This window comes from Protopterus annectens, chromosome 3.part0 (genome assembly GCF_019279795.1).
Source record: "Protopterus annectens isolate FY-2018-M chromosome 3.part0, PAN1.0, whole genome shotgun sequence".
Lineage (NCBI taxonomy): Eukaryota > Metazoa > Chordata > Ceratodontiformes > Protopteridae > Protopterus > Protopterus annectens.
In genome coordinates, this window is record NC_056731.1 from 748,820,052 (window position 1) to 748,892,140 (window position 72,089).

Sequence of the window (72,089 nt, forward strand, 5' to 3'; positions counted from 1 at the left end):
ATGTGCCAAGGTGAAGTGATGTATACTGTATTAGTCCTTTGATCATCTTCATCGATCGGCTGAAATGGTTTATTTTTACATTTCAGCAATGCTCTGCAGCTATTGTGGTTTTTCAGTTCTATGTTGATTTCGTTTTACCAACGTTGCTGCACCGAAAAGATTATCTGTAATATTTCATTACTACAGTTGGCTTTTTGGCGACACTACACTACACTGCATGGATCTACTGAACACACCAGTGTAGTCCAATCAGTATTCTGCTTCAGTCTGGATTGTTAAGAAACAACAAAGAATATGGGCAGGTAAACATTTTACAGTGTAAAAATAATGCAAGCATGACATACTGTATCAAAATGATAACATGTCTGTGTCTTACGTCCAGAGAGACACAAACTCATAAAATACCAGGATTTCCTAGCAGACACAAGGGCAATGTGGAAGGAGGATACCTACACAGTTCCAACAGTAGTAGGTTATGGGTCTCAGAAAAAAAAGCATTTTCAGTTATATTTAGATATGCTACCAATAAGGAAGTAATTCTGGACACATTGCGAGTGCTGTGAAGGGCACTCCTGGCTGACATCAAAGATAGAAACAATACTAAATTCCTGAACTTTAATCATACTTTGACTTAAGAAGGGGTGCATTCCAGCCACTGTATTAAAAACCTAAAAGAATCGGAAAAAGTAAAACCCGCAGATCATAATGTATGGTTTACTTTTTTTATAATATAAATTTGGTACTTGTCTGCTTCAGGGATAACAGCTGTGTGATCATTGCATGCGCATGTTAGCGTGTTAGAACTGTTGCCCCGATAATGGAAAAACCTAAAAGAATCGGAGAAAGTAAAATCCGCAGATCATAATGTATGGTTTACTTTTTTGATAATATAAATTTGGTACTTGTCCATTCAGGGCTAACAGCTGTGCGATCATTGCATGCGCATGTTAGCGCATTAGAACTGTTGGGGTCTATATTAGAACATCGAAATTTCATAATTTCAAATTACGACTAACGAATAACGACAGAAAACCAAATTTTTTCCTAGGGAAAGAATTTGGTTGTCTGTTTCTGTCATTTCACTATTTTCAGCGCCGTGGTGGAAAGTTGCAGATCGGGTTCAGGTAAGTGTACGATTAGGTGCGGGTTAGGTGAGTTAGGGTTAGGGCATGGGTTAGGTATGTGTGCGATTGTGTGGACGTGAGGGTTAGGGCGAGTTAGGTGAGTTAGGGTTAGGGCGTGGGTGAGGTATGTGTGCGATTGTGTAGACGTGAGGGTTAGGGCGGGTTAGGTGAGTTAGGGTTAGGGTTCGGTTGAGGTGAGTGTGCGATAGTGACGGACCTTAGGGTTAGGGTTTGGGTTAAGGTAAGTGGATAGTTAGTGGTGTTTGTACAGTTTAGTGTAGGGTTAGCTGTAGGATTTTTGGTGTATGTGTGTGGATTGCTGTTTGTTTGGTGTGCTTGTGTTGTGTGAATGTGTTTCGGAACAGCAATCTTTTTCCCTAGGAAAAAATTTGCTGTTCTGCATGTTCGATGTTGTCAGCATTCGCTGAACAGAGATCAATGTTAGAACATTCGAAATTGTGAAATTTCAATGTTCTAATATAGACCTGAACTGTTGCCCCGATAATGGAAAAGTACCCAAAAATGATTGATTTCAATAACTGGCTTAGTTTTTGGTGTTATTCGAAATGGGATCCAGTTCCTGTCAGCCTGGGAAGCCATGATTGACAAACCTCACTGCTTTGCCAGAGATGGTTTGCACCTGGCACCTCTAGGCTTTCGGCTCTTTTCAAAGGCTCTTGCCTCCTCCCTAGTGCCTTTTTTAGGCAAGGTCTTGAAAACAACATTACTAATGTGAAATTAGCCAACCAGAACCAGAAAAGGGTCATGCTGCTAAATAATAGGAGCTTAAAGCAAAAAATGCACTCCCTGGAAGTGCTTCTATCACTAGACGATGTAGATGTCTGTGTACGGCTACAATGCCTTCCACACCTTTAGGCCACAAAATGAACATATGAAAACCAAAGGAGGTGGTGTTTCTAGTTATATTAGAGATAAATTCATCTCCCATCTAGTGAGACTGGACAACCCCATGGAGTTACTCCAAGTCTAGGTTACAGTTAGTAAGACCGCCATTCAAGTCATAGCCAGTTATAGATACCATTCCATGGGTCACGATGCTCATGACGCCTACTTGACCAAACTGGAGACCATCTAAATTTTACCACACACTCTGGTTACAGGAAATTTCAATTATCCCACCATCAACTGGGAAACCTACACTAGCCCCAGTTCGCTAGTGCAAATGTTCCTTGACTTTGTTAATTCAAATGCCCTGGAACAAATTGTTCATACCCTCACAAGAGGAACAAACATTCTAGATCTGATCCTCACTAACATGTCAAACTGATATACTGCCATAACTGTTGGACACTCATTAGTCAAATATGACCACAAAATATTCACCTTTGAGCTGACACTAACACCAGAACTCACAAAGGGTGAAATCAGACTAAAAAACTTCACCAAGGCAAACTATACCCTCTTAGGCAAAGGTATAAATGCAGTCAAAGCCCCTCCCAAAGATTGAAGTGGTAACTATGCTGAAGCTTACACTACAACCCTGTACAATCACTTGCATAATTGTATAAACTCACCTATACCAGAAAGAAACAAAGCTACAGCCCTAAGTAAAAACAAGCTGCCATGGTGGACATCCAGTTCAACAAACTTTACAATAAATGCAAAAAGTTGTTGTCCACAAATACAAAGGCAAGGCCCCAATAATGGAAATGCACCCTCCTTGGCCTCAACAGACAAATAAGATAACTTGCCAAATCCTTAAGGGCCCATTTGAAAGAAACTTAGAAAGTACAGCCAATGATAACTATAAGCCCTTTTGCAGCTATGTACTTAGCCTAAAAGGTAGGACCCAAGCATGTGCAGAACAAGTGACCAACAATATCACACACACTGACCCCACAGAGATAGCAAAACTGCTAGCGGATAGGACTGGTGAAAATTTTATTCCTTTATCCCCTCCTAACAAATCACAAACCTTCCCCCAAACTTCCCCCCATCCTACATATCTGAAGAGCAGGTCCTCAAAGCCTTGACCAATGCAAAAAAACACAGCATCTATGGGACTAAGTGACAGCCCAAGCTATCTTCTAGCAGGCTAAAACATGAACTATCATCACCATTAATTACCCTTTTCAACCACAGCTTAACCACAGATTTTGTTCCCGTGCAATGGAGAACAGCAACAGTTATTCCCCTCCACAAAGGTGGCCTAGCAACAGACACAGGGAATTACAGACCCATAAGCCTGACCAGCCTCACCTGAAAAGAAATGGAACATATCATTATGGATCTCATAAATAAAGACATAGGTGCCCTCCAAACCCTGGATCCTACCCAATTCCAATTAAGCTTTGTCAAGTGCAGATCCTGCTTGTTAAATCTAGTGGACTTTTTTGAAAATGTGACCAGGACCAATGACAACGGCAAATCTGTGCACACAGCATACTTCAGCTTGACAAAGGCTTTCAACACAATCCCACATTCATGCATTACCAATAAACTTAGCAAACTGAATGTAAACCGCTTTGTTGTACGATGGGTTGCCAACTGGCTCACTAACTGGACGCACACTATCAAAGTGGGTAACTCCACTTCAGCCAGCAGATGTGTTACCAGTGGGTTGCCAAAGTGGTCAGTGCTGGCCCCCCCACTGTTTGGTATATACTTCTGAGAAGTTCAGGTCAAAACTAAGGGGATGTGGCTGAGCAAGTTTGCAGGTGACTACAAACTAGATACAATCATTGAACCCCCAAATGACATCAGTATATTCCAGGCAGAGCTCATGCAGACCATTGACTGGTGTATTAGTCATGGTCTCATACTGAATGCAAAGAAATGTATCATCATTCCCTTCAGCACGCTATCAAATCAACAACAATACACTAAGTACCCATGTAGTGGCAAGGAACCTTGGATCACAACTTGACTGCAACCTTAACATCAACCACCATATGTCTACTGTAGTAAGGAAGGCTTTCTATATAGCACACATGATTAGTAACAGCATCACCTCAAGAGCAAAAGAAGTTATAACCCCTCTCAGCACTAATTTGGCCCATAATTGAGTATAACACCCCATTTGGCTTGTACCATACAAAGCACCTGCAGCAACTTGAGAGACTTCAAAGTTTTCTAAAAAAGCTCAAGGGGCTCCAGCATATGCCTTACGTAGACCAACTAAAGTCCCTGTCACTATACTCTGTGTCATATAGACTTCTTAGGGAGACTTATGCCTGGTCTGCAGAGCAATCCAAGACCTAAACCTAATGAACTTGTTCCATAGCAGTAAATTAAAAGGGACTAAGGCTACCTGTTCCAGGGACCTAAATATGGCCTATGACTTAAAAAAGACATGCTGGAGGGACAGATTTATCTCCCAGTGAGTGCTGCATCTGTGGAACTGGCTACCAATTCATGTGAAGCAGAGCACCTCTATGACACGTTTCAAGAGGAACCTGGATGAGTGGATGGGGCACCGCAAATTCCTACTGGGGATAGTGCCCCCAACCCTCCTGGACACGTACAGTCATCACTAAATGTAGTCTTGGGTATTGACTAGCATTTTCATGGTATTACATTGGGATGAAACTGCTAGGCTTAGAATGACCTATGAGTCAATAGTCTAGTAATCTCCTAAGATCATATAATCCTTTGGTCAGATAGACTAATAGATCAGGAAGAGAGGCAAGTCATTATAATGAAAATGAATCCAAGAACAAAGCAAATCTTTGGCAATTTCATTTTGGAACATAATTACATCTATACAAACAAAACTGTAAACAAGCAAGGGAAGTCATCTATAGTTATAGGAAATCAAAGCAGTTGACCAATATAGCTGCAGACAATAAAAACCTACTAATTCTGACTTCCATATCTTGCCCACCACCCACATAAAGTACCTGCTGTGTGCACACTGGAGTTCTATGAAGTCAGTAATTTTGTCAGCTATCCTCACCATCTTGCTTTTTCTCTCTTAAACACACACACACACACACACACACACACACACACACACACACACACACACGTGTATCTAAATTGTGCTTGGAAGTGCTGGATGGTGGCATACCTCCCAACCACTTAGTGCAAGAAATCTGGACAAAGCCTGACAAAATGGGGGGACAAAGGCCCAAAAATAGGGACAAATTTTAAATATTGCTCTTATGAACTTAGAAATTTGCTAGAGTAACAGTGTCTGTGTTAACATACATTTTATGAAGGATTTGAAGTCTGAAATTCAATTGTATGTCATTTAATGACTTCAGTCCTCATATCATCCCAATGATTTGCCAGAAAATCACAAATTTTATGAAGAATAGACCAAAATATAAGGCAAAAATCTAGACATTCTGCCAAAATCTGTACAGTTGAGAGGTATGAGTGGTGGAAAGCCGAAAAGGAGTATACAGCAGGTGCATGTGGGGACACCTACACAGGGATGCACAGACAGTGATTTTAAGAATGTTCTTAAATGATCTGGCTCAAGATTTAGTTCAAGCCTTTTGCATTTTAAACACGAAAAGCTTTTAAAAGGCATGACTGCACCCCTTTACTGTTTTACCTGGGAAGAACCACATCCTCCACCCCCCCCCCCACCCCCCATTAGTACATCCCTGGCCAAAAGTTTTCAAAAAGGCTTACAGGAACTGGTTTCTGCATTTTTCTTTAGAGAAGAAAAAGAAGTGTTAATTCCAGGTGTATGCCTCAGTAAGCATTTATCAGTGCTACTGACAGTAAAAAACACTACCTTTTGTTGTAGAAGAGAATTTTTTTATGATGTTTGCTACCCCATAGCTGGCATACATAGCACATGATCGCCAACATCCCTGATGTATCATTGCTAGCTATAGCTCTACAACCATGAACCATGAAAAGATTTCATCAGAACAATAAAAAACAATTATCCAACAGTTTAAATAACCCCAATATCCCCTTGTGTGCTCAAAAATAACCAATGAAAAAACAGCTTGAATAAAACTAATCCCCCTATCTTAAAAACAAAAACTATAAAAACAAATACAAATAAATATTGCCATTCTTTTTTCTTAAAAATGAACCGTAATAAAATGATGTAGAACTCTAAAGAGGTATGTGTCTTATGAAACTATACTTCATAGGATCGCAGTTTCAAAACACTACCCACAGACACATTCTCATGAAGGCCAGGATCCAAATCAGCATGTAATTTAATCTGCCATGTAAGCTCCGTGAGCTCAATATACTCATCCCAAGGCCCCCCAGGATCAATTCTGACCATGTCAGTTCCCATAAATCCAAATGTATGCCCTGGAAACTTCAATATATGCTTAAAAAGTGAATGTTTAACTTTATGCTTCCTAATATCAGCCAAATGTTCATAGATATATATATATATATATATATATATATATATATATATATATATATATATATTCCCTGAATTTCCTTTTAGTTTTGCCAACATAAAAACATATGCACTGTTGGAATAAAGCTAGATATATAATACCAGTGGAAGTGCAGTTACAAAAAAGTGGGGGTTATTTAAACTGTGGATGACCCTTTTCAAACCCACCACTGCCAAAATCTTAAATTGCTAGGATGGCTGGAATTGCAAAGCCAGATTCTTTTCCAGCAACTTACTACTATACACAAGATCTTACACCATCCCACAGATACACCCATACTCTCTACCCTGATTACAGATCTATGCTTTGGTATGCTTTAGTATCTCTGATTACAGATCTATGCTTTAGTATGCTTTAGTATCTCTGATTACAGATCTATGCTTAAGTATGCTTTAGTATCTCTGATTATAGATCTATGCTTTAGTATCTCTGATTATAGATCTATGCTTTAGTATGCTTTAGTATCTCTGATTACAGATCTATGCTTTAGTATGCTTTAGTATCTCTGATTACAGATCTATGCTTTAGTATCTCTGATTATAGATCTATGCTTTAGTATCTCTGATTATAGATCTATGCTTTAGTATGCTTTAGTATCTTTTTTATGAAGAGTGGCTACAGCATTTAGTATGTTCGGGAATGTTCAACAATAACTTTGAATTACAGCTTCATGTACATGTTGAAGTCTTTTTAACTTTGTTAAAATCGTGTGATATTCCTGACACATCATTAATACTTTTGCATCTATATTACTCTTATACATTACTAATATATTTGCTAATGGCTTCCAAAAACTGAATCTACAGTGTAATAATCTCTGATGAGAGTATATGCTACAAACCAGTGCTGTGGTATAGAGGGATAAGGCTCTGCTTATGGTTCATTTGAATCAGGTTCGATTAACAGTTCAGGCTTCTGAGGCTGTGTCAGAGAAGGATGGGTGTGCCCATCCTTGGGATGGGCAGGGTGCAAACCTGGATATGCCTCCCACTTGATTCTTTATGGTAGTAGCTGGGAAAATATGGAGTGGGCATTGTCCATGGTGGAAGATGGTGGAGGACATTGGCTGAGTCACCACAGAGGCAGGATGATATGCCAGCAGATTTCTGCTGCATGCCTGCCCATCAGATGTCAACAGGTCAGTGTACAGGAAAAGGAACAATAAGTTCATAAAGAAAATAAAAACAGCCCAGCATGCTGTATAATGTGGACCCATCATGCCTTGATCTCCTCACCAGCCTCAATCCTTAATACTATAATAAGCAAAGAGAAGTTGGCTTACTGATACTAAACTGCTTACATGCCTTGCTATGTTAAATATTGGATAGCAGCTAAGTGAACTTTGTTATGAGTCACAAAGACAGCACTGAATTTGAAGATGACAAAACCAAATTAATTGTTCATCTTCTCTGCACATGCAATGAGAAACAGCTTTTCACATGTCATTATACTGGCATGTCTTATAAAATTTCAGCCATATAGACTTCATTCTTTAAAGAGTTCACTATAGTAGTCTCTGTGTGTAGTGTACTGACTGTTTTAAGATCCCTTCCTACTTCTATAACTCAACACTGTATTCCCTAAAATTGGAATCTGTCAGCTCTCATGTAAATTCTTAACTGGATTCTTATGGATTAACTGATTTAGAATGACACACAGGTTTACTTTTCTGAGTCCAGTAATGAATTAGAAGCACATGCAGGTTTTCTGTCCACGTCCAGCATTCCCAATAGTATATCTAGAGAGCTGGGACTATGAAGTCCACTTCTAGTAGTATGCTACCTCCAGCTTGTTATGTTAAATCTCGTCCTGCATATTTCCTGAAATGTGGAAATTCAAAATGGACTTTATATATGTACTGTAAATATTGGTAACAACTTTGGTTTTAGTTGATAACTTTATCTCTGCAAAGTTTCCCCTGCCACAAGTATAAGAATCATCAGCAAGCATAAGTTTGCTATACAACCGTTTAAAACATTTGATTTTGCATTTTTTCTATATTGCATGCTTTTTGAACATTCATGTTGTTTGCTTCTGTTGCTGTAGTTTCAGATCATGGCTGAAAAGGGTCTTTGGATCAACCCACCTACCCCATTACTAAATAATAAATAATAATGTTGAGTCTATTATTGGACACAAGTGTACACTGAATATGGTTCACGTGTTTTGCTTCATGCAAGCACCCTTCTTCCTGAGACATATCTATTTACTACTTGCTGTTTGTGGTCTCTCAGATGCTAAAAGGGAATTGTAGGCAGTGAACACTGAATTCCACTGATCCCTCAGAATCGCTAACATTAGAACTCCTGGAATTGTAGGCAGTGAACACTGAATTCCACTGATCCCTCAGAATCGCTAACATTAGAACTCCTGTCTCGATATCAGTGACTTGACTTGAAGTCTGATGAAGTGATATTAAGCAAGAGTCAGTACCACTACTGCAGGGAAATATATCAGGCACATATATCTACAATTTTCTTGTGCAAGTGTTTTTTTTTTTATTTTAATTTTATAAGTTGTCAGCTACAGTTACTGTTTTATAGACAAGTAAATAATGTCATTTAAAGCTTTCAGTTGTATCAGATTTAACAGTAAAACAAATGTAAAGCATTAATTAACCAGTAAATATTCATTTACATTTTGAAATGGCAATAGTAATTCACTTAAAAATGAGGCACACTGCATTCTAGAACTACATCCTAACACTTCAATTAGGCAAAAGCAAAAATTAAGCACATTTTCTCAGCCATACATCAGATGCTGGCGTCTCCATTTTTATTTAGCCGAATCTGACATTGGTGTAGCTTTCATAGCCTCAATGTACGTGAGGAAGGACTTGACCCAGCGGAGATCAGGATTTACACAGAATGCTCTTTTCTTAGTCTTGAAACTGTTAAGGGCAAACAAATAAATTACATTTCTACATATAATTTGAACAATATTTATTCCCTTGTCTTCAAAACTGTTTAACAAAGGATCCATTTCTGGAACAATGTGGAATACTTATTAAGACAAATTGTATAACTGAATTTCAGCATGGCAACACAGTGACTTTAGTCTGTAATAACACACTGTGGCTATAATGTTCAGTAACAGCTCATAACCTGACAAAGGATCATCGGGACAATTGACACATTGACATTCAGGGCACCAAAGATTTCTAATTACATTTACAAAGTAGGTATAATGTTGTACCTCCATTGTCTTTCTAATTTTAATATCACTATCTGCATTTAGTATGTTTAGCATGACACAAATTGTAAACCCAATTTTATGTTTATAGTTGATTTTAAAAGAAATGTATCCTTCAAGAAATTGAATATTGCATTGATATTAAGTAAATCAGTGCACCAAAATCTACTAATTCAAAAATCCAACAGCTACACAGCTGTAAAATATACAGAAGCAGAATAAAAGGATTTTTCACAAAATAAAAACATGACAGTTCTCTGCAATTATGGATGAATACTGCTATGTTGGAATGTTTCTGCTGCAAAAATCTAGCCATATTCAACAGAGTATATGGTAAGCATTTCCTAGAACTAAACAACTGGTTATGCCTTATGTATTGATTATTTGGTTTAGTATTGGAATTTCGATTCAGCTTCGGTCAACCTTTTAAAATATTGACCCGAAAGGTTGAATTTGGAATTCCAGAAAGTAAACCAAAGTGAAAATGAATACATCAACCACTATGGTTCAATGTATTCGACTTAGCAGGAGTTGGCATCATTTATCTCCTGCTATGCACATTAACGTACCGTTGAACTCTACAGTCAATGGTACATTAATTCTACTATTTTGCAGGGGGGGCTATGCCCCCCTGCTCCCTCCCACACCCCCTGCACATTATATATATACCAACTCCAAGATCGCACTACAGTGAGGAAATAGGCTAATTTCCTGTTCCTTACTGAACCGCGAACTCCCTGCACAATGTCAATCCCAAATGATCGATCTACACTACCCATTCGTCATAATGTAGTCAATCAATTTTGGTTCAATATGCTGCCAATTTGGAAACTGTAAGTCCACCATATGCAGGTTTCCAAGTTTTGATAGTAAACAGCTTATTTTCTCTCTCAGTCCATTTTTCTATCTATCTATCTATCTATCTATCTATCTATCTATCTATCTATCTATCTACCAGTCTTTTTGCCTTTATCATAAGGTTGAATTTTTGCAAAACATATAACATTTAGGGTGAATTATGGAGCACTCTCTTTGAAACTTATCTGCTGTATTATGCTGGACAGTAATAATTATGCAGGGGTTCTGGTTGTAACACGTGTTTTGAAACTAGTGTAGAAAAAAAACATTAAGATTAAAATATTTGTTGTCAGTTTTCAGTATTTCCAAACAATGGAAACCTAACACTTTGGAAATAATTTCAAAAGTGAAAACAGTCATATAGGGCAGTTTTTGAATTTCAAGAGTAAAAACAGTCATATAGGGCAGTTTTTGAATGAGACTAATGAATGACAATTTAATAAAAACTATTTCCAGAACTTCAGATATCTGAAGAAAAACGGAGTTACTGATTGAGAAACAAACATTTTCTTTTGTGGGGAATTGTACCCTCCACCAGGTTGCAGCTCAAATATCCTACCCTCTAGAACAATGATTATAATTATTTTGATATTTCAAAAATACAAATGAAAATTTTAACATTTCTTAATATTAATCACAATAAAATTGAGTTGTGAAATGTTATCATATGCATATGTTTTAACAACACTTTACCGACTTTGTAAAAAACAACCTTACCTGGGAAGTAATATAGTTTAGGCATTATAATATGCCAAACCCAATTTCTCAATTGTCTCAGAGCACTGTCTGGTTTACTGACCTGTTCAGAGTCACACAGTAGACAATTGGATGCTGAGGGAACCAAACCCTGTACTATAGTAAGCAACTTATGAACAGCTCATAGCCTTAATTCCTTGCATTGCAGCTCAATAATTTTAATACAGAGTGCATGATTATCTTATATAGATTTTGTTAGAATATGTTGATTCCTGGGAACTATAACTTTGTGAATAAACACAGCATGTCTCAAAGCCATGGTTTTATTTGACATGACATCCTCCTTAAAGGAAATGAAGGTCTGCGACATTTATTATTCGTCCTGCTGCGTTATTGTCTCCACTGAGCTGTAATAATCCTAGCAGAGATAGACTTTCATACTGGCACACTTACGTAACAGCTTCACTGTGACATTAATAGAAGCATTATGCACTTTACATGAAGGTAACTGCATCTCTTAATCTATTGTGTGGCACATATGTTCACAACCCCCCCCCCCCGCCACCTTACTCATAAGTGCTAACCCATTTCCCTAATAGTATCACTATTCAAACATTTTTTATGGTGATATTATTAGGGGTTTAGTTTATTGACTGGAAAAAGAAACTATTTGTTAACTTTTTCAATCACTTGGTTTTCCATAGAATTTTTCAGGCTGGGTTTGTTTCAAACTATAATAATCAATGTTTGTGCAGTTTGATTAATTGTTCTGCAGTCACAATTATTATTTTGAATTTGAGGTGGGAGTGAGTGCGATTCACAATGAAACTAAGTCCCTTGATATTAAAATGCAGCATATTTGAATTGCCATGACTTACACAACCTACATATCCTGTTTACCAATTTATCCTTTTTAAATTGTAAGTATGATTTCTCATTGTATTCAATGGATTGTGCATGTATGCATGTTGTGTGTGTGTGTGTGTGTGTGTGTGTGTGTGTGTGTGTGTGTGTGTGTGTGTGTGTGTGTGTGTGTGCGCGCGTGCACGCGTGTGTGTGTGTAAGTGTGTGTCTGTAAACTTTAACTTCTGAATACTGACTTAAACAATTTCTTTAAGGTTTTATGAGCTGTGACACCAGAAAAATACTGCCAGACCAGCTATCTGGAATCTTGTAAATAATTATATGCCACTTGAAAATATTAATATAATTTATATAGAAATGTGCCACTGCCAGCCCAGCTATCTGGAATTTTGTAAATAATCACATATTTGCAAATATTAATATGATCCATAGGCTTGTCTTACAAATCTAAGAGAACTCTATGTTATTTACTGAACTTCAAGAATGTAACCACAGTGTACCTTACTAGAAATAAACATAAATATATATAAACTATATACCGATGCAAATGTGTATTTTTATAGTGGAAGCTGGAACATACAGAGTTAACTTGCAAAACTTCAAGAAAATAAGTTGGAATCATGACTGATACTGTATAGACCACTCCATTAGCCTTGCTCTTGGTCACACTTACCATTTGGATAATAGTAACATTGCACAGTAAGACTGGGCACCCTTTGTAAGGGCCTTAGAGTAGCTGATAAGTAGTAGTTGGTGGCAGTGATAACTACCTTATAGTCTGGGCAGAAGGGGGCATAGCTAGTAAACCTGTGCCAGCCTTCCCCAGGAGTGTCTGTGTGTTTGTATATAAATCAAATCGCAAAATGTGTGTGTGTGTGTGTGTGTGTGTGTGTGTGTGTGTGTGTGTGTGTGTGTGTGTGTGTGTGTGTGTGTGCGTGCGTGTGTCAGCTACTTGGGCAGGGACATGAAGCACTGATTGGACAGAGAGGGTGCTGGAGGTTTTGGCTTGACCACGTGGCTGAGATCTTAACCCTATAGCTGTGCCAGTGGGGAGTCTCATTGGGGATCTGGAGAAAGAGGCAGAAAGCAGCCCCAGACTGACTGTGATCTCTGTGTGCTCTTAAGGTAAATTGTATTTTACTCTGTGTGTACTTGTCATCCTCCCAATGTGTACGTCCCTCACTGGTGCTAGTGGTGAGGACTGAGGCTCCTTGATTACTGGGCCAGTGCAGGGGCGTCACATGAGTGAACTGTCTTGTGGATGTTTGTAAACTTTTTTTCTGAAGTTAAGTTGTAAGGCTTTAAACTGTCATACTTTTAGGTGTCATTTTCTCTAGTGAACTTTCAGGTATTTTAGTTAGTGTAGTGTAGTGCTTTATTTTTCAGAGGTTATTGTTATTTTTCATTATTTTATTTCTGGTGCATATGGCCAGTATTGAGTCATGTTTTGTGTCCATAAATTGTTCTGTAAATGTCGAAACTAGAAAAATGATTTATTCCATTGTAGGTCAGCACACATTTTGAAACTGCCACAGAACACCATACAAAATTATGCACTTGTTTATTTGGAGATCCAGTGACAAAATACTACAAAAATGGATTAAGCAATGAACACCAAGAAAATATTAAACGTTTCTTACTTTTGCACTTTATATCTATGCATCTCATGTGGCATCACAAAACTGCCCTTACCCACAATAGTTAAGACATGTTCTTGAGACCCTTCACACAGCATCCCTGCTTAATTGCATTTTATTATATCATCATTCATCATACTTACACTATAGCTGGGTTGCTGCACATGGTTGAAGTTCGGTAATAATCTGTTATTTGTTTCCTGGGAATAACGGCTGAAGTGTAACTGAAGCAACATGCTTGTGGAGCATCTGCTTTCGCTTAAAAATAAAACAGAAATGTCAGATGTCTTCTTTGGAACAGCATAAATTCACTGACTGCGAAACTTATTAAAACAAATGTTTTACGTTTAAGGAGGTACCACTGTGGAAGTAATATGAACTAAATGTTAGCATTAAATGCACTAAAATGCACATATAACATCAGCGTAAGTGTCAAACACAGTAAATGTACAGAAAACATCTTATTCTATTCATAGGTTAATACTATGATAGTTGCTATTTGGGCTATTTAAAGCTTAGCCAGTTGCACTTTTAGTGCTTGAAATAACCTATCCCATTTGGTTAGAGAATAACCTTACCCACCCTATGGTCAGTTATTATATATTACCCCTAATGAGAATAATGACATTCATCCACAGGTGCCTTGAGTGATCCTTGCATGGGGTAAAGCATTTAGGAACCACCTGTGTCCATTAGTAGTCCAGGAGGCACTCCTGGAGTAAATTTTCTGCTTCACAACTATAGATGCAAGTTGCATTTGAATATGGACAGGAATGAGCTTTGTTTTACTTGGATGGGAAGTCTGTTAAAGAGCAGTGGTATCCTGTGCAACATATACCTGTCCCTCCAAACTGTTCCATTAATATTGCAGAAGAGGTTTACATCCCTATAATGAGTATTTCTGATGCAGTTTGACTTGCTGACATACAATAAATCCATCTGTATTGGGTCAAGAGGGTGCCTTATATACTAAACACAGGTCACCTCTAAGCAGTCTTTAGGATACTGAGTATAGTGACAGGGCCTTGAATTGGACCATGTTGGACATACTGTTTAGGCCCTGTACCCTTTTAGTAAGGAGTCCTAGTGGTTGTTCCAACTGTTGCATGTGCCTGAACAGATACATGTAAAAGTGGGTATTATACTCAATGATTGGACTAATGAGGGCTGCGTAAATGGGGGCACTGACATCCCCAGATCTAGACACAATCTCTTTGTTTATAAGCTGTACAATATAGAAGGACTTTCTTATGACAATGGACACATGTAGGTCAAAAGTTAGGTCATTGTCCACATATCACAAATACTTGATCAACTGGGTCGGCTCTTAGGGCGTATTGTCAATGTAGTACTTTTCTGAGGTAGATGACTTCCCAAGGAATACAATAATGCATTTTTTGGCACTTAGTTTCAGTCCATGATTTTGGCACCAGTAATTTATCTGGGACAAACCTTCCTGCAGAATGGCGAAGTCATTTGGGGATTCAATAACTGTTCCTAGCTTGCAGTCAGCAATCTTAGTCACCCAGAGCCCTTTCGTATTGGCTTTTTCTTCTGAGAAGTAAATGCCAGACAGGAGAGTGCCCAGCACTAATCCCTTGTGGGACTCCACTGGTGACAGATTTATTTGTGGAGGTAAATTCCTCTCTTTTGATTTCCTTCATCCTGTCTGTGAGTCTGTCCTATCTGTTTTGCATGGTACAAATCCTTTTTCTCATTTCTACCCAGTGATATTCCAAAGTACAGACCTATCTCCAGTCTTTGCCCTCTGACAAAAATATTTGAAAAGCTGTTGTACAAAAAAGGTATTCAAACCCATAAATTTCTGTAGCCTAATATGTGACCAGCTAGATGGTTTTGCAATGTCTTCAACACCATGCCAGTATTAGTCACTGTTACAGATACATAGCAATATTAACAAAGGCCTTATTACACATAGTTTACTGTCAGATAGAACTAGGACATTTGAAACCAACAAATGTACTACATTTGATTTTCAAGACAAAACAATTCAATTCAAGTTACATGAATGATAGAATGTTTCAGGTCAGTGCCAAGATCTCCTCAGACAAAGAAATCACCACTGAAGTCCCCCAAGGTTTAGGGCTAGATCCCCTCACTCTTCTCCCTTTTTATTAATGATCTCACTTTTGACCTTCCATCTCTTAATATTATTATGTATGCTAACAATGTATTAGTTATCACATCTAGTAAAACAAATGCTGAACCTCAGCTAAAACTGCATATTAACTTTCTACTATCAGTTTATTAATAAATCCCATGAAAACTGATGTCATGTTGTTTTTCTCTCCTCAGATATTACAAGGCCTTCCGTCACAACTACTTAAAGAGCAGCAGGAAACATCATTCCTCATGTCACTGAACAAAAATACCCAATCCTCTCACTCGTTTGTGTCTTAACCTTTACAATACTCACTGATAAAATCATTAATAAAGTTTTTATTAACTATGTTACATGATTTAAAACATCTCTTTGCACCTGTTGCCCATGAGGCTATAGCAAAAATGGCTTTCTTTCCAAGTTAAAATAGAATAGAATTATTAACTGTACAGTCTTTCTATAATATTCCAAGATTTCAGGTGGCTGAAAACAAATTACGTAGATTTGTTGAATTGGCAGACACTCATATGCATCACTCTGATGTACTAATGGGCTTCATTTGGTTTCCAGTGCCAAATAGGGCTACTCTTCTTTTAAGAACAGTGCTATTCAAAATAATAAAGCTTGCATATTGCCCCAAGTTGAAAAAGTACCTTTTAGAGACCAAAGATATTCACTCATAAGCAGTCAGAATGAAAAATTTCCCTTATCTAGACATGCCTCAAAACAGCTAAAAAACACCTTGGAAGCCTTTAATGCCACACTGAAAGAACATCTCTTCCGTGAAGCCATGCACACATACTTTGTAACAGTAGTTCTCTACCTTCAAAGGAATTGTACACCCCAGTTTCACTTCTATCAGTTGACTAATTGGATGTGTTCATGTCATTTGTGCATGTAATGTGCATATCGTTTTCTCGTATCTTGTTTGCTTTCTTAATTTCCATGCATTTTTTATTATATTTTGCAAACTTTGAATGCTATGTATATTCCCATTTATGTGTTGCTCCCTGAGGGTTGGTTATGCCTGAAGTGAGTCAGTAGAGCGGCCAACACAATCAGTAAACAAAATGTGATAAATAAGTAAGTAAATACCCCTCCAACATGTTTACCACAAAGCTTATGCAGTATCACTTTGCATACCTTCTGGATATTAATTATGCAGTTTCATTTCATTGTATAAAATGGGCCATAGTTCTGCATACTCCTGCAATATGGCGCTGTCATGTTTCTTTGTTTATTAATCTGTTATGTTACTTAATCATTTAACCTTACCCTGGTTTTGGTTTTCAGTTTTATTGCCCCTAAAGTTTTCATTGTTACAAAACATGTTAGAAGATGAGGTTGAACATAGTTAAATTCTGGACTTCTCCTTTAGTCTCAGTTTCTAAATGAAACACAGCTGAAGGAACCTTAAATTATACATTTTAATGAAATATAAAAGGACTAATATTCTGACCTTTTCTATTAAGTCCTACTGTTTCTTTTCAGTTGTCTTCTGATGTTCACCTGATAATTTTATGGTAGTTTCATTAAGCTAAATAAGTCTGGCACTATAGCTGAAGTGGGTAAAGCTAAAAACTGATGAGATTCACTCTGTGCTCATGGGTTTGAATCCCTCCATCACTAATTCACTTCAGCAGGCCAGTACTCACATACAGTCCTTGAAAAAAAGCAATTAAGGCTTGTTAGCATGCTTGATTAACAAATGAATAAAAAAGGATTGTCGGTAATAAGGTTTCTCACCAGTTATCAATTTACTTACACAGCAGCATGCTTTAGATTCGTTTCTGAAAGCCAGAAATGAAGTATTGGATTTCATTGTACTTTTTAAATTAGCAATCATCAGAGTTTCCATGGTTTATTCCATAAGAAACAACTAAAGTCTTTCAAAAATGATAATGCTATAGGTATAGGATGTGTGTTGTGCACTGCAGACACCAGCTTATTTCATCACCAGGTGTATTTCTCAACATACATAAATAGACACATCATCAATATCTGTTGAGTGTTCAGCCCATACATTGGTCAATATTTCTCAGATTACAATGATGATATTCACTATTTTTATTCAGAAGTTTTTTTTTTTATTTATTTTACTTCCCACACATCTGCTGGCCATCTCAGTGGTAACCACAGTCTTAGCCTCATTTGCCCATTCACTAGGACAGACAAAGTATGACCATCAGACAAGCAGCCATCAGGGGATGTTCTTTATGCAATCTTTATATACCTTCTGCATACTGCTTAACCCCTTTTGGAATGGGAATACAATGGGTAAGTGTGGGGCTGCCTTTCACTTCTATGAGTGCAGTCCCTTAGGCAACAATGTTCTCACCCCTGTTTTGAGAAAATTGGTCCTCCTACAGCCCCACCAGAAATTCAACAGCATTCCCACTCAACATTCACACTGAGACAGGCATGTAGTCAGTGCCTTCTCACTGTCCTCTCCTTCCTTAACTCCTTTCCTTGCTTGCTGTCTTCTTCAGCTGGGCTATTACCTAAACCTGGGTTACTGGTTAAATAGTTAGGGAGCCAGCCATCTACACCATAGATATAATTAATTCAATACTTTTTCTTTTAAAGATGATGATAAACAAAAGTAATTTGTTTTGCAGAAAGACATAATTCATTCCATAACACTCTCTGTTATGTAATGGATAGTGGTTAAGGCATTTACCCCACAGGCACAAGGTACAGTGTTTGATTCTCACTTTTATTAACTGTCTGGTTATTGGTGAGGTGTGGAACAGTCTGCGATATGATATTATTAAGGAGCTGGTTTGGTATAACATTTAATAGTCTTCACCTCATAGACACAGGGTACAGGGCTTGATTCTGACCTCAGGTTATAGGCTAGGGTTAAAACAACCCTAGTATCCACCTATGAATGCAGCTAGTTTTTTTCCCCATTGTTCTAGATACCTTGTTTAAAATCCTTGTTGCATTAATTCAGTATGCAATTGCATAACAGTGTAAACCTAATCATAACCTAAGAATAATCTCAGCTATTTGTCCTTTCTGCCCTTCAGAGTTTAATCTGTTCAGCTGTTCTCAATCTACAATGTATTTAATATAGTGCTGTTGCCTTCTGTCTACCTGCATAAAATAAAGCATCCCTCTACTGCTGTGAATATGTATTTGTGTGTGTGTGTGTGTGTGTGTGTGTGTGTGTGTGTGTGTGTGTGTGTGTGAGAGAGAGAGAGAGACAGGTCGTCGACAACTTATTCAAAGACCATTTCACTAAAACAAATCAGGCAAAATGGTGGAAAAGTCCATTTCACTTAAAGGAGATTTAATCAAATTCAAATTCAAACTAAATGAAACATGATGCATTCAAAAATACCCAAGAGAAAAGTTTTCAAGAACACCTTTTGTAGGGTGGCATCCCCCATGCGAGAGGTTTTGCCACCACACCCCCTTACATAAATATTCTAAATCTATAGTCACACAACAATGAGGAAAACTGAAATTACTATACACAGGGAATAACTGGCCATGCACGTATAAAAACCAGATCAGCACTGATTACGTACAGGTCATCTCAAGCACCAGCTAAAGATTTATCATACACACCTAAATATTTCTGTTCCTGTCTTACAGAATTAGACCTACCTATACCACATTCAACAAAATGGACTTTCAGAGAAATTTTTTTGCATTGAAATTCACTTCCAATCAATTGTATTCCCTGATTTTCATTCAATGAACTTGTCATTAGATAATAATGCATGTAACCATACATACATATGGGGCAGGATTCACGAAGGCTTGCACGGAGTCTAAGAGTAGTGTAAGACTCCATGCAGCCTTCGCGATCCAGGAACAGCCCAAAGCTAAAACGTCTCTTACACGGAGTGGGCGTGGATAAGCTAATCATCTCACTTGCAGCCGAATAGCATGCAAATGAGGATGATTAGCGATCCAGGAAGCCCAGAACAGCCCGTGTAAGAGCTGTTTTAGCTGCAGAAATGTACTCAGTTGACAACTGAGTACGTTTCTGCAAAAATCGCAATGGAGCCATGTCAGCTCCAAATAAAGGGTGCATATGTGTCAGGCAGCATGCCAATGGCCAAATATGTGGCCATTGGCAAGGTAACCTGATGCAAAAGTAATAAAAACGGGCTGCGCTGTATAAAACATAAAAACGAAAGTTTTAAACCCACAAATGTGGGTTTTATGCAATACATGGAATGTCAATGTAGGGACCAGCAGACTAAAACCAACATGGCCACCGTGTAGTGGTTGCTAAGGGGGGAAGCTGAGTCTAAGAGATGTAACTAAGCATTAGTAGGCAATCTGATGCAAATGAGTGTTAGGATACTGAATTCCACTGTCACATAGCAAATGAGCACAGTCTGAGTAGTGTAAGAGTTACAGAAGGGGGAGGAACAGAGTAGGAGATAGGTGACATCACAGGGGGGAATGGTAGAAAGAAATGCAGTTCATTGGAGGTCAGAGTTACATGACAGATGTCAGACAGATATCATGGAAAGAGGTGTGCCACTAGGTAAGCCTGAGAAAGTCAAGAAATGGAAGGTGAACACTGTTGCCTACACCAAAGTTTCTTGCTGGGCGTGCATGCGCACGTGTGCGCGCCATGAAGCGCAAGTAAGACAGTGTGCGCGCGTGTAAGGCAGACTGAGCATGTGGGAGCGTGTTTAGAGATGTTTAACACTGTTTGCATGGGTGTGCACGCGTTTTAACCCGAATAAGCAGATTCAGAACCGTATAAGCATGTGTGCGCACGTGTAAGCCACTGTGAGCATGTTTCTGCTGGTTTGCACACGGCTCCTCCCTGAGGAAACAGAGAGGAAAAAGGAAGCAACAGATCTAGTAGGAAGCTAGCAGGGAATACTGCTGGAGCTAGCAGGTGAAAACAATTAGAATCAGGCAATTACACAGGCAGAATAGTAGCCCAGCCCAGCACTTAAAACTCTGCAAATAGCAGTGCAGGATGTTTCTCTCAAGAGACACTGCAAGACAGGAGTAAGTTATTAGAAGTGAAAACTGAAAAAGCTTCACTCAGAGCAGAAATGTTAGGGGCTGCCATAGCTGTCATAATGAGACATAGGCGACTTGCTGAGGGTGGTGACAATGCAGATGGTGCCAGACAACCCACAGTGAGGAGACGGAGAAGAGTGTACAGGCCTAGGGTCACCTACCACGGGTTACATGAGCTGGAGATAGTAGAGCACTATAGAGTGGACAGAGACCTCCTGCAGCAAATAGTGGAGCTGTGCAGGCCACACCTCACACACAGAACCAACAGAGGGGAACCCATCCCAGTGGAAACCAAGGTATGTGTTGGCCTAAGAATACTAGCAACAGGTACCTTCCAGAGACCAACTGGTGATATGATGGGGATATCACAGGCATCAGCCTCCAGGGTACTGCACCAGTTCCTGGATGCCATGTCAGCACATGTCGGTGATCATGTATATTTCCCCAATGCCCGTGAGGTATTGGCCAGCAATATGCGTCTCTTCCAGCAAATAGCGGAATACCCTGAGGTAGTGGGTGCAATAGACTGCATGCACATACGTATCAAAGCACCAGCCGGTGAGCGGGGTAGGGCATACATCAACCGCAAGGGCTTCCCATCCATCAACTGCCAGGTCATGTGTGATGCCCAGGGCATAATAATGAATGTGTGTGCTGGCTGTCCTGGGAGCTGCCATGATTCCCACATCTGGCATTTGACGCAGGTGTACCAGACATTTACCAATGGGCACATCCCGCACGGACACCTAGTGGGGGATGCAGGTTATGCACTGGAGCCGTGGCTGATGACACCCATCAGAAACGCACACACACCTGAACAGGAACGCCATAATGAGGCACACGCACAAACACGTAATGTAATAGAGCGTGTGTTTGGGCTGCTCAAGTCACGGTTCCGGTGTCTGGACACATCTGGTGGAGCCTTGCAGTACACACCAACTACATGTACCCAAATTGTCATGGTATGTGCTATGCTACATAATATGATCTTGCGAAAACAGCTGCAGCAGGACCATCATAGGGCCGGGCCAAACAGCCCCCCACCATTGCCAAGGCCATCACAGGCAGAGCGTGACTCGGAGGAGGAACAACCTGAGCCTGCCCCAGTAGGCAGAAGGAGGCGTGCCCAGTATGCCCTGGCCTTGGCAAAGAGGCAACGCATAGCACATACACTGGCTCAGTAGGAACCCTGGGAATGATACCCCCTCTGACTCACTCAGATAATAACAGGGATGCCTAAAATGACATGACCTGCTCACAAACACGTACAGGGAGTGTAATATGTGCATCCGACATAGGCAGCCCTGCAGCACCACCTGAGGTATGAATGCCATGTGTTAAGTAATGTAACACCATGTACTATATGCACACCTGAGGACCCTGACTAATATCCTACCCTCACCAAGCATCATGCCACAATATGACAATGAGATGATCAAGTGCAATAATTTACTGAAGTATCACAGTTAGTCAAAGGGGATCCAATGTGTGCCAGTCTGGGATGACATGCTGAGCATGACATGATGCTCCACCTCCTAGGACTGGCGTGCACCTATCAGTGCAGGCCGTATGGATACTGGCAAAGGCTGTTGTTACCCACAGTGTGCCCTGAATAGGTAAGGCTCAAAACACAAACCTATCTCCATAGGTATCAGAAGGGATAAGAATAAGATAAGGGATAAGTCGAAACAGCAAGATGCATGCAGTCTAAACTCACCCAGTATGGAGAATGTTGATATCTGTGCTGTAACAGAAAACTGAGTCAAGGCTCACAACAGCACCCTAACACTACCAGGTTACACCTCATACTGTGCTGTACAGCCTCAAAACATGGAACAAGCTAGAAAAGGAGGGTGACTAGCAAGAATTGTCAAGGAAAACCACACCCCCATGTTGGTACCACAACAAGAAGCAGCATGGACTAGCCATGGTCAAGTAACAGTGGCTAAAACTTCCCCCCAGTTTATAGCCTGCTACAGACTACTGTCCCAACACCAGGAACTGCACCTGGCCTATGCTGGAATACATGAATATATCAAGTCCTCCAAACCACATTATATTGGGTGACTGAAAATACCCAGACATAGACTGGGAGCATTATACTAGCTCCAACAGTGTAGGACAAAAGTTCATAGAATCCATAAACCAAAAGGCCCAGGAACAACGTACCACTCCCACAAGAGGGGTAAGCATACTGGATGTGATAATCAGCAACATGGGTACTGGATGGCAAGACGAGAAGTGTATTGCTCACTGGTAAAACCAGACCATAGAGTAATCACACTGGATATACAAATCCTGACCACAGTCCCTGGCCAGAAAACCACAGTGGAAAACATGTGTAAAGCAATATTTGCACTCCTCCAAACTGATGTGGAATCCATTAAAGGTCCTGTGCAGGTGCAAAATATGGGCCATACCGCAGAACCTGTAATACAGCCATTCCATGAACACTGCCAGGAATGCTTGGATTATGCAATCCTAAATTAAAACAAGACACAATGCCATACACGCAGGCATCTGGCATGGTGGACACCAGCCATAACCAAACCATGCAAGAGAATGAGGAAGCTACTACATGATAGAGCAAACATAAACAATGAAGTAATCACTGATCAGTAGTATGGCAATAAAATATGTCCACACATACAATCCACTAAGGCCAGCCACAACAAGTTGAATCTGTGAATCCTGAGGCAATGTTACACCTGCCCCAAGTACACAGACAACCCCCAACTCCACCCAAGAAATACAAATATATGTGAGAGATGCAACCATCTATCCAAACTGGAGGCTGAGCTCCCTCAACTCAGTACTCCCAAAACTAGTCAGGAGGAGAAGGTAACCACACACACCACAAACACAGTCCCACATAGACCTATCACAACTGCAAACCAAAGACATAAACACAGAAAAACATTCCCGGAGGCACAAATTACAAACACAGCACACCAACAGAGGCCTCTAAAGCAGATACCCAATCAAACAACCTCCAAACATAGCACATGCAACACATAGTACACAAAGCTGGTGTGCCAAACAGTCACAGGCCAGAAGGAGAAACAACATGCCTGATACAGTTGTAATAGGTGACTCCATAGTCAGACACATTGCTGTCCCGCACACCAGACTGAACAAGGGAAAGGGTACAGTAAGCTGCCTGTAGGCTGTCACAATACGCCACATAACAGAAGTATGCAGGTCACTCCAAAGCAAGTAGAAATATGATGCAGTCATAGTCCATGCTGGTGTGAATGACCTGAGATGAACCTCCCTAGACTACATGAAAAGAGACATAGATGAGCTCTCTGATTATGTAGTCCAGGCCGGTATGACACTCACCGTTTGCAGCATCCTACCCTTACCAAAATAATGCCACAGTACAAACACGGAATGATCAGTCATAGCAAGTGGCACACTTACTGGTGTCATTCCAAGGGGATCCAATGTCTGTCTGCTTGGGAAGTCATGCTTGACAAGCCACGCAGCTGTTCCTGGGATGGCTTGCACCTGATACCCCTGGGCATCTGGATATTGGATAAGGCCTTTGCCACCTCCATAGAGCCTTTTGTAGGCAAGGCTGCAAAGACTAACCCACCACCCTAGAAAACATAAGTGGAAAGAAACATAAGGGTAATGCTGACCAATGCCAGATGTGTAAACCCCAATATGCATGCTCCCAAGGCCATCCCCAGTATGGAGAACATCGATGTCTGTGCAGTGACAGAAACCTGCTGCAAGCCCCCTGACAGCACACCAGCACTACCAGGTTACACCCCATATCATGTGTCATGGCCCCAAAACCTGGAACAAAACATAAAAGGAGGGTGAGTATCCATATTCAGCACAGACACCCATACGTCCAGGTAACTGACAATGCACAAGGCATTGGAGTCCACCCATGTGCAACTAACTGTAGGCAAGACTGCTATACGGTCTGTAGCATGCTACAGACCACACTCTCACACACAGGAACCCCACCCAGCCGTCCTGAAGACACTGGACAGTATGAATGTCCCACCAAATACCAAACAAGGTACCACAAATTACCACATAGGTGGTAAACCATTATGTATGGAAGGAGTAATCAGGGACCTAGGGACACAAGTGGACAGTAACCTGTTATGTGACACTCACATTGCCAATGTGGCTAGGAAGACTGTCTACATTTGACACCGTATCAGGAAAGGATTCACATCTACGTCAACAGAGGTCATTGTGCCCCTATACTGTTCTCTTATCACACCCATAATCTAGTACAATGCCTCATATGGGATGTACCTTACCTGACACCTGCAGCAGTTAGAAAGACCTCAAAGGTACCTCACCAAGAGGATAAAGGGTCTCAAATATATGTCATATGCTGCCTGGCTGTAGACACCCCAGCTGAATGCAGTCACATACTGCCTACACAGAGGCATTGCATGCCTGTTGTAGAAGGCCACACCCAACACAGGAGTAATGGACATGCTCCACCCCAGAAAACTCAAAGCCATCGGAGCTGTGAGAGTGAGAGATGTCAACCTCAACAAATAATGAAATAGGATGTGCTGGAGGGACAGATACATAATCCAGAGGCTACCCACACCCTGGACCAGAATCCCACTCCATGTTAGGCAGAGCCCCTCACTGACACTCTTCAACAGGAATCTTGCCAAGTGGATGGATGATTTTGGAGTTACACTGGGGGTCTTCACTGTGTCATGTCCAGACAGAGGCACAGCAAAGCAAATCATAAATGGCCATAATATTCACATAGCAAGGGGTGGCAAAAGCCACACACACTCTGGCTAGGCTAACAAATGCCCTAGGGTGGATAGCCTAGTATGAACCTATGAACCTATGAAGATACAAATTGTACAGGACACTAAGGATAATCTCAAGGCTTTCACAACTGATGGTAGGAACCGTGTTGGGAATTCACAGATATGCTCTGAATCACACAAATATCACAAACAACATACCAAACACACACACACATATTGCCAACATACATCCTGACAGGTGCAGTGCAAACCCCCCCCCCAGAATGCAGAATATCTATCCCAGCAGACTGCTGGCCCCCTGACATTGCAGATGCTGAGGTAACAGCCAGCATCTACAAAGCAAAACACACAGCAGCAATGGTATGAGATGGTGTCCTGGGCTGAGTCCAACATGGACTCCAAGATGAATGGAATGCCAAATCACACTCCTACTCAATTTCAGCCGTACCACAGAATATGTACCCAAAGAGCAGTGTACAACAACAGTGGTCCTTCTCAACAAAGGTGTTGCCTGAATGGATACTGAAAACTACTACCCCAGAATCCTGAGAAGCTCGGTCTGCACAGCTATGGAAAGGATCAGCATGTACCGCAGACATAAAGATATTGGGGACCTACTGACACCGGACCCTACCCAGTGTGGCTTTCTTAAGTGCAGATCCTGCCCCTAAACATGTTTGACTCAATTGAAACAGTCATTAAGGTCATTGATGAGGGCAATGTGGTCCACACAGCGTATCTGGACCTTGCAAAGGCTTCTATACAATACCCTACGTGTTCATTATAGATAAGCTCACCAGCTTAAATATAAACCCCTATGTCAGTAGAGGGGTTGAAAACCAGACCAAGGACAGAACAGACATGGTCAGACATGCTGCAGCCATGTCAGACTACAAACAAGATATAACTGGCATCCCACAAGGCTTGGTCCTGGGATCTCCCTCGTCTGGTATATATGTCCCATAGGTACAGGCAAACATGGAAGGACTGTGTCTGAACATGTTTGCAGAGGACTACAAACTGCTCACCATATATGATCCACCAGCTGACACAAGCATCCCACAAAAGGGCCACATAGAAACAGACAACTGGTGCCATAGCCATGTCAGCAAGCTAATTGCAGAAAAGTGTATAGTCAACTCCCGTGGATATACAGTAAGTGCCCACCAATTACCACATAGGTGTTAACCCATTACGTAGTTAACATGTAATGAGAGACCTGGGGACACAAGGTGATAGATATCCTGCATTGGACAAACATGTGCTGTAGTGTTTACAGAAACATACCATATACCCACCTAATCATGAAGGTTGTCAGATCTAGATAAGAGGAGGTCATTGTGGCTCTGCAGTCATCCTTCATCAGCGGTACAATTGACTACAATAGCCCCTGTGGGATGTACCTCAGCAGACACCTCCATCAACCGTAAAGTCCCCAACAATACCTCACCAGGAGTATCAAAGAGCTTGCACAGATGCCATGTGTTGCCTGTGTTGCTGGTATCAATAAACATGCTGCCCCTTGTACAATCTGAATGGCAGTGAGCTATGCACATGAGAGACCTGAAACCCAGCACTGACTTACATAGGACAAGCTGTACTGCATGATCCATAACACAGAAGCCACCCCCACCCATGAGTGAACTCCCAGTACAGGCTACTCATAGAGTCACTTATCAATTTTCCTCAATAGGAATCTTGATGTGTGGATGGGAGATGGTAGCTTTATCCTGGGTATCACTGTCATGTCACAGGTAGACAGAGGCACAGTATACTAACCATGACATATGTCATGGCAAACTCTACTTACAATGTGTGTTGAAGGACAAACACACTCTCCAACTAGCATTAGACATGGACTAGGGCACATCGCTAGTGTTTGCAAATGTACACCTATGTTGTGGAATGCACTACCAATGTTGGACAAGCCTGGTTTAAGTAGTTCATATCTGAACAGAATGCAACATGGTCAGATGTACACAACTGGCCCCTAACCAGGCTGTTGTGCTCACTATCAACATGTAAAGCAGTGATAGCACTAAAGCCCAGAATACTGTCCACCACAGTCAAAGTACTACCAGTACACTATACAGTACTACAGTGTTAGGTCAGTGTGAAAGGATATTGACAACTGTATGCAAAGTATCCCATGCAAACACTGCAGGCACAGTATAATCCTGTTGTGTTCACACACAAAGCAGTTGTACAGTAACTACACAACATGACACACAACACACAACCATAAACGGGTGATATTTGTTGAAGTTCACACTCATCCACAAATGTGGTGGGCTGCAGAGTTCAACATATGGAATGCTCACACTGGGCATGCTCACACACTTTGATAAATGAGACATATGTCAGACAACATGCCATGGGAAGGCTGAACTGGGCATGCTCATACACTTAGGCCAAATCTCAGTTTAGCAGTTGGCCACACATATCTGGTATTTTTACGTGTTATTCCAGGAACCAACCACATTACAGCAGTCTGCCCAGTGCACACAGTTAAATGACTACAGAGACATACGTGATATAGTGGATCCCTCCCATATGCAAACATCTTCCACAGATGCACAAGTTGTTCATACAAACAGGGAATGCTATGGCAATAAAGATGTGCAAACAGTCTATCAGCAACAAATAATGTGCATTTGACAATTAAACATATGGGTGTAGAGGTCAACACTAGGCTGTTTGCCCTAGGGAATGACAGCTTAGCCAGAGTGTGCTTGGCGTCTGCCTCCCCACAGGATGCACATTCCCCTTTCTAAACACCGATGATGTCAGCACCCTATAAGTACAGCAGGAGAAAAGAAACTTCCCAGTAATGCGAATAGCGCGCTCTGCTAATATGTCTGTCACAAGTGTCATAACATAGTTAGGTAGGGGTTTGAATCCTGCAAATGCTCTGTGTGGGGGGGGTGGTATGAGTGAGGTTGGTGTGTGTGTAAGTCTGTGGGAGAAAAATGTCCCTTTTGGCAACTGGGAAAACACACTACAGGATGCACATTCCCCTTTCTAAACACAGATGATGTCAGCACTCTATAAGTATAGCAGGAGAAGAGAAACCTCCCAGTAATGCAAATAGCATGTTCTGCTAATGCGTCCGTCTCAAGTGTCATAACATAGTTAGGTAGGGGTTTGAATCCTGCAAATGCTCAGTGTGTGTGGGTGTGTGTATGAGTGGGGTTGGTGTGGGTGTAACTCTGTGGGAGAGAAATGTCCCTTTTGGCAACTGGGAAAACACACTACAGGATGCACATTCCCCTTTCTAAGCACAGATGATGTCAGCACTCTATAAGTATAGGAGGAGAAAGGAAACCTTCTAGTAATGTGAATAGCGCGCTCTACTAATGCGTCCATCTCAAGTGTCATAACATAGTTAGGTAGGGGTTTGAATCCTGCAAATGACAAGTATGTGCGTTTGGCTGAGGGGGGTTAGTGTGTGTGCAATTGTGTGTGAGAGAAATGTCCCTTTTGGCAACTAGGAGAACAGACTACAGGATGCACATTCCCCTTTCTAAACACCGATGATGTCAGCACTCTATAAGTATAGCAGGAGAAGAGAAACTTCCCAGTAATGCAAATAGCGCGCTCTGCTAATGCGTCTGTCTCAAGCGTCATAACCTAGTTAGGTAGGGGTTTGAATCCTGCAAATGGCAAGTGTGTGTGTTTGGCTGAGGGGGATTCGTGTGTGTGCAATTGTGTGTGAGAAAAATGTCCCTTTTGGCAACTAGGAGAACAGACTACAGGATGCACATTTCCCTTTCTAAACACTGATGATGTCAGCACCCTATAAGTACAGCAAGAGAAGGAAAACCTCCCAGTAATGCGAATAGCACACTCTGCTAATGTGTCCGTCTCGAGTGTCATAACATAGTCAGATAGGGGTTTGAATCCTGCAAATGGCAAGTATGTGGTTTTGGCTGAGGGGGGTTAGTGTGTGTGAGGAAAATGTCCCTTTTGGCAACTAGGTGAACAGACTACAGGATGCACATTCCCCTTTCTAAACACCGATGATGTCAGCACTCTATAAGTATAGCAGGAGAAGGGAAACCTCCCAGTAATGTGAATAGCGTGCTCCGCTAATGCATCTGTCTCAAGCGTCATAACATAGTTAGGTAGGGGTTTGAATTCTGCAAGTGTGTGTGTTTGGCTGAGGGGGATTTGTGTGTGAGGAAAATGTCCCTTTTGGCAACTAAGTGAACAGACTACAGGATGCACATTTCCCTTTCTAAACACTGTTCAGCTGAAGGCCATGGCTCTGGCACAAGTTGTCTGTTTCTATGATGCCCCTTTGGAAGATGCTTGTGTCGGCTGGAGAGTCGATTATGGTGGCCAGTTCACAGTCATCTGCATATTTGGTCAGCCACAGTCCATCTATGTTGGCCTGTACCTCTGATAAATATATACGAAACAAGAGAGGTCCCAGGACTGAGCCTTGTGGGACACAACTCGTAACTGGTTTGGAGTCTGGCATGGCTCCAGCAATTCTAACCATGTGGGTTCTGTCCTTGAGCCAGTGTGCAATCCATCTAGTGACATAGGGGCTTATATTTAAGCTGGTGAGCTTCTCTAGAATGCCCAAGTGGGGTATTGTTGTGAAGGTTTTGCGAGGTCCAGGTAGGCTGTGTGAACCACCTTCCCCTCGTCAATGGCCTTGGTGACTGTTTCAAAGAAATCAACCAGGTTTGAACCAGGTTAAACCTGGTAGTGCTGGTGTGCTCTCAGTAGCCCTGAACCAGGCATCTGTTACTGCACAGATATTGATGTTCTTCATGCCAAGGAGAGTTTCGGGTGTATGCATCTGGAGGTTTAGACTTCTGGCATTGGGTAGCATTACTCTTAGCTTCTTATTCCTTGTGATACCTATGAAGGTGGGTTTGTCATTTGAGTCTTGCCTAACATAGGCACTATGGGGGTAGCAAGAGCCTTTGCCAATATCTGAAAGCCCAGGGGTGACAGGTGCAGGCCATCCCTAGCGAAGCAGGTAGTTCAACAGAAGATGAATATGTGAAGGTGTAGTGCCTGTGATTAGTTAGCAGTAGCATATATGACTGCTCACGTGGACACATGCCAGGTAAGTCATATGCACTGTGTCACAGGCAATGTACATGTGAACAGGACAAACAGTGACATCCTGTCAAGTGAGACATGGACATACATATAGTAAGCTATGCAGATGGCACTAGGAGTCCACAGAAGCTCTATAACTATGCATTGCAGGTGTGATCAGTATTCCAGGGTAATTACAAGCAAACATGCATGCAAACAAAGCTACAGTAAACAGGGCTGCATGTAGTCCATTGTACAACAAACAAGCTGTACCACTTCCAGTAGGTAACACTGCAAATATGCAGGCACTATGCACATGTACATGGAAATACACGGGTAAGATGGCTAGGGTCCAGTCTCAGCGCACACAAGTGTACAGACCATGTACTGTCAGGATGTACAATAACTGGATGGAAACCCATGTGCTCATACCTGCAGTAATACACATGTCAAATAACAGACACTGAGCCTTCACTCAGTGGTTCCATACTTAGTAGGATGTATGCTACCTGGCCTGCCACCACAGTATCCCTGACATATATGGGGACTCTCCCTCCTGTGACAGTTAGTTTTGTGTGTTGGGGCTGTCTAGCATGGTATGAGATGTGAGCTTGCAGTGCTAGGGTGCTCCTGTGTGTCCTGTACCAGTCGTGTAGTACTGCACACATATCAACATCCTCAAACATCTGCATTGCAGAGTCCAGTGTGGGCAACATGCCACTTGCAGTTTACATGTCCATAATTGCATATTACTACATTCATTACCTTATCCCCTGTGCTACCTATGTATGTAGCCTTCTGTTGACATCATTACCACCAGTATGCCAACATGTGCAGATGATACACTATGGTACTTACCATGGGTGTAGACAACAGTACATGACAATCACACACTTACTGCATCAGGCATGCTGTGATATACCCACAATTAATTCAGCACACAGTACTGTTAACAACATGATACTATTGCTACATATCTATGTGGTCACCCTGTGCATCAGCAACATGTTAACCTGTACCTGCACAGTTGTTACAGATTGCAGGAGGTGGCACAGTTTCATTATATGCACAGGGTGTGAACTTGGTATGCCTGAGTCAGCCACCGATACCACAGATTGACATGTATGTGTATGTGTGTTGGTGAGGGACAGCAGTAGAAGGTGGGGCAATGTTGATGCAGTGTGTGCATGTATGCGGTAGCCCTAGGTGTTGTCAATTTGCATGTGTGTACGGATGCACACAGTTCCACCTCATGGCTGCCATATACTGGTGTTTGTGGACAGCCACAGACTGTACCTGCCAGGTCATACAGATCAGTGTCTCTGGCCACGGACACAGTACCTGTGCCTTGCAGGGGTGCTACGGACCATATCCGGTACCAACCCAGACTGGGTACTGTCATCAGAAGCAGGTGTTCGTTGACTGGACACAGATCCCTGTCAGGCCTGGCCAGAGCCACGTGCACGTGGTCTCCTGGGGCGGTCTGATGACAGCACAGACCCAGCATTGCTGGGGCTGCTGCTGGCACTACGAGGCGACGCCCTGTTGTCATCCACGACGACTGCCAGCTGCTGCTGTTGCTGGCATACGGCCACGTCGACGCCTCAACTGCCCACCATTGCCCTGGCTCATGGACATGTAGTTGTGGAACCGGTCTAATATGTCCCCACAACGTCTGTCTATGACATCTGTGAAATCATGGATGGCAGCCGCAATGTCACGCATACTGTCAGTCATGGCTGTGCGACATGCTGTCAGCTCCCTCAGACCCTGTCTGTTGTACCGTTCCATACGTGACTGTGCCTGCATGACAGCCCGAAACATAGCTGAGGTTGTAAGACCTCTGTGGGCATGTCTGACAGGGGCAGTACGCCCACGGATGCTCCCACGAGAACCCCTGGACATCTGTCTGTGTGGTACCATCTCTGGGCCATGCCCATGGCTGCTGTGTGGGGAGGCATGTGCCACAGATACCACATTACCCTGGTCAATGCCCACTGTATGCTGTCTATCACTTAGGGACATTGGTGATAAAGGGTGTATTGGCAGGATAACTGTGCGCATTGATGGGGTCGACAGCTATGTACTGTCAATCGGCTGACCAATGGCGGACCCTGGCATACCTTCCTGTGCCATTACACAGATGTCATCATTATCAGTACCCACGGCACCTGATTCAGGTTCCCTGCTACATGACACCAGAGCAGCACCAGAACCTGTGGGAGGGAAACAGGAAACACAGTTTACAATGTCTACACATTACCAGTGATGCACACATGCACACATGCACACATGCACAGGTGCACAGGTGCACACATGCACACATGCACACATGCACAGGTGCACACATGCACACATGCACATGTGCACACATGCACACATGCACACATGCGCACACATGTGCACACATGCACACATGCACACATGCACACATGTGCACACATGCACACATGCACACATGCACACATGCACAGGTGCACACATGCACACATGCACACATGCACATGCACAGGTGCACACATGCACACATGCACACATGCACAGGTGCACACATGCACACATGCACACATGCACACATGCACAGGTGCACACATGCACACATGCACACATGCACAGGTGCACACATGCACACATGCACACGTGCACAGGTGCACACATGCACACATGCACAGGTGCACACATGCACACATGCACATGCACAGGTGCACACATGCACAGGTGCACACATGCACACATACACACATGCACAGGTGCACACATGCACACATGCACACATGCACAGGTGCACACATGCACACATGCACAGGTGCACACATGCACACATGCACACAGTTTCACACAATTGTACAGTACTCAGTATGCGTGATATCAACACACAGACACAGACACACCTACATGCATATAAAGAGCACTACTAAGTGAGCCAAATAGTACTATTACTATCAAGACTATTACAGGAATTGTTAATACACACTCACCAGCATGGATAGGCTGCATTGCTGTTATACCAGAGGGACCTGCAGGCAGACGTGAAGAAACTAATGTCAGTGGGCACAACTGTGCCATTGTTACTGAGTATGATACAGGTCAGTAGTACAACAGTCGCCTTTCACAGGTCAGCTGCTAATATTGAGGATATCACACTTGCACATTAAATACTATGGTGACCGCTACAAACCAAGGACACACCTCACACATGCATTAACTACCAGTGTACACAACAGTCAACTATACATATGGCATATTACCTGCACGTTCACTGTCTTGCTGCTGCGTGGCTCCAGCCTCCATCATAATGCATGTCTGCTGCTGTTGTTGTTGCTGGCGGACTGGAGCCACTACACTCATGAGTAGTCCCTCCAGTCTGGTGAGTGGGGGATGTGTAGCCACCCCACCACCTGTGGCGACCTGTTGCCTGTGGATATCCGACGCATGCTGACGGACATGTCTGATTTAAATCACTGCAGTGATGTCGTACCTGCTCATATGTCCTATTATGCGTGCCTATGTCATTTACCCGACGGACAAGGTCTTGCCACAGTGCAGCCCTCTCCTGCTGATTCTGGCTGGTGCGGGAAAAGAGTATTGCATAATCCGCACCAGGCTCTGGTGTATCTCCTCATCCTCAGCTGTGGAGTAAGTGGGATTCCGCGGGTGGGCCATGTACCTGAGAAAGAAAATAACCTGATATCAGCAATATATGTCAGCAGAATTTGGCACACATACTACACATGCTACTCAACTGTTATGATACAACATATCTCACATATATAGCATCTGTCTGTCTATTGGTGGATACACATGTAAATGGCCAGGTATCAGTGCTCAGCCAGCAACTGTGCAACAGTACCTGGCACACTCCATACGACATACTACCAAACCCCAGCAGTCAGAACACTGATTCAGGTCAAGAGCACCTCCTCACTCTGGGGGTTTGTATCTAGGTACTGTATGGCCTACATCATCAACTACTGTGAGCTGACCACACACTGATTGCCCTGGATATACATATCCCACCTCCACCACCAGCACAAACGACTATAGTGAATAACATTACAGATGCAAACTTTACACTTTGTAACAGTGACATGGTATCCTTTCAGCCCACTGGGCCAGTGGCACATACAACCCACAATGCTGACCCCTACACAATTGCTTTCTACAGACATCTCCGAGAATGCATGGATCATGCAATCCCATATATACCAAGACACTCTCCACAAAGGGACAGCATCCTGTCTGGTGGACCCCAGCCATAGACAGATTGTATTACAGAAGATGGAAGCTACTGCAAGACAGAGCATAATTCCATAAAGGGAGGGCATGTCTGAGCAGCAATAGTAAGGATCTATTTTCCATCATACAAACATCCATGGGCAACTTTGAGAGGGAAATCATGAGGGACACTACAGATAACCAGAAGGCCTTCTTCAGTTATGTTAGCAACCTGGTCAGAATCCATCCTCTATGCCCATAGTTAGTACACAACAACAAATATTTCACTGACTCCACAGATATTGACAACATTGTGGCAGACAGGTTCAGTGCAGGTGTCACCCCGCCCTCTCCCCCAAAATAAGACATAGTTATCCCAGCTGACTGTAACCTCCCTGTCATCACAGATGTCCAGGTGAGAGCCACCCTCAGGAAAGCAGAATACACAACATGAATGGGACCTGATGGTATCCCCAGTTGCATGCTACATAAACTCTGACAGGAGCTAAACACACATATAGAAGTGCTATGTAACACTAGCCTGACTGCAGGATATGTACCTGTACACTGGTGCACAGCAGCAGTGGTTCCACTCCATGAAGGAGGCACCTCAACATACCAATACAATACAATACAATACATTACATTACAATACAATACTATACAATATGCTATTGCCCCTAGGACTACAGCAGCGTACTGTTCTGCTACCCTGACCATTGTGACACATGTGGTGTGATGGTACCTGCTGCTGTCACACAGTTACACAGGGTGACTCATATGGCATATTACCTATCTGACTAACATTCAGCAGTGGTATGTGTGACATGTACTCATGGGGAGTCTTGCTTCTTAACACTGTGTGGTTTATTGCAGGGTATGTCTCATCTGTGGGTAGGAACTTTTACCTCCACATGTGCACTCTATTGCAGTGGCACGGACGACACACAGCAGTCATTTAGGTTGTGGATGGTGTGAGGTGTTACTATTGTTGTTGGACATCTGTCATGGGTGTGACTTACATATGTAAATCCGGGAGTGGTAACCTCTATGTGGGTAGTATATGTGTACTCTGTGGTGTTGTCAGTCACTGTGCATTGGTAATGTGTTTGAGTGCATTGTCACAGTGTTGTACATGTCACTGTGTCCTTCTCCATATCTGTAGCTGTCATGTGAGGTCCATACCATGGCATCCATTATGTGGTGTGGAGGGGTACACCGACCTACATGTCCATAGCTGACACACCATGTTCGCTGACACATACCATGTGCAGGTATTCCAGGGATAGTGTGCCACTGTGAATATCATTGGGGCCACTATTGTACACATTTATGACCCTGTTCACCCCTGACACATGCAGTGGTGGGCAGCCAATCACATATCTGGTGGTTACTGGTGTAGGTGATTTGAAATGTGGTATGGTACTCGGTTTTGACACTGGTGTTCACTCCATGCCTTTGTCACCAGGCACCTGTTGCAATACATCTGTACACATGTGCCTCACTCAGAATTTATATACATCTCTCTCTCTCTCTCTCTCTATATATATATATATATATATATATATATATATATATATATATATATATATATATATATATATATATATATATATATATATATATATATATATATATGTCTGTATACATATACACATATATATATTGATGTACATATATTGATATAGATGTGGAGGGGGACACAGAGGGGGTGAGAGTGACAGAGGGGGTGGGACAGGGTGTGTTGATGGTCGTCATATACAGTCATACCTGTAGATAGTCAGATCAGTCTGTCTATGTATATGTATCTACATATATCTATATCTGTATGTGTGCATTACATATATATGTTTGTACAATATTCTATCTACATCTGTCTATGTATTCCTACATCTCTCTCTCTATGTATGTATACATATATGCATATCATATATATATATATATATATATATATATATATATATATATATATATATACACACATACATATGTTGACATACATATTTATCCATATGATAGACAGGTATATCAACATGTTTGTCTACCATACTGTATACACACACTAACATACTGCTAAACATACATAACTGTGAAACCTACTTTGTATATGGCACTACAACCTACAATCAACCAACATTGATATGTGCACATAGATGCTCTCACATACAATTGTATGTACAGCCTTCACTGATAGTTGCTGTATGTCCCCTGCCCTTCACACATCTTCATATACATATGGATACAGACCAATGACACATATGGAGGGTTCACAATATGTAGACCTTTATAGTATTACTTTACATTACCTGTGTTTGTCACAGCTGCTTGTGTTGCCGTCTGGTTCTCTGTCCTGCTGCTCCACTTCCCAGTTGCCAGCTTTCAGGTGGCTGTTGCTGAACAATTTTTTTGTGCCTGCTTAATTGCAATTTTCTCTGTCACTGTCTCTGTCTCTGTCTCTCTCTTTCTCTCTGTCTGTCTGTCTGTCTCTCAAGTCCGTCTCAGGGTGCAATGAATGTATTGCATGTGTGGACTGGGAGTACAGCATACTTTTGTAGGTATCTGCATATGCCCATGTGATGGCCTCTGCACCAATTGTTAGCCAGCATTTGCTAATTGCATGCAGCCAGTTGTGTACTGATTGCAGTTCTCACTGTGATTTCAGAACAGTGCTATAAAAAGGTATGTGAGATAGGCGTAGCCCTTTCAGATTTTAAGGGCAGGGACCATGCTGTTATGCTGTGGACAATGTTCTGTGAGTGTAAAGGTTGGTATCTCTCTTATATTTCCAGCTGTGTTGTAGATTAACATTCCTCCATTCATTTCTCCAGTTTCCTGTACTAACTGTGTATGTACACTGACACCTACAACTACTACTACTGTTAATGTGTGTGTGTGTGTGTGTGTGTGTGTGTGTGTGTGTGTGTGTGTGTGTGTGTGTGTGTGTGTGTGTGTGTGTGTGTGTGCTTTCACTTTTGCTTGCACTTTGTTGCTAAGGCTTCAATATTTGCCCTTTACAGTCACTACTTGTATGCCTGCTAGGTGTCCTGACTGTAGTGTGCTGCTGTAGCTTTCCTATTTTCCATGTACATTCACACCTTGGAATGCTTGCTATATCTGCTAGGGTGTTACAGCATGCAGTGTGGTCTGGCCATGGTGTGGGCCTTGACATCTATTAGGGTATTTGAGTATGCTGCTGAGCAGGCCCCAGAGACTTTCAGGTTCATCTGTTATCTGCCTCACGGAATGGTACATATCAGTGGGGTACACCCATTAAAATGTCTGGTATGCTGCAGTTGTGACTGTGGGTTAGCATGAGCATATGTATTACTACACTTTTTCTGCCATGCAAGTCGTGAATACTTTCAGGACTCCATAGTTACCATTGCATGTGTTACACCTTTCTGCCTACTGTTTGTACATTTCACATGGAGTCTGTGGGGCATCCCTGTAAGTCATTCACTGTTACTATGTCTAGGCTCTTAACTATTCAAATATGGTGGTGTCAGACCCGTCATGTGTACAGATATTTGCAGGTTGTCCACATTTCTGCCTCATATTTTGGTCAATATCTCATGCACACCTTTTTCTGGCAAATCACTCTGGGCTCAAGTCAGAATATGGTGACAAACATTCAAGTTTCAGACTTCATACCCTTCCAAACATCCCACAAAATGCAGACCCTGTTACTCTCTGAACTGTCTGCGTTTGTTGTAACATTATTTGTAATGTGTCCCTGGTTTTGGGCCTTTGCTCCACATATTTTATTACTTGGTCCAGATGTGTTCCTGTAAGAGGTTGTGGGGTATGGGCAGTGATTATCCTGCTGTGAGTATGTGTGTGGCTTGCAAGGTGCTATAGTGACATTATTACCTACTAGCTACCAACTAGCATGGCTGTTTCTGTTCACACACTACTATTATGGAAATCCACTAGTTTTGATAGTAATTCTAAATGGCATGCTTTGTGTACTACACATCTATATTCCCTTTAAATTCATTCCTACTATTACATGATATATTTATTTTAGCACAATGTTCTTGTATAAGAGTCATGGATTAGTGGTAAATCATACAGACTACTGGGTTCGGGACTGCCAGTGGGATTTTATTTTGCTTCTGAACTGACTACAAGACCTGTCAATCAAAGTGACTAAGGCCCTTTTAAGCAGTTGTAACCGGGTTAGCGCTGGTTTGCGTGGAGCTCACGCATGCGCACTGGCGTTCAGCTCCATGCACACAAGCGCACACCCGCTTACAACCGCTTAAACGTGCTTACTCTTGCGCACACCCGCGCTATTTTCTTTGAAAGAAATGAAAATGGGGAGACAGAAAAGTCGTGAAAAAGGGGTCACAAAGAGGGTAAGACAGTAGGGAAACAAGCTTGGGTTTTGCAGGAGGGATGTAGGTAAGGCCCATAGCTGCCCATTTCTTCATCAGCAACAGCTGTGCATATGTTTGTAATTTGGTGTGACATTTGATACCTTTCACCCCTGAGAGAGGTGTAAGGACAACAGTAATACTTGTTGTACAGCCAATTGTAATTGATAGTTTCCATGTCTGGTAGACATATGTGTGGAATGGGCAGTATGTATGGGGCGTGCCCTTTTTTTTTTTTCAAGTGAGAGTGGTATGTCAGGTGAAGGTAGTCGGTACAGCTGGGGAGGTAGGTTGGATAGGTAAACAGACAAGACAAACAAGACGCATACAGGGGCGGTGTCTGACACGTGTGGGGGGGTTATACAATTGATGGGGACGGAGGTTTGGATATCCAGAGCCCATGAGCCCACAGATGGCAACAGTGGAACTGATATCCCCACCCATAGGCAGTTGCCACTGTTCCTTCACTGCCCAGGACAGGGCTGTGCTGGGTGCTGTGTAGGCCAGGCAACAGGCATGCCCGTAAGTTGTGCCACCCGTGCCTCAAGCTGGCGTAGGGGCTCGAGAACAGAGTCCCGAATCTCCCTACGCACCACAGTCCGGACACTACGGAGGGTGAGTGGTGGTTCTCCTCCGGCCACACTTGCAGAGGGGGGGGCGAGCCCCATCCCCTGCAGCGCTTCCACCCACAGGTGGCACAGGGCCACCGGAGGAGGTCCAGACTGGGCACTCGTGCCAGGTGCACTCGCCAGCTGAGGTGGGAGAGGTGGGTCCACTGGGACCCGCCTTCCCTGTCGTTCTATGTTTTGCATTATGTCATGACAGTTTGGGTTAGTAACATACAATACCATTCGCAATTAGTTGTAACAGCATGCATTAGTATTCCCATTAACCAAACACCCAGATATTCACACCATTGAACAGCAAGCATAACACATGCATAATTTGAACAGCAATACACAGTCCAACAACATGCAGGGTTGATTGATGGCAACAGGCCATCAGGTTTGGATGTATGAACAGGGCAGATGCATCAACGGACATGCAAATATTTAGGACCCATCAGGACAAATGTCCAGGGGTGTTAATTGTGATTGCACATACCATTTTCACGTGGAATGGCATATATGTGGTTATAGGGTGGGGTGAAGAAAATATTATTAACACCTTCGAATACCAATACATATGCTGTACATTTCTAATAGCTACAGATATATACACACTACTGTTCTAACTACAGTTTCCTATATGATAACTACTTCACTTTGGTGACAGGACTATTCATGCTACATCAATATACATTTTATTGTTATTCATACACGTTCATATCTGGCTTTGTTCAGCAACATCATCCTGCTACATTTGCTTTATATAGCTATAGACAACTGTGGCTGTTTGATATTTCAGACAATCATACTATCTGCATATTGCAGACTGAGAGCAACATATCCAGATTTTGGGATACACATTCCAGCTGCAGCAACACTTTGGACACATTTTGCAGTTTGGTTTTACTTGTCACATTCATTTCATTCTGTACTGACTGCAGTATACTTTATACAGGGGTTATTACTACTTTATTGGTGGATTCATGACTCTTTCTCACACCCTCTCACTTGTTTTCATTTTACTATTCAGGATGGTACTTACTTCTAGGCTATGATATGCACTATGATATTATAGGTGGGGCATCTTTATTTCAGAATTTATTTCATACATTTTCACTGTTATGTTGGGATTTCGACTGAAACACAGTTTGTAATCAAGCAATACTTGCAAACACTTTTACACTGTTACTTGCACATTTTATTAGTTAGTGACTTCACTGCATTCTTTTGCTAACTGTCATACTTTTATATTTCTTTACAGTTACTGGGTGTGGATTACTGACCTGCCTGGTGGCGCAACCGCATCAGCCTATCGCCATAGGCTCGTCGGTTCGCAGAACGGACACCTGCAGCTGTAATATAAATGGAGTAATATTGGAATACACATCTCCATAATATCAGCTAATTTAATTTCTTACATACATAATTAAATGTAACTTACTCAGTAGTGGGGCGTTGGGCATTTGCCGGGCCTCCTGGATCCAAAGGTTCAATTGGTCCTGCTTGCGTCTCTTCAGGTCCGCATGGTGGTGACGGACCTGCTCACCAGTCCTTGGAATCCCTGTGGCACTGGTAAGATCATGAGCCAACCGGTCCCACGCCTCAGCCCTATATGCTCCCCACAGGACCTGGCCCTGCATGAGTTGGGCCTCATGATTGTGGACTAGGAGCCAGACCATGTATCTGGACTCCTCAACGCCCCACCTCTGTGCTTAAAAGCAACTACCCTCACCTACACCTGACATTCTGGCTGCAAGTCAGTTCTACAATCGTTTATGCTGTGTATTCCCACCTATGGGGCTTATATATGCAGTTTTTCCTGCACTTCTCCGTGATTGGCCATTTTGGAATTGTATCCACTTCACAAGACCTGCTTTGTCATGCTCCACTTTTTATTCATTCCTATATATGTGCTATTACTGCATACCTGAGTACATCTGTCGTAGCTTAGTGGTTCAGTACCTTGACTATGGTGCATGGTGTCCTGGGTTCGAACCTGGCCACTGCTTTTTATATTTTCTGACTGTCTAGACAGGCTAGGGGGTGTGTCTGTGTAAAGGCAGTTTTGTTACAGCTTGCTCAACATTGCCCGTCGGTTAGCTTGTTGGCGCGGTGCGTAGCTCCACGCAAACGGGGTGCGCTGGTTTAAGCCTCATTTGGCTACCAGCACGCATAGTCATTTCAGCTCAGCTAGGGGCACACAGTTTGAGCGTGTGAAACCACTGCTCAGCTACGGGCACTTATTTTGCACCAGTTAAACCACTGCTCACCTACGGGCAGATGCACTCACCTTGTTAAACTGTAGCTCAGCTATGGGCACATCTGGCATTTTTTATTCATTTGTTACCTAACATTTCTTCAATATAAATGGGCTATTTCATTACAATTTACATAAAATGTGATTTTATATGTGTACATGTTTGTCAGGGACTTGTTTCGTGCTTATTTTGCTAAAAATAAAAGTTAGCGTTGTGGGGGCTCAAACCATGAATGCCTGCTCTTCAGCCAACATCTCTACCGCTATGCTATTGCTTTTTGGCTTACTTTGCATATTTAGTTCTTATATGCTTTCCCACTGACTGCTAACTGTAGCTGCGCTACGGGCACGCCCGCGCAAACAAGCGCACTCACGGTTAAACATTTTTACAATTTAAAAAAATATATAACATGTTCATTTATATATTTTATGTTCATAGTCTGTGAGGGCATGTGTTGTGTTGTGTTTATTCACATTTCCGTGGACTCTGTTGTGGGTGTTTACTTTGGGCACTTTTACACTTCTGGGGGCGTGTCCGCTTGTAGGGCTCGGCCTACGGACACGCCCCCTACTGTCTTACACGGACCGTGTTAGACTTAGGTGTGATTCAGCATGCTCTCATGAATATGCAGAGCATGCTGACATCACTCCGTTTAACTGCAGCCTCCGTGTAAGAGTTATAACTCTTACACGGAGGCTTCGTGAATCCTTACCATGATGAAAGATTGAGAGACACGATGTGCACAGTACTCAAAAAGAACATTGACACAGGCCTTTCCAGTTCAGTAAACATTGCACAGGTATACATTTTCAACCCATAACCATTAATGACATTATATATATATATATATATATATATATATATATATATATATATATTTTTTTTTTTTTTTAAGCTAGGAGCTTGAACCCTTCTGTAATGGAAGAAAAAATATAAGTAAATTGAAGATCCATGTGTCTATAGAGTGCATGTGTATTTTGAGATGGATGGTGAATTTTTGTTACAAATTTCAAAAAGTATATAATAATCAAAATTACATACAAATGCCACAATACTCATGTTAATCATATCTACTTTATTCAATAAAATGAGTACAGAGAGTTCAGGTTCCTAGGTGTGGAGATATTAACCTGTGGTAAATTTCATTGGGGGCTCATGGCTGAGGTGAAATTCAGTTACAGAGATATATGGCCATTGCACATCCCCTGTGGGCAAAGAGAATCGTGTAGTACCATATTTCTGGCTTCAATAACCAAATGCATGGCGGAAAAATAATATTCATGGCCACAGGGTACTAAGAACAGTTGACAATATGGAAGGCATCAGCGGCAGCAGACAGGCCAGTGCACATGTCAGTGGCACTAAAACTGCAGTGCGCAAGAGCAGTGCCTGTAGTGTGTGTGTGTGTGTGTGTGTGTGTGTGTGTGTGTGTGTGTGTGTGTGTGTGTGTGTGTGTGTGTGTGTGTGTGTGTGTGTGTGTGTGTGTGTGTGTGTGTGTGTGTGTGTGTCTACCATTACCCCGTCACAGTGTCTTAGGAACATTACCTAAAACACATACTGAACGGTAAGTTTGACTACTGTAACATGCATGATGTCCTCTTTGTTGTAGCACACTTCTAAATACTGTACTTCTATAAGCATGTACTGTACTCCAGCCACAACACAAATTACTTCCCCTGCCCCCATAGACTTTTTTATTGAAGTTGTGGGCATGGCACTGCTTGCTTCTCTTGCTTGTCTACAGGAAATTTGCAACAGCTATATGTCTCTGTAGCTAAAAGTTACTTCAGTCACGTGTTCCCAGCCAAATGTACTGCAGGGAAATGTCTCACCACTTTGGAGCTTGAACCCATTTCAGATACTGCAGATCATTTGTAAGCTAAGGAAAAAAATATTAATATTTGAATTTGTATTTCAAAGTGCTTGATTAATTTTTTTGAAAAAAGTAAATACACTGTTTGGAAATGTGCAGACTGGTGAGCTTATGTATATTTTAAGTTAGAATAAACTGCACGTTAATGCCCCCCCCCCCCTCCAGCAGGTGGTTTCAGGTTGACAAGATGAAGAAAATTGACCCTGACCTTCTAAGGTATGAAGAAAACTGATCCCTGGTATTCTACGGCATGAAAAAATTGACCCCTGAAATTCTAGAGTTCATGCTGAATTAGAACAATATGATGCTCTGCAAGGAAAACAGAACATAGTCAAGGACATAATGACAGCAACAAAACTGAAGCATTGTTCAAAGAGACAGTAGCAAAGAAAAATACAAAAATTAAATGTCATGCATGATAAACAAGATCATTTCTAGTATTTATTCCATATAATGAATACAAAGGGTTCAGGCTCTTCTGAGCTGCGGAAAGCCTGGAGTTCATATTAAACTTGTAGAACCACTGTTTTTAACAGCCTGAGGTGTGCTGAACAGATCTGACATGAAACAAATATTTATCAGTCAGTAGTGCAAACAGCAAACACACTTTAGCTCTAGATCTATTATCATTCACATTTCTCAGTTACAGAATAAAATATTTGCACCACTGTGCACTCCTTAGAATTGGGGCTGAGCATAAGCTGTGAGTTTGCAGACATTGCATGGTATTTTTTCTTTCTTGGTAAACTTTTGAAATAATCTAGTTATGAATTTGCCATTAGATGTATTAAAAGTACTGTACTATAACTGTAAAAACTCATGCAATACAATCCTGAAAACAAAGCTCAAGGAAAACTGAATATTTTTTTCTTGTGACATTCAATTTAGAGTTAAGCTGAATGCTGACAAAAGTGAAGACAGAATGAAACACATTCAATGTTTTAAGAAGAAAGTGTAGTGAACTAACTATTTCAGAAAAAAAACATAAAAGGCATGTTGTATTAACCCAAAAAAGTGCTTTTTTACAAGTATTCAGACAAGCACAGAATAATTATTGTACATAGATCACATGCTTTACTTAATAATTAAATCAGTGTTAAAGTTGAGGACTGAAAACTTCAGACCAAGAAATGCTTGAACTCATCAACTTTCTACATATGTTGATACAAGGTCCAGCAGAACAGTCCTTTGTGCAAGTGTTAAGTAATTGTTCAAAGTTATTTACTTACTTAGACAATGAATCTCCATAAAAAAGGCACACAGAATTAAGGCCACACAGATCCTGTAGATGGATGACATTCTGTAAGTTCTTACCTATGTGAACAACAAGTGGTGGAAAGTTAATTAAATGGTTCCTACTCTGTCAGTAAAACACAAGATGATGGCTTTTTATAGACTCTGCATCCCCTTGTGGGTTATATTATTTCCTGTAGCAATTTTAATTGCAAAAGAAGCTATAGCCTTATTTTAGTCCACTACTGTCATCAAAGTATGTAGTACATAACCAACATGGTCAGCCATGAACTTTGAGTCTAATGTGAAATGTATTTCCTTCATTAAAGTGGAACCAGTAAGTTAGTGTATACTAACTTAGTGGTCACAAATTCACAGTTAAGAGATGAAGCTGAAACCTGACAACAGTTTGGAGTTTATAAATAAATACAAATGTCTAGAATATTATGCCGGTATGACTGTATTATTGCAAGTTTAAATCATGCATAGTGCTTACAAAGGTAAAGAGTAATGGACAGGTAAAGAGAGATATACAGAATGGTTACAAATTAATTTAAATACAGGTATATAACACCAACCTAGTATTATGTCTCAAAATACCAGGCAAACTTTTGTGATCAAGGTATTGAAGCTAATTAAAAAGGGGTTGCCTTTCTTCTTCTTCTTCTTCTTTCGGCTTTTTCCCAGTTAGGGGTCGCCACAGCAGATCACCTGTCCGCTCATGATTGGCAGTGGAGTTTTACAGTGTCGAGTTGCCAGCCCAACCTTCCACAGAAGGCACACACATGCACACACTCACACCTAGGGCCAATTTAGAGTGTCCAATCCACCTACAGCATGTCTTTGGAATGTGGGAGGAAACCGGAGCACCCGGAGGAAACCCACGCGACCACAGGGAGGACATGCAGACTCCACACAGAAGGCACCCCAGCCGAGGATCAAACCAGAGGACCTCTTGCTGTGAGGCAGCAATGCTAACCGCTGCACCACTGTGGCCGCCCAAAAAGGGGTTGCCCTACAAACAGTATTTATAAGTGGAAGTTCTCTTGTTTTCAGTAAATGTTTCCCACCTTTCCTATAACTAGACTAGTCCAGAAACAGATTTGCTGTATCCAAGACTGTTTGTAAGCTTCTGAGCCCCGCAAGCCTCTCTGTGTTGGAGGGAAGCCTTCTAGCTTATCAGTGGGAGTGGTAAGCACTAGGAAGCCTATCTACCACAAGAGGAGTGGTTTCTGGCCCAGAATTTGTAGTTTATTGGCCGTTTGGGCAGTTTTTTCCAGAACACACACCAGCACTGCCTTCACATAAAAACACAAACCATGCACCCACCTTCACAGAGGCTCTCAATAAAAATCTACCCAAACAACAGAGACCTCCAAGGCAGAAACGTACTCTACCACCAGAACACAGCACTAATCATGAGACACATAACTCTCCTGAACAGTGTGCCACATAACCAAAGCCCCTAAGGCAGAACAGTATGCCCAGCACACTAGTCATAGGTGATTCGATAGTGAGGCTCACTGATGTCCCACTCACTAGGATGAATAAGGAGAAAGTAACAGGCAGCTGCCTGTCAGGTCCCAGGATCCACCATATAATGCATGCACTCAGGTCCCTCAACAACAAGTACAAATATGACTCTGTCATTGTACATGTGGGTATGAATGACCTGAGACGTACCTCCCTGGACTACATGAAAAGAGACATGGAGGAGCTCTTGGATTATGTATCCCAGGCAGGTATGACCCAGCCCTGAGAAACATCCTACCATCACCCAGAATGAAACCACAGTACAAGCAGAAAATGACTGATTTCAACAACTGACTAAGTTTCTGGTGTCATTCTAGGGGGATCCAGTATCTGTCTGCATGGGATGAAATGATTAATGGCCGAATCATACACTAATGCACTGTATGAACATGTACACAAATGCATGGATCTCGCCATACCCAATAGAATCAAGATGCTCTCCTCCAAAAAAAAAAAGGAAGCCAATCTGGTAGTCCCCTGCCATAAACAAACTCTACAACAGAAGGAGGAAATTGATGCGGAATAAGGTGAAGTCCCAAGACTGGAAAAACTCATCAGCCTTAACAAAAAGTTGAGATCCCTCATCAAATCCTCTAAAGCTAGCTATGATAACAGAATTGTAGCACATAGTAAAGACAACCATAAGGCCTTCTATAGTTATGTAAATAACCTCCATGGCAATAGCCAGATTTGCTCTGAGCTACTGCACAATAGTACCTCCTATACCGAGCCAACAGATATTGCCAATATATTGGCCAACAGATTCAGTGCCAACTTTACCCCCTCCCCCAAAGGACCAATCACAATATCAGTAGATTGGCAGGCACCCAGTATTACTGCTGCACAGACTAAAACAGCACTGTCCAAGGCCAAGAATACAGCTTCTAAGGGACCTGACAATATCCCTGGCTGTGTTACATGAACTACAGAGTGAACTGGCACCTCACCTGTGTACCCTGTTCAATCACAGCCTCACCTCAGGCTTTGTCCCTACCAAATGGCGCACTGCTATAGTCATCCCTAGAAGCAACTACAGACCCTGGGAACTATCGCCCCATTAGTCTGACAAGTCTTATATGCAAAGCTATGGAATGCATCATCATGGACCTAATAAACAAGGATACAGGGGAATCTCCAAACTCTGGATCCCAAACAGTTTGGTTTTGTGAAGGGTAGGTCATGCCTTCTCAACTTGGTCAGCTTCTTTGAGTCAGCCACCAGAGCTGTGGATGAAGGCAAGGTGGTTCATACAGCCTACTTTGATCTGGGCAAGGCCTTTGATACCATTCCCCACTCAGGAATCAGAGAAAAACTCACTAAGCTAGGCATCAAACCCTATATCACTAGGTGGTTTGCAAATTGGCTCACAGATAGAGCCCACAGTGTGAAAGTAGCTGACTCCAAGTCAGACTGCCGACCGGTCACGAATGGAATCCCACAGGGATCGGTCCTGGGTCCTCTCCTGTTTGGTATCTACTTCTCAGAAGTCCAGTCCAACACGAAGGGATTTTGGCTGACAAAGTTTGCAGACGATTGTAAGTTAGGAGCCATTATTAACTCCCCAAGTGATGTTGACATCCTACAGAAAGGCCTTATTAAGACCAATGACTGGTGTCAGAACCATGGCCTTAAGCTCAATGCCAAAAAATGTGTCGTCATCCCCTTTGGAAAAAACCCAGTTCCCATGAACTACCACATCGATGGTAGTCCACTGAACACAGAAGGCATTATAAGAGATCTGGGAACACAGGTTGACAGCAACCTCTCCTTTGACCACCACACTGCCACTATGGTCAGAAAGTCCTTCTATGTGGCACATTTCATTACTAAGGGTTTTGCATCCAGGAAGAAAGAGGTCATTGTCTCCCTCTACTCTTCCCTCATTAAGCCAGTCATCGAGTTCAATGCCCCATTTGGCATGTACCTCACTAGACACCTGCAGCAACTGTAGAGGCCACAAAAGTACCTCACAAAGAGGATCCTAGGCCTTAAACACTTGTCCTACATGGACAGACCTAAAAAACTCCAACTATTCTCTGTCTCATATCACCTACTTAGAGGCAATCTCTGCTTGACTTATAAAGCCATGTCTGACCCAGCTCTGTTAGAAATGCTACAGCTAAAGAAATCCCAATCCAACCACACCACACGCTCCAGAGACCTCAACCTCATTACCACAATCAACAGAACGTGCTGAAGGGACAGGTTCATAACCCAGAGACTGCCCGTGCTATGGAATAGACTTCCCATACATGTCAAACAGAGCAACTCACTGGCCCGCCTCAAGAGAAATCTTGATGAGTGGATGGGAAATAGAAAATTCACCCCGGGGATCACTTTAGTGGCTCTAGTCAACAGAGGCACTGGAAACTAAGGTCGGGTGGCATGATGCCATGGTAATCCTATGGGCTAGGCTTGTAAAGGCTCCAGGGCCATTAGCCTAGTACATACCTATGAACCTATAAACCGATATTAAAGCTGGAATGGACCTAGGAGAACATGAGTCAGAGAACATCCCATATACGCATAAACATAATAAGTGCCATAAACAAGTATTGGACTATCCTTACTCTGATAAAAAAAGAAAATCCTGCTTTTTTTATGACTGAATGTGTTGAGCACTTCTTTAAGCTACTCCTAATGGCTGAACATTTTTTTTTTCTTTATCCTTTGACCGGGTTAGTCCCACTAGGCTAGTAGCCTCCTTTCACCCAAAGTGGTATTTATACTACTAGGGAAAATTTGGCCAGGGCATCAAGAAACATCCTGTACTCTTTACTTTCAGATGGTGCTGGAGGGCTCCTACAGTAGCAAGGAAGAGGCCTAAAGGACGCAGCAGTATGCAAGAGCAGAGAAAAGCTATGCAGAGTTTGTAGGTGGAAAGTGAGAATTTGGAGATAGTTTTGTTCACAAGGAGCTTCAGAATATAACTAAGGATTCCTGTGTGGTGGAAATTATAAATGAGCAGTATTTAGCTGTCTCCATGGAAAAGGAAGTCAGTGAGTCTGTTGAAGTGCTGCAGATAACAGAACTGCATCAGGAGGGCCTGCAGATGATGATCCAGGTGACAGTTCTGCTGTTTCACGGGGTGAGGTTGCAGGTAACTTTTTCAGAAGGGCTAATGATGATAATATGGAAAAGAAATCAGGTGATGTGCAGCAGGGAATGCAGCAGGTAAAACGTATATAGTAGTGACAGAAGGCAGAAAATGGAAAGCAATGACAAACTGAGATGGTGCCTGGTTTTGTGGCAGCATATACTGCAGCAGTCAAATAGGAGAGCAACAACAAACTGTAAGCAAGAATCTTTTTCAAAAAGAAGAGAAGATCAACTAAGAAAAAGAACAAAAAAATGACACTGTAATAGACAGATATTACATATGGGACAATTCTTTAGCTGTTCGGGATTTTAAAGCTCAAGAAATTTGGTCTTTATATATACTGGGACAGAACCCCTTTTGTGGCTTAACATTTGAAATTGATGGGCGATGATGACATTTTTGGAACTATGAAACAAAAAGAAGGGCATTTATCTGTGTAGGAATTATTTGTTTTTTAAGAAGTAACTTAAATGCTTAAAAATGTTACTTTGCAGATTAGAACTAATGAATAGAAGAAGACAGTGTTAAAAAATGTATACAGGGTTTGTGTAAAACTGCTGATAATATTGTGAAAACTAGAAATGACACAAACTTCTGGAATGGAGTGCAGAGGCTGAAGCTGTTTTGAAATGTCAGAAAAAAAGCATGGTGAAGCACTTGCCAAGTGTTATTTTTGTGGCTGGTCATGGAGGGATGTTAGGATACACTGGCCCTCTTGAATCATGCTTCTTTTGTTGGGAAAAGGGGAAGAGGAAGAAAATATACATGAAGAAGGACAACAAGAGGCTGAAGGACATGTGAACTAAGCAAAGAAGAAACTGTATTTGATGAAAAATCTGGATGGGGAAAAAAATGAAGAGATAGAGTGCCTGCAGTAAAAGAGGTTAGGAAAAGGGACTGATACTAATACATACTTCTGAAGTTCTAACGAGTAAAATCTCTGATTCATAGGGTGGCCACAGTGGTACAGCAGTTAGTGTTGCAGCCTCACAGCAAGAGGTTCTCCAGTTCGATCCTTGGCTGGGGTGCCTTCTGTGTGGAGTCTGCGTGTTATCCCTGTGGTCGTGTGGGTTTCCTCCAGGTGCTCCGGTTTCCTCCCACATCTCGAAGACATGCTGTAGGTGGATTGGACACTCTAGATTGGCCCTAGGTGTGAGTGCGTGCGTGTGTGTGCCTTCTGTGGAAGGTTGGGCGCCGGGCTAGCAACTTGACACCGTAAAACTCCACTGCCAATCATAAGCGGACAGGGTTATCTGCTGTGGTGACCCCTAACCAGGAAAAGCCAGAAGAATAAGGGTTATTTGTACATAAAAACAAGAAAATATTCAATTGTAGAAAGAGTAAAAATAAGAAAATGAAAATTTAAAAACATTTCTCCTAAACTTAAAGCAAAGGAAAAGCAACAATTTTAGAGTACATTCAGTTAATATGAACAGTATTATCAGCACCATAAGAAGGGTAAGGATACTAGAATGATGTGCTGAATTTGATGTGGATCTTATTCTGTTAGAGGATGTAAAATTAATTACAATTGAAAAAACACTGCAAACAGAAGAACTGATGGGTGGTAATATAATGTGGAACATAGGAAGTCAAAGTTGCTCTGGAGTTGCAGTGTTGTGAAAAAAATAGTGAAAATACTAGTGTCAATGTTGATAAGGATGGGAAGGTTAACTGTTGGTAATGTGAAGTGAAAATACTAGTGTCAATGTTGATAAGGATGGGAAGGTTAACTGTTGGTAATGTGAAGTGAAAATACTAGTGTCAATGTTGATAAGGATGGGAAGGTTAACTGTTGGTAATGTGAAGTGAAAATGCTAGTGTCAATGGTGATAAGGATGGGAAGGTTAATTGTTGGTAATGTGAAGCGAAAATACTAGTGTCAATGCTGATAAGGATGGGAAGGTTAACTGTTGGTAATGTGAAGTGAAAATGCTAGTGTCAATGGTGATAAGGATGGGAAGGTTAACTGTTGGTAATGTGAAGTGCAGGGAACATATTTATAGAATATGACAGTATTTGCATATATAACTAGCAAGGAAAGAGAGGGTCTGTTTCATTAAACATTCGACTATGTAGTAGTTAAAGTGAAAATTATAATTGCAGTGGACTTTAATTGTGATTTAAAGTGAAATGTAAAAACGGAAAGATGCAAAATATTTAGGAAGTGATAAAATGTGGTAAATTAACTGCGTGGAATAAAAGTCATTGGACTTGTAGAATGGGAACACTTGGATCTGAAATTGGTTAATTTTATTTTTTAGAAGGTTTGAGGGTAGCAGATGGTGATACTGTTGTGACAGGTTTTAGAGACCATTTAGCATTATAGATGGAGATGAAAAAAGAAAGAGAGTGTATTAAAATAGAAAAAAAAAATACTAAAATAGCAGAGGGAATAAAAAGAATAAATGAGAGAGTATGGAATTAAATTGGAGACTAGAAAGTATTGCAGTTATGGAAGGAGCAAATAACCACACAGGACTTCTATAAAATGCTTTGAATGATATTGCAGTTATGGCAGGATCATATAACCATGAAGGACTTTTATAAAATGGCCTGAATGGTGTTCTGAATTTAAAAGAAGTATAGAATTTTTTTTTTTTATTCAGTGGCAGGAAAAATATAAGAAAGGAAAAGAAAGTGAAGTGTGGGAAAATTAAAAGAAATGCATTAGAGAAGTGAGAGAATAATACAAGAGAATATTATGAAATGGAAAAAGAATTGTATAAAATCGAGAAAAAATAAGGCATAATGATTTATGCAGCAATACCACTTAAAAGGGAGAAGGGAAGAAGTATTTGCATATTTGGGTAAAATAGTAAAGGAGCATTTTAGTATAATTATGGAAATGACAAATGTGAATGGAAAGGTAAAAAGAACAGAAAACCCAATGATAAGTAAATATGTTCCAACGTAAAATGAAGGAAAGATAGAAAACAGAAAGAAAATAAAGAAATCACTACTAATGAATTGGACTTAGTATATAGGAAAGTAAATGTCGAGTCAGTATCAGACCCACATGGTATAGGGTATGGAATGTACAAGAAATTAGTGGACTGGAAAAGAGAGCCTTTTGTAAATGTGTTGAATAAATGGTTGAAGGGAGGGTTTGTTTATGAAGAGTTATATAGTGGGGGTATTAAAATGTATATGGAAGAAAGATAAGAAAAATGAAATAAAAAAATCGAGATCCATTACATTTAATAACAGAGATTATAACATTTTTATGAGAATATACCGAGGAGAATGGAAGGAAGAATGTGGTATATTATTGAAGAAAGAATATAGTGCATAAAATGGAAGGAATGTAAACAATTGGTATTGGTTGTAAGAGCAATTGTAGATGATATTTAAGTAAAAGGCTGATGTGAAACTTGTGGCAGGTTGTTATAGTATTGGAATCTCAAGCAATGTTGAGACAGCAGCTCATGGAAATCTTCCCTGAGAAGCATGTGTGAATAATCTTATATGTGAATGCCAGTGACTGAAAGCATGAATACAAAGCTACATGGAAATACAATGTCTGGCTAAAAGGACATCAGCCAAGAGAAGATTTTGCTTATGAATAATTATCTTTATGAAGGCATAATTATTAATATAAATAAATATTTATATTGAAAATAATTCCTCTAATAATCAAATGTCAGACAACACATGCAAATTAGCAATAAAGACTTTGCAGTGCTTTTTTAGAATTGTTAGCTCAGCTACTTGTTAGGAAAAAATAGAATGGAAAGGTCACAGCAGCCTGAAACAAGGGTCACACACTGACACACACGGATGTACTGTAACAGCAGGGAATGGCTCTTTTAAAATATGTATTAATCAGTACTTTTCTATTTCTATCAAAACATTCCTAAATTATATATATAAAGAATGCAAATAATGTAAAATACATGATTTGTAAAATGTACATATATGCCATAAACATCAAAGTATTAGGAAATGTATATTATTCTATTGCATACATTATCTATAGAATGAATAACAGGAGCAGTTGTGCCTTGCATATACACGCTGCAGACTTTATATGAAGTTTTTATTAACCTTTTGATATTAGCAAGGCATTTAATACAGTAGGGCATGACACTTTGTGGGATATTATGGAGAAGTATGGAATATGTAATAAAATTAGGAGAGTATATGTCATCATATCAAAATAATAAAGTGAAAGCATTAGTGAATGGGTGGCTGAGAAAAGAAATGTGCATGACGTGTGGCATAAGGCAAGGATGCCTATGAGTGGAATATTGTTTGCACTGGTAATTAATGTGATAGTGAGTGAAATAGTTTATAAAATGAAAGCTGCTAGATATGGGATGCAAAAGGAGGTGGTGATTCCATTAGTTATGACATATGCATGCAATATAGTTCATAGGTTCATAGGTAGGTACTAGGCTATCTGCCGGAGGGCATTTATAAGCCTAGTCAGAGTGTGTCGGCTTTTGCTGCCCCATTGATTAATTAACTGATCCTTTGTCAAGCAGAGCCAATGAAGTGATTCCAGGGGTGTATTTTCTGTTACCCATCCACTTGTCAAGGTTTCTCTTGAAGAGTGTTAGTGAGGGGCTCTGCCTGATGTAATTTGGAATTTTGTTCCAAAGCATGGGGAGTCTCTGTGACAGGAATCTATCCCTCCAGCATGTTCTATTTATTGTTGTGGTGAGGTTTAGCTCACTAGAACACATGGCTCGCAATGACTTGGATTTCTTTAGGTGGAGCATGTCCATCAATTCTGAGTTGGACATGGCTTTGTAACTCAGGCAGAGATCACCTCTGAGTAAGCTAAATGCCACTGAGTACAGCCAGAGTTTTTTCAGACAGGCTGCATAGGACATATGTTTGAGGCCAGTAATCCTCTTGGTGAGGTACTTTTGTGGTCTTTCCAGCTGTTGGAAGTGTCTTGTGAGGTACATCCCAAATGGGGCATTGTACTCTATGATGGGTCTAATGAGTGACGAGTAGAGGGGAAATATAACCTCTTTATTTCTAGATGCGAACCCTTTAGTAATTAGATGGGCTACATAGAAGGATTTCCTAACTACTTTGGCAATATGATTGTCAAAGGAGAGATTACTATCTACCTGGGTCCCCAGATCTCTTATTACCTCTTCTGTATTAAGGGGGCTGTCACCTATGTGGTAATTTGTGGGTGTTTTTCCCAAATGGGATGACTATGCATTTTTTGGCATTTAGCTTGAGGCCATAACTTTGACACCAGGTGTCCGTCTCAGTAAGGCCCTTTTGGAGGATGTCCGTGTCAGCCAGAGAGTCAATTATGGCTCCCAGTTTGCAGTCATCGGTGAACTTGGTTAGCCATAGTCCTCCTGTGTTTGCCTGTACTTCTGAGAAGTATATGCCAGACAGTAGGGGTCCCAGGACCAAGCCTTGTGGGGCACCACTTGTCACTGGTTTAGAGTCGGACCTGGAGCCCGCTATTCTTACCGTGTGAGTTCTGTCTGTAAGTCAGTTGGCAACCCATCTCATGACGTAGGGGTTTATGTTCAGGCTGGTGAGTTTTTCTGTAATACCCGAGTGGGGAATGGTGTCAAAATCTTTGGCGAGGTCAAGGTAGGCTGTGTGAACCACCTTTCTCTCGTCTATGGCCTTGGTGACTGTCTTGAAGAAGTCAACCAGGTTTAGTAGGCATGAGGCATGATCTGCCCTTAACAAAGCCGAACTGAGTTGGGTCAAGTGTTTGGAGGTTCCCAATGTCTTTGTTAATGAGTTCCATGATGATGCACTGTATAGCTTTGCAGACCAGGCTAGTCAGGTTTATGAGGAGATAGTTACCAGGGTCAGTTGTGGCCCCTCCTTTGTGGAGAGGAATAACTGTTGCTGTGCACATTTCTATGGGCATGTAGCCTGTGGAGAGGCTGAGGTTGAACAGCGTGTTTAGGTGGGGGGTTAGTTCATTCTGTAGTTCATGCAAGACGCAGCTTGGGACACCATCTGGTCCCATTGACGCTGTGTTTTTGGCTTTTGACAGGGCTGTTTTCACCTGTGCTTCTGTGACTTTTGGGACAATACACTTTTCCGGTATTGTTGTGGGCCCTTTTGGAGGGGAGATGGGGGGTGAAGTTTGCACTGAATCTATCTGCCAGGATGTTGGCAATATCAGTAGTTTTAGTATATTTTGTGCTATTTTGCACTAATTCAGTGCATATCTCTGAGTTGCCACTTAGATTCTTAACATAGCTAAAGAAGGATTTGTGGTTATTGTTTGAATCCTTGGCTATTTTTCTTTTGAAGTTAGCCTTGGATGATTTCATAAGGGACCTTAGTTTCTTACTGATACTAATCAGGGATGTCTTTCCTTCTTGGGATTTGCATTTTTTCTGAACTAGTTTCCTCCTTCTATTGTATAGCCTGTTTATTGCAGGGGTCCACCAAACTGGTTTCCTTCTCTTAGAGGAGTGAGTCTTGGTTTGGCTAGGCATGGCACAATCCATGCATCCTTGTAGGTGCTCATAGAGTGCATTTGTAAAGGTTTCTGCATCTTGGGCAGCATTATCCATTAGCGTGGGGGCTGTGAAACTTACCACCTCTGTCTTAAGTAAGGTGAAGTTTGCTTTAGAAAAGTTTTTTCCTGTGGTTTCCTTAGTTGGGGGTGGTGGTGGGGTGTGGACATCCAGAGTGATTAGTTTATGGTCTGATCTAACCAGTGAAGGGTTGACCTCTGGTGTGGAACACCTGTCGCCCATGTTGGTGATGACCAGGTCCAATATGTTTTCACCTCTGGTAGGGGAGTTTACCAGCTGATCCAGGGAGTTTGAGTTGATGAATTCCAGGAAGCGCTGGGCCTGGTAATTTGTACTTGAGTAGTTTTCCCAGTGAATGGTAAGGTAATTGAAATCGCCCAATATCAGGGTGTTTGGTAGGACCTACATTGTTTTCCAGTGTCTCCAGAAAGGTGGAGTGGTGATCCTGAGTCATGGAGGGTGATCTGTAGCAGGCTACAATTTGCATTGCAGATTTGCCCAATGTTATTTGCACATGGATGATCTCAGAGGTATCATGCTGTGCCACTAACCTGGAGGTCTAGGTATCCTTGATGAATATGGATACACCCCCTCCTGTTGAGTTTCGGTCCGTGTTCTGTGGCTGAAACGTGTGGTATGAGTTGTAACCCGGTAGTGCTGGGCTGCTCTTTGGAGCATTGAACCAGGTTTCAGTTACTGCACAGATGTCGACATTCTTCATACTGAGGAGTGCTTCAAGCGCGTGCATTTTGAGATTTAAACTCTTGGCATTGAGTAGCATAACCCTCAGTTTTTTGTTAATTGTGCTGTTTATGGAGGTGGGTTTGACTTTTGAGCCTTGCCTAAAAAAGGCACTATGGGGGCAGCAAAAGCCTTGGCCAGTATTTGAAAGCCTAGAGGTGACAGGTGCAAGCAGTCTCTTGCAAAGCAACGCAGCTTGTCGAGCATGTCGTCTAAGGCTGACAGACACTGGATCCCCCTTTGAATGACACCAGAAGCTTAGCCAATTGTTGAAATTGATCATTTTTTCTTCATACTGAGGTATCATTCTTAGTGAGGGCAGGATGCTACTCAGGGTCAGGGTCATACCAGCCTGGGCTGCATGATCATGGAGCTCCTCCATGTCTCTTTTCATGCAGTCCAGGGAGGTATGTCTCAGGTCATTCACACCAACATGAACAATGACAGAGTCATATTTGTACTTGTTCTGGAGTGACCTGAGTGCTTGTGTTATGTGGCAGATTCTGGCTCTCGACAGGCAGTTAACAGTAACCTTCTGCTTGTCCAGCCAAGTGAGTGGGACGTCAGTGTGCCCGATTATAGAGTCACCTATTGCTAGTGTGTTAGGTATGTTATTTTGCCTTAAGGGCTGTGATTGTGTGGCACACCGAGTTTGTGTTTTATGTGTTGTCTGGTTTGTGATGGGAAGTGCAGGTTGTTTGGGTGTCTGCTTTGGAGGTCTCTGATGCTTTTGCAGGTAGTTATTTAGAGCCTCAGAGTATGATTTTGTGTATTTATGTGTATTTTTTGCCAGTGCTGTTTTAGTAGGTCTGTGTATGGCTGGAGGTGTGGTGCAAGTGTTAACCTTCTCATCTTGACTCTCTGTTCCAGTCTTGGGTGGAGACAGCTTAGCTTCCAGTTTGGCTGTATAGTTGTAGTTGCTAAGAAGAAAATATGGATGTAGGAAGTGTTGGTCTATCTGAATGAATCTTTAAAGGAAATGGTAATGTCCTTGAATAAAGATAGAAGTAAGAGTTTGGGTGGTGTGATGAAAATTGGGGTTGTGTATCTTTCAGTGAATTTGGTATTATTGCTATGGATAAAATTTGGGTAAAATAATGCAGTTATGATGCAATGGGAGGGTTTGATAAAAGAAATGAAAGAGATACATCTTCTGTAGTAATGGAAAATATAACATATATGTCAAATGTTTATATGATCACACAAAAGTGCGGAAAGGAAATTGTACAACTGGTATTTTCTTTCATACGTGATTCAAGATTAAACCCAGTGAAAAGAGATATGTTTTATAGGTGAAGATGAAGGGGGAATGGGCTTACTAAATCCAGTTGTTTATTCACCTTTAAACTTGCATAGAGTATTAAAGTAGGTAAATGAAGAGAATGAAATAATAATAGTGAAAAAGTTTAAATATAAGTACAAAAAGTTCTGGAAGATGATGAGAATAAGAAAAAGAGAAAAATAATGTGTAAATGAAGAAATTAATTCAAGAAAAAAGGCTAACAAAAAATTGCTGATATAGAGAAAGATAGAAGGATGTGGTATAATAATGTAAGGTAGCAATATTGTTATACAAATCCATGGGAAACTTTGTGAGAAGAAGTGACTAAAGCCATTAAAGACAGGAACAAGTGGTTACCAAGGTATTAGAGTATCGGGATTTATTTATTTATTTATTTTATTTATTTAACATTTGTTTACTGGAAAAGTCCAACTTAGAACAAGCCAATTTTCAACGTAAGCCCGGAGAGAAAAGCTCCAATCGCATCTCTTTGTAGCATGGGAAGAAACTGGAGCACCTGGAGAAAACCCACACAAATGCATGGAGGACATGCAGACTCCATACAGAAGGCACCCCAGGCAAGAATCAAACCGGAGAACTTCTTGCTGTGAGGCAATAATGCAACCCGTACCCCACTGTGCCATCCAAAACCTACATGAACTCAGGGAGGACATGCAGACTCCACACAGAAGGCACCCCAGCTGAGAATCGAACCAGAGAACCTCTTGCTGTGAGGTGAGAATGCTACTGCTGCACCATTGTGCTACCCAATAAAAACACCATGATGCATTGGCTGGGAACTGAACCCAGGCCTGCACATGGCAGGTGAGAATTCTTCCACTGAACAACCAATGCTCAACCATTGACTGGTAATAAATAAGTTACGAATATATGCTAATCAGAAATAAAGTTGAAAGAATGCATTTATTTTATGGGGAGGAAGAGACAACAGAGCATGTTTATATGAAATGTAAAAGAGTAGTGAATATACCTCTCAATCTCTTAGTGCAAGAAATCTGGATGAAGCTAACATAATGGGGGGACAAAGGCCCAAAAATAGGGACAGCTTTTAAATATTGCTCTTATAAACTTAGAAAGTTGTTATAGTAACAGGTTTGTGTTAACACACATTTTCTGAACTCAAATGTGTGTCATTATTAGTGGCTTCAGTACTCAGTTCACCCAAATTATTTGTCAAAACACCCCACAAATTTTATGAGAAAAAATCTAAAATGTGAAGCAAAAATCTGGACATTCTGCAAAAATCTGGACAGTTGAGAGATATGGTAGTGAAACTCTGGAAAAGGTTGTGCAAAGAAATTTGGGGGGAAATATTTACATAAACAATATAACTATATGTATGTTTATTATAGGAAGGAATATATGACAAGGGTAAATATGAGTTTATTTTATGTAATATGGGTTATTTGGAATGAAAGAATGAGTGACATTTTGTTTAATGGAAAATGTATTTTTGGCAGCTATATTACAAAAAATTGTTTATAATTGTGGAAGTATGAGTAGGCCATCAGTTATGGAAAAATGATGACCAGGTAAAAGTAGAGGTGTGTGTGTGTGTGTGTGTGTGTGTGTGTGTGTGTTATATATATATATATATATATATATATATATATATATATATATATATATATATATATGGTTCCCTATCAGAAGCTTGAAACACTATAAGCCTGAAAATCAAAATCCTGAAAACTATAGACTGAAAGTTCAAAATCCTGAAAGCCCAAAATCCTGAAACTCAAAATCCTGAAAACACAAATAATGCTAATATGTCACTATAAAGACACTAATATCTACCAACTGACCCTGACCTAACCTAAACCCTAAGGTCCTCACTGTCTCGCACCACTCACCCTGACCCCCCTAACTCTAACTCATAACCCCTTACCCTTTAAAAAAACTAAACCTAGCATGACCCAACACCACAGGGCTAACAATAGCAAAGCCACAATGACATCAGTATGTCCATTTTGTGTTTTCAGGATTTTGGGCTTTCAAGATTTTGAACTTTCAGTCTATAGTTTTCAGGATTTTGATTTTCAGGCTTATAGTGTTTCAAGCTTCTGATAGGGAACCATCGATATATATATATATATATATATATATATATATATATATATATATATATATATATATATATGGGTTTACGTCATAACATTGAATTTCATAATACTGAGACCATAACATTGAAAATTCAAAACACTGAAAACCCAAAACATTGAAAACTCAGAACACTGAAAGTGTGCTTCATAGGTTCATAGGTTGATACTAGGCTATCTGCCCTAGGGCATTTATAAGCCTAGCCAGAGTGTGTTTGGCTTTCACCACCCTTTTAGATTGGTTGACTGTGCCTCTGTATAGTAGGTCACAGAAGATAGCCCTTTTGAGGTTAGTTTACTGTGCCTCTGTCTAATAGGGACACAGAAGAGATCCCATGGGTAAACCTACGATCTCCCATCCACTCGTCAAGATTTCTCTTGAATCATTGAGGGACTCTGCCTAACATGGATTGGGATTTTGTTCCTGAGTGAGGGGAGCCTCTGGGATATGAATCTGTCCCTCCAGCATGTCCTATTTATTTATGTGCTGAGGTTTAAGTCCCTGGAGTGTGTAGCTCTAAGGGATTTGGATTTCCTGAGGTGGAGCATGTCCATTAATTCTGGTTTGGACATAGCTTTATATGTCAGGCACAGATCACCTCTGAGTAGGTGGTAAGCAACTGAGTAGAGCTGGAGTTTCTTTAGCCTAACTGCGTAGGGCATCTGTTTGAGTCCCTTGATCCTCTTGGTGAGGTACTTTTGGGGTCTTTCCAGTTGCTGCAGGTGTCGGGTAAGGTACATCCCAAATGGGGCAGTGTATTCAATTATGGGCCTGATGAGTGATGAGTAGAGGGGCACAATGACCTCTCTTGATCTACATGTGAACCCTTTTGTGATAAGGTGGGCTATATAGAAGGTCTTTCTAACCACTTTGGCAATGTGATTGTCAAAGGAGAGATTGCTATCTACTTGGGTCCCCAAATCCCTAATTACTTCTTCCGTACTTAATGGATTACCACCTATGTGGTAATTTGTGGGCACTTTGTTTTTCCCAAAGGGGATGACTATGCACTTTTTGGAATTTAGCTTTAGGCCATGGCTCTAGCACCTGTTATCTGTCTCTGTGAGACCATTTTGGAGGATGCTTGTGTCAGTCGGTGAGTCAATTATGGCACCCACTTTGCAGTCATCTGCGAACTTGGTCAACCATAGCCCTCCCATGTTAGCCTGTACCTCAGAGAAATATATACCGAAAAAGAGAGGTCCCAGGACTGAGCCTTGTGGGACGCCACTTGTAACTGGTTTAGAGTGTGACATGGCACCTGCAATTCTGACCATGTGGGTTCTATCCCTGAGCCAGTTTGCAACCCATCTTGTGACATAGGGGTTGATATTTAAGCTAGTGAACTTATTTATGATGCCCGAGTGGGGTATTGTAGCGAAAGCTTTTGCAAGGTCCAGGTTGGCTGTGTGGACTACCTTCCCTTCATCTATGGCCTTGGTGACTGTTTCAAAGAAGTTGACCAGCTTCAAGAGGCAAGATCTGCCCTTAACAAAGCCGAATTGGGTAGGATCCAGTGTTTGGAGGTTCCCAGTGTCTTTGTTTATGAGTTTCATGATGATACACTGCATAGCTTTGTAGACCAGGCTAGTCAGGCTTATAGGGCGATAGTTTCCGGGGTCCGTTGTGGCACCACATTTATGGAGTGGGACCACTGTTGCTGTACGCCATTCTTTGGGTACATATCCTGTTGTAAGGCTGAAACTGAACAGTGATTTTAAGTGAGGGTTCAGTTCTTCTTGGAGCTCATGTAAAACGCAGCCCGGGACACCATCCAGTCCCACTGATGCTGTGTTTTTTTGCTTTGGAGAGGGCAGCTCTCACCTGTGCATCTGTGATGTCAGGGAGGCTACAATCTGTTGGGACAGACATTTGCTCTTTACTGAAAACTGCATTGCACAAGTAAGTAGATCCCCTCCACTTACACCACCACCACCTAACTAACAAACACACTTTCTACTACGTTTCTGCAGGGGGGGGACAAGCTCCCCCCTGCACCCACTATGTGGGGAGCACTGCCCCCCCACACCCTATAAATTAAATATACCAACTCCAAGATCACACTACAGTGAAAAAGAAATGTAGTACAAAGTGTGTTTGTTAGTTAGGTGGTGTTGTAGGTGGAGGGGATGTTATTTACATGTGCACTGTAGTTTTCAATGTTATGAAGTACACTTTCAATGTTCTGAGTTTTCAGTGTTTTGGGTTTTCACTGTTTTGGGATTTAGATATTTTGGTCTCAATGTTATGAAATTCAACATTATGAAATTTCAATGTTATAAAGTAGACATATATATATATATATATATATATATATATATATATATATATATATGTGTGTGTGTGTGTGTGCACACGCATGCGCGCAGCTGTAAATATGTACATTTTGTAAATGTGTAAATAATGTGCTTTTTTATGTTGTGTGAAATAAAGGACCCCTTTTACATCCATCTGAGCTACCACCAACTTAAGCAGATGGGACCTTTGTTTAATGTCTCATCTGAAGGAGTACAGCAGCCCCTTACGCTGCACTATTATGTCAGTGATCAGTCTACCTGGGGTGGAAACCGTTCCCACAGCTTTTTTCACTGAAGTCAAGTGTGCTTCTTCTTGTACCACTGACACTGAGAGGATGTAACCAATGAATTCAGCTTTCTAACCATTGTAGGAACTCATAGGTGAGTTCAACCATGGTTACAGAGCTAGTTTAGATAACCGATTTCATAATGAAAACACACTTTGAAATTAAAGAACATATTATAGAATTGCTTAATTTAAAACCTGATTTAAGACAGCTCCAGAATTGCAACCAAACACAGTGATAAGAAATATGCAAACATTTTTTCTGAAGCTTTGAAACATTTTGTTTTGGGGGGGGCAGGGACACAGAATCTACAAGAAGAAGAAACACCACTATTACCACTAAGTAAATGATATCACTGCAAACCAGAAATATCAGAATAGCTCCTGTTTTGCTGTATCCTCTGAGCAAAAGGATTGTTTTCAGGAAAAACATTTTTTTTACATTTTGATTATGAGTATAATCGGAAGCATGTGAATTGTATTGGCAAATGCGTTAGTTTATGTTTTATTTAGTTTATGTGCTAAATAATGGAACCTACTTGGTATAACTACCCTTTTAAGAAGGAACAAATGACCTTGCTCTGAGTCATTTCAAAGTAAATTTGTGGAATCCTTCTACGACCCATGAGACAGCATGCATGTTGTTTGATCATGTGTAATCCAATCAATTTCTGATTTTACAATTTGCTGTAAACCTGACTGGATTTATCTGGAGGATGAAGTTTGTTGTAAGGGGTGCTCTTCTCTGAGGTACAGTGACTTTGAATTTAATTATAACAAACAGCAAGGCACAGGCAGTAAAGACCTACACAACCAGAGAAAACAATTTAATCTTATGTTTTAATGAGTTGAACTTTAGTTGAATCATTGAAGCAAAATTTAGATGCAGCATCTGTGCAACTGGCATTTTCTTTCATATGGGGCTCAAACCCAGTGAAAAGAGGTGTGTTGTTAATGAGTGAAGATGAAGAAAGATTTGGGTTAGCAAATCCAGCTGTTTACTCAGCTTCTTTAAACTTGCATTGATTTTTATTTTTTCTTGTCTTCTTCCTGTCAGTCCCCAATCTTCTTCACTAGCTTGTCCTCTGCTTTTCTGCCATGTACCCGAATCACCATAATCTGTTTTCTTTGACCTTCTTTGCAATCGTATCACTCAGCTGTCCAGATTTTTTGCAGAATGTCCATGTTTTTGCTTCATATTTTTAATATGTTCTTCATAAAACTTGAGTTTTTCTGGCAAATTACTAGGGGCAATGTAACTAAATAATGACATACATTTGAGTTTCAGATTTTGTATCCTTCAGAAAATGTGTGCCAATGCAAAACCTACTATTCTAGTAACTTTCTAAGTTTAAAAGACCAATATTTTAAATCTGTCCCTATGTTGGGTCTTTGTCCTCTCATTATTTTAGGCTTTGTCAGGATTTCGTGTGCTAAGAGGTTGAGAGGTATGTTTACAATTAGAGCTACTTGGTCTTCTGCCCTGATACCCTTGTTTATTCATCTGTCCCACAAAGTGTATCTAACCACCCATCTTAGGCACTTCATCACCATCACCTCTACCTTCCTCAATTGCTCTGCCTTCACTGCCCATGTATGTAAGCCATACAGTAGAATTAGTTGCACAAATGTTTTGTATACTTTACATTTCACCTTCTTTGGCATTCCTCTATTACACTTTGACTTCTCCATCTGGACTGTTCTTCTCCTAAACCACCTTTCCCTTCTATCTGAATTATCATTTTCTGATTTCCCCATTTGCTGCCATTAAAGCTGTCTTATCTATACTCATTTTCATCCTGTGTGCTTTCAGCTTTGTATTCCATTCACCTATCATCTGTTGTATTTCATGGTGATTTCATCATGTTGAAATTGGAGTAGTTATCAGAATATTCAATGGAAGAGATAAAATAGTAAATTTTAAACAAGGTAAGATATGATTTTATTTATTTGTTTGCTTATGTTAATAAACTGAGACAGTCTTGCTCAGCATGGTCCATTTTTGGAGAATGCCTGTGTTGAAAAGTTTGAAAAACTATACATAATAATAATAATAATAATAATAATAGTAATATAGAATATCTGTTAGATGATACAAAATTGCACACATGCAGACATTTACCATATTACAGAATATAGTAAAAATAAACAAAATATTCATGGAATATAGGTTCATTTCACATACACACATAAATACTATTGAACGGATTATTTTATTGAGTAGTTTGATAAGTTTGATCATTAAGGAACAATTAGAATCATACTCTAAATAGAAAGCTTTACAAACACTGTTATCCACACAGTAATTAATCTAAATCTGAGTGCATGAAGACAGGAATAATGACTCTCATTAATGCAGCATTCTGGGCTGTATGGAGAATGGAAGCTCTGGATGAGAGATAGGTAGGAAAGGTATTCCTGCTAACTACGTTAATTAGGGTAGTTGATATAACAGGGACTAAGGAGAAAAAACTACTGCTATGATGTATCAGTAAAAGGAGAATGACTAGTTGGTAGGATGAGACGGTATCAGTGGTATCTGAAGATGAGTATCATGCCTACTGTTTGCACAGGAATATAGTATTGCATGGTGGTGGTAAGTCGCAGGTGATGATCTGATTCCAAAATGTCTCAGTATATGAGCAAACATGTATTTTGCCAACAATCATACTTTTTTAATAACATACTTAAAGGGGATTTTTAGAGTTATTATCTGTAAAGTAGTCTTTTTCACAGCTTCTGATAACAAGTATAAAATGCTGCTTTCCCAAATCTAGTTTGTCTGCACATGTAATTGTCATTTTTATTTTTTCTGACCTGAGTGGACATGCTGGCACCATCACGTTTAGTGCATCTGTCATTTTGTATGTACTAACCTTTAAGGCATTCCCAGAGGAATTCATTTTGCATGCTGCTTCACTTCCAGTGTGTCAGGTGGTTTAAGTGATAGGCAATGCTGCTTATTTATTTACTTATATTTGTTTATATGTTTATTTAGATTTGGCATGATCTGGAATTATGTTATGTTGTTATAATACTTTTCCAGTTTGTCTAGCTGCGTGGATAACAAATTTGTAAGGAGAGTGAATGTGTTTATGAGGCTGGGAGGAGTTACCTGTGACTGATGAGTATGTATATTATGGTTGTTATAAAATTCTTGCCTAATATTTTATTGTTTTGCTGTGGGGCTGTTGCTACATATATATATATATATATATATATATATATATATATATATATATATATATATATATATATATATATATATATAAAGAGAGAGAGATTGATTTTCAATCTAGCAGGAGGCCAGGTATATTAATTATATTAATTCTGGTAATATTTTCATCTTTCTGTTGTTGGATACAAGTAATTCAGGTAATGTAGTGATGTTTTCCTACTTTGGATACTAAAAAAAACATGTATTTGCCTTGTAGCATTTAATATGATGAGTTAATTTTTGTAGGATGAGTTAACGGGCATAGCTCCTCATTTTGTGTGGAAAAGTAACTTCGTACTGCTGAAGGTAGCACAGTTATAGATTAAATAGCTCATAGTCATGCTGAATCATCTTGTGTTAAATCATCTGCATATTGATAACTTGTGCTGAATCATCTGCATATTGATAACTTGTGCTGAATCATCTGCATATTGATAACTTGTGCTGAATCATTTGCATATTGATAACTTGCTCTGCACCACAGCGGTCATTCTTCTTATTTACAGATACAGGAAATTGTAAGGGGGCAGAGGACATGGGCATGGGGCACACCCATGGGCACTGTTCTAGCTGTCTTCTCAGTAGGCAGACAAGGCCCAATCATTCCGACAGCTGCATCACATATGCAGTGAAATTACTAATGCTCAACAATGACATGGTTTGTTCAACGGGAGGTGATAGGAGACAAATTCAAGCCCTATTAATATTAAGCCCTATTAATAGATATAACAGAACTGTCATGACTGCTTTAGCCAAAAATAGATATCCCTCTGCAAATACTGTCTTTTCCCCTTGTTTTTACATATGCTGCATGAAAATCACTAGAGTTTCAAAAATATATTAAATATTTTTTCAACATTTTATTTATTTATTTATTTACATTTGTTGACTAGGGTAATGGACTCGCCAAGACTGGACCAGTTTCAGCCACATTCCAGGAGTTACAGAATAGAAAAGAAAATCAGTAGAATATTTTTTAAAAAAGAGCCTAAATGAATATATGCAGTGTAGAAAAGAAATGCATGTAATTGATAGAACTGAAAATAAGTCATTCCCTGTATGTAGACTAGTATTATAAACAGAAGTGGAGAATAAATGTATATACACATGTACTGAACACCAGGAAAGGAATAAGTAGAGGGTAGTTAGCTAGAGAGGATGGGAGACATTCATGGGTGTGATGTTCCATGGTACAGATTGGTTTGGTTAATATGGAGGGTGTGAAGGAAAATGAGTGGTGCAGAAAAATGACCCAGATACTCAGAAAAGAAGCCATTAGGAACTTGTGCTTAGGAAATCCACCTTGCATTACTGCTCATGTACAAAGTGCTGAAGCAGGGATAAAAGAAGCTTTTTTAGTGATGATTAACTACTGACTACTGCATCTCCTCCGGGATTAGATATTCACTAATGCAGCCTCATGGGGGCAGGTTTTTGCTGTCTGTTTTGGTAAAGACCTGAAACACTCAGATGCTGTTCAACTGCCACTTCAAGGTGTCACACAGAATTCCTTCATGGTGAGTGAAAATGAATACAGATTTTTCTCTATATCACAGTTTAAGAAGTTGGAATGTATGCTCCCAACTAATCTGTCATGATTTAATGATGAAGAAAAAGTGGAAAGATCAACAGAAGTGTAATTATTGTTTGTCTTTTCGGCTTTTCCCAGTTAAGGGTTGCCACAGCAGAACTCTAGTCTGCTAATGATTGGCAGTCGATTCTTATGGTGCTGAGTTGCTAGCCCAGTGCCCAACCTTCAGTGAAGGCACGCCTATTCACGCATGTCTTTCGGAGGCCACTCAGCCGCGGGGTGGACATGCAGACTCCACACAGAAGGCAATCCAGCCGAGAATCGAACAGGACAGGATTTTCTAACAAACAATTCTGAATGAGATTAAAAATTGAGCAGAGTTCTTAGGATAGAAAAATATATATTTTTGTTGGGCAGAATTAGTACTTTTAAGTGGAAGTTCAGTGGCTACATGGTCACTGTCCCTTTATTCTTGTGTGATCTGTGCGATATTTCACTGATGGGCCATGAGATGATTTGTGATGCCTCTTATGAAAGCAAATTGTTTTATTATTACAGACTTACTTGCTTCCATAAGTTTTTTTGTCTACCATTTGTTGTCTGTACATTGCATTGAATTGGATTATTTCCTGTTTTCTGTCAATATAATCCATGGCATAAGATTTTTGGAAGCTACAGATACCAGTTTTTACAAATACTAGAACATTTTTGAGATTTTTACTTTGCCTGCCTTCCGTCTTTCTGCTATGTTCCTAAACACCAACATTGTTTAGCTCTTTGCTTTTTCATTCTCATTTCAGTTTTCATCATTGTACGTTTGTTCTCTCCAAATGCTTTCTCCCTACTTCCTTTCTACTATTATCTGATTTACTGTCATTATCCTCCCACTTTCTAAAGAATTGCCTTCCTGAATTTTTGCCATTTCTCATACAAGACTCTTTAAGAGATCATTAATATCAAAGTACTTGTTTTGTTGTTTTGTACTTGTTTTGCTGTTTTTGCATATTCATTGTGTCCCAGTTTTAGGAGGTTTGGTAAGTAAAACTGCCCCCCCCCACACACACACACATATATTAGCTCAGTTAAGAATCCATTATGACAGTACTGCACATTTTTGCTTTCTGCCTCCATGCCTTAGCTGAATTCTGTTGCACTGATTACAGCTCTAAAGCATGTTTCATTGCAAATATGCACACAAAATATGCTCCCCCTGCCCATCATCAGTCAGGGGAAAGCACTATTTTCAATACACACCTTAATAAAAACACATTTATTAACATTGCTCTATTAGACTTATTTGGTTAAATTCCAATAAACAATCATGTTTTCTACTGTATGTATTAATACAAGTAATGTACCTTGCACATAAGCAAGTGAAATGACATCAGAAATACTCAGTCTGGTGATCTAAACCTCTTTGTCAACATCTACTAATGGTTTGGAGACAGAGGTTTATCTCGCAGGGGGTACTACTGCTCCGGAAGAGACTCCCATCCATGTAAAACAAAGCTCATCCCTTTCCAAACTGAAGTGTAACTTGGATATATGGATGGGAAACAGAAAATTTATTCCAGAACTACTCCCTGTATTACTAATAGATGGAGGCAGCTCCTAAATGCTTTATGCCATGCATGGGTCCCCTCATGTTGTCTGTGGTATGGTATAATCTCAGTTAGTCTCACTAGCGCTAATATATAGTTATTGGCAATGGGATGGGTAAGGCATATCTAACACCAAATGAGATAGCAATAGTCTGAGGTACTGCAACACACACTTTATTGAAATTTAGTGCTTTCATCCCTCTGATGTAAATGGGACTCCTTCAGAATACAATTGCTTCTAAATCCTTTTAATTAACAAACTTTTCTCAACTCCAAATGACCCTAAACTACCAATGCTGTAACACTTTGCAAACTAATTAATAAAAAATAACATGCTTGTTTTTGAACATTAAAACACCACTACTGTAAAGGTATCACCACCATAAAATGTCTCTACATATAAATGGACAACACCATACACCTTAAATTAAAAGCTATTTAAAAATACTAAAATCCCATCTTATCATTTAAGTAAAAAGAAAATATAAAGTATGAAATAGGATTGTTGTGTAAATCTGTTGAATAAAAATATATGGTATAAAAATATATTCTTCCTTAAAAAATCTTTCTAAAACATGAATGATATATTTTATAATAAAAACCCTTGCACATTTTAAATTATGTCACACTAAAACCTTGAATATATAATATCTATAATATTATTCCAATCAATTTAAACATTTCAACTACATAATTATTTCAAGCACACAGTTAATAGAAATGCAATGATTTATGAGAAAATTAAATTGTTGTATGTTTTTATGAATAATGGGCAGGTAGAGGATAATACACATACAGTACATTGAGGTCTCCCAGTATGTTTAACGCCCCCTTTTCACCCTGTAATCCAACTGTTTGGCAATATATGTGAATATGATATTAGACATCTACAAGAAATACGCTGGTGAATGTGAAATAGAATTTAACCACCAATGAGAGAACCCCGTTTAGGGATATATGTAATAATAGAGATGCTAGACTCATGAAACCGAACTGGGGGAGGGGGGGTCTGGTGTTTATAAGCAAGACTGTATACATGAATAAAATGTGTTGTATATTATATATGAGGAAGTCTCCATTAATCAACTGAATATTTTTGGTTGTATTACTTAATACAAGGTCAGATTACAGAGGGGAATTACAAGCTTATGCAGGGAGACAAACCACAGAAATCTACAATTTTGGGATACTAAAAATCCACAAAGATTTAAAGGGTCCACCATTATGCCCATTGTAGATGCTAGGGGCTCAAAGACATATAATATAGCAAAATTTGTTGACATTAGATTAAAGGTGGTGGCTGATGAAGTTAATTTTGTATATAAGGATTCATGGGATTTTCTTAAAAAATTAATCCCAGAATTATATGATGATGAAGTTATTTTTGTGACCAGTAATGTGAAGGATCTTGAAGGTTTTGACAAATTATCAAATGTTTTAGTATATTATATAATTTAAATATATTTTAAACATATTTTAAGTGTTTTTAAACAGCTTTATTGGTTTTAATACTGAAATAAACAATTATTATCTGGGAAAATGTACAATTTTCAATTTAAGTAAAAGATTATAAACAAAATCAAATGTATCTAAACTATATACAAAGCCATTCACCAAATATATAATATAATAGTACAATAATATTGATATACATCAACTCTTTACAGAAGTATCAAGCTATTTGTCTCATAAATCATATGCCTTATTCCACATATTGCATATAGCAGCATTCCTGAAAGATTTTGACTTACTAGTCAACTTTTCTAAATAACAGACTTCAAGAAGTAGATTTTTAAATTCTTGAAACGAGGGTGAAGTATTAGATTTCCAATTCCTTGTAATGGTTTTCCTGGCAACAGATAGTACAGACCAAATCAAATGGTATTTAGTTTCCCTTATACAATCTGGAACTGGTGTATTAAGTAAAACAAACGACTTAGAGAGTGTAAAATTATCAGTAAAAATTGCTTGCAAAAAAGTATTAATATCTTCCCAGAATTTTTTTAAATCTATAAATGTGAGACCAATCCGCATTCATTTTCTTAGCGCACCTCCAGCATTTGACATTCTTCTTACTAAATTTACTTATAGTAAATGGGGTAATGATCTGTATAAATACCTCCAAGTAAATAATCTCCATTTGAGTGATGATGTGGTTACACTAGCTGACTGTAATATATTCAATTTATCTTTATCCATGGGAAGATGGTTATTAATTAAGTTAAAATAATTCCAGTGGTTATCAGAAAATACATCCAAATCAGACTTAATTGCCTTATATATTGACAGTTTATTTTTAACAGGAGACATATGTTGTATTGATAGCATCAACTAATGTATATATTTTAAGTGTTTTTAAAATAACTGTTGTTTATGTAAAAACATTTTTAAGTTTCTTATAGCTTTTCATACTGTGTTTTTCCAGCTTTTTCTTTAACAAGGTTTTAGTCATTTCATTCAATTGATCGCTATTGAGCTGGTTAGTCGAGTAATAGATATTACTTAAAGCCGTGTATGAGTGTATGTAAGGTGAGTCTTTTTGTAAATATGTATTCTGATGAAGTCCTGTATTTATTACAAAGAAAGCACTCAATTTATAGTTTTTATGCATGTATACTATAATAAACTGTTTTGTGTGGGATACAAATTGTTGGATTCTTGCATCCTGG

General features: G+C 40.5%; 1 protein-coding gene across 1 annotated transcript; it reads right to left on the bottom strand.

The window, feature by feature from the left end:
• Positions 1 to 8,950: 8,950 nt before the first annotated feature.
• On the bottom strand, positions 8,951 to 45,352 carry LOC122797281 (C-C motif chemokine 4-like). The gene is made up of 3 exons (XM_044066124.1): positions 45,226 to 45,352; positions 13,860 to 13,974; positions 8,951 to 9,359 (listed from the first exon to the last, which is right to left on the bottom strand). The coding sequence occupies exons 1-3, from the start codon at positions 45,293 to 45,295 to the stop codon at positions 9,245 to 9,247; spliced, it is 300 nt and encodes a 99-aa protein (XP_043922059.1). The 5' UTR covers positions 45,296 to 45,352; the 3' UTR covers positions 8,951 to 9,244.
• Positions 45,353 to 72,089: the final 26,737 nt, after the last annotated feature.

Coding starts and splice junctions, on each gene's coding strand:
- LOC122797281 (XM_044066124.1), bottom strand. CDS start 45,295: ATGTCATCCATCTACAGGATCTGTGTGGCCTTAATTCTGTGTGCCTTT. Junction 13,975..45,225: donor TATGGAGATTCATTGTCTAA/GTAAGTAAATAA, acceptor TTTATTTTTAAG/CGAAAGCAGATGCTCCACAA. Junction 9,360..13,859: donor TGCAGCAACCCAGCTATAGT/GTAAGTATGATG, acceptor TGCCCTTAACAG/TTTCAAGACTAAGAAAAGAG.